The sequence below is a fragment of the Anoplophora glabripennis genome, unplaced genomic scaffold, assembly GCF_000390285.2.
Source record: "Anoplophora glabripennis isolate ALB-LARVAE unplaced genomic scaffold, Agla_2.0 scaffold53, whole genome shotgun sequence".
NCBI classification, from domain to species: Eukaryota; Metazoa; Arthropoda; class Insecta; order Coleoptera; family Cerambycidae; genus Anoplophora; species Anoplophora glabripennis.
Genome location: NW_019416376.1, coordinates 415553 through 483997, shown reverse-complemented (window position 1 = coordinate 483997; position 68445 = coordinate 415553). Strand labels below are relative to the sequence as shown.

The 68445-nt window shown below is 31.0% G+C and overlaps 11 protein-coding genes across 16 annotated transcripts in view; 8 read left to right on the top strand and 3 right to left on the bottom strand.

Annotated features, from left to right (window-relative positions):
- LOC108905520 overlaps positions 1-21212 on the bottom strand; it is a 26319-nt gene extending 5107 nt beyond the window's left edge. The window contains exons 1-22 of the mRNA XM_018708404.1: positions 21191-21212; positions 20905-20949; positions 18484-18678; positions 17719-17775; positions 17199-17399; positions 16431-16499; positions 16166-16246; positions 15812-16006; positions 12043-12090; positions 10805-11005; positions 10230-10286; positions 9876-10076; positions 9559-9816; positions 8996-9046; positions 4891-4986; positions 4672-4713; positions 4343-4537; positions 4192-4248; positions 3717-3917; positions 3532-3636; positions 3373-3405; positions 3086-3271 (exon numbers count right to left, since the gene is read on the bottom strand). Coding sequence (XP_018563920.1) covers positions 3086-3271; positions 3373-3405; positions 3532-3636; positions 3717-3917; positions 4192-4248; positions 4343-4537; positions 4672-4713; positions 4891-4986; positions 8996-9046; positions 9559-9816; positions 9876-10076; positions 10230-10286; positions 10805-11005; positions 12043-12090; positions 15812-16006; positions 16166-16246; positions 16431-16499; positions 17199-17399; positions 17719-17775; positions 18484-18678; positions 20905-20949; positions 21191-21197 — 2581 coding nt within the window. The 5' untranslated portion in view covers positions 21198-21212. The remainder of the gene's footprint in view (positions 1-3085; positions 3272-3372; positions 3406-3531; positions 3637-3716; positions 3918-4191; positions 4249-4342; positions 4538-4671; positions 4714-4890; positions 4987-8995; positions 9047-9558; positions 9817-9875; positions 10077-10229; positions 10287-10804; positions 11006-12042; positions 12091-15811; positions 16007-16165; positions 16247-16430; positions 16500-17198; positions 17400-17718; positions 17776-18483; positions 18679-20904; positions 20950-21190) is intronic.
- Positions 7797-12894, bottom strand: LOC108905593 (probable chitinase 10). The gene is made up of 9 exons (XM_023454327.1): positions 12873-12894; positions 12043-12090; positions 10805-11005; positions 10230-10286; positions 9876-10076; positions 9559-9816; positions 8996-9046; positions 8565-8677; positions 7797-7917 (listed from the first exon to the last, which is right to left on the bottom strand). The coding sequence occupies exons 1-9, from the start codon at positions 12877-12879 to the stop codon at positions 7852-7854; spliced, it is 1002 nt and encodes a 333-aa protein (XP_023310095.1). The 5' UTR covers positions 12880-12894; the 3' UTR covers positions 7797-7851.
- A 2008-nt stretch (positions 21213-23220) lies between the features above and the next one.
- Positions 23221-24463, bottom strand: LOC108905572. The gene is made up of 3 exons (XM_018708515.2): positions 24231-24463; positions 23646-23860; positions 23221-23580 (listed from the first exon to the last, which is right to left on the bottom strand). The coding sequence occupies exons 1-3, from the start codon at positions 24301-24303 to the stop codon at positions 23299-23301; spliced, it is 570 nt and encodes a 189-aa protein (XP_018564031.1). The 5' UTR covers positions 24304-24463; the 3' UTR covers positions 23221-23298.
- A 5058-nt stretch (positions 24464-29521) lies between these two features.
- On the top strand, positions 29522-33495 carry LOC108905547 (peritrophin-1). The gene is made up of 9 exons (XM_023454323.1): positions 29522-29629; positions 30088-30135; positions 30624-30821; positions 30993-31031; positions 31764-31781; positions 31971-32180; positions 32762-32809; positions 32951-33016; positions 33256-33495. The coding sequence occupies exons 1-9, from the start codon at positions 29623-29625 to the stop codon at positions 33429-33431; spliced, it is 810 nt and encodes a 269-aa protein (XP_023310091.1). The 5' UTR covers positions 29522-29622; the 3' UTR covers positions 33432-33495.
- Positions 33496-35551: 2056 nt separating this feature from the next.
- Positions 35552-40986, top strand: LOC108905564 (angiopoietin-related protein 7-like). Its single transcript, XM_018708506.1, has 7 exons — positions 35552-35744; positions 36118-36325; positions 37831-38035; positions 38331-38503; positions 38798-39019; positions 39340-39573; positions 40454-40986. The coding sequence occupies exons 1-7, from the start codon at positions 35640-35642 to the stop codon at positions 40666-40668; spliced, it is 1362 nt and encodes a 453-aa protein (XP_018564022.1). The 5' UTR covers positions 35552-35639; the 3' UTR covers positions 40669-40986.
- A 2780-nt stretch (positions 40987-43766) lies between these two features.
- Positions 43767-47250, top strand: LOC108905574 (microfibril-associated glycoprotein 4-like). The gene is made up of 7 exons (XM_018708517.1): positions 43767-43844; positions 43937-44063; positions 44673-44826; positions 45433-45560; positions 45611-45832; positions 46371-46592; positions 47005-47250. The coding sequence occupies exons 1-7, from the start codon at positions 43776-43778 to the stop codon at positions 47169-47171; spliced, it is 1089 nt and encodes a 362-aa protein (XP_018564033.1). The 5' UTR covers positions 43767-43775; the 3' UTR covers positions 47172-47250.
- A 583-nt stretch (positions 47251-47833) lies between these two features.
- Positions 47834-50753, top strand: LOC111691277 (microfibril-associated glycoprotein 4-like). The gene is made up of 7 exons (XM_023454325.1): positions 47834-47985; positions 48141-48288; positions 48527-48689; positions 48940-49067; positions 49441-49662; positions 49885-50109; positions 50525-50753. The coding sequence occupies exons 1-7, from the start codon at positions 47884-47886 to the stop codon at positions 50689-50691; spliced, it is 1155 nt and encodes a 384-aa protein (XP_023310093.1). The 5' UTR covers positions 47834-47883; the 3' UTR covers positions 50692-50753.
- A 102-nt stretch (positions 50754-50855) lies between these two features.
- Positions 50856-54761, top strand: LOC108905620 (angiopoietin-related protein 1-like). The gene is made up of 7 exons (XM_018708577.2): positions 50856-51454; positions 51596-51728; positions 51920-52094; positions 52576-52706; positions 53026-53247; positions 53649-53873; positions 54014-54761. The coding sequence occupies exons 1-7, from the start codon at positions 51356-51358 to the stop codon at positions 54178-54180; spliced, it is 1152 nt and encodes a 383-aa protein (XP_018564093.1). The 5' UTR covers positions 50856-51355; the 3' UTR covers positions 54181-54761.
- Positions 54762-55040: 279 nt separating this feature from the next.
- LOC108905619 (microfibril-associated glycoprotein 4) lies at positions 55041-59238 on the top strand. Its single transcript, XM_018708576.2, has 7 exons — positions 55041-55298; positions 55445-55592; positions 55796-55934; positions 56187-56314; positions 56494-56715; positions 56938-57162; positions 58949-59238. The coding sequence occupies exons 1-7, from the start codon at positions 55197-55199 to the stop codon at positions 59113-59115; spliced, it is 1131 nt and encodes a 376-aa protein (XP_018564092.1). The 5' UTR covers positions 55041-55196; the 3' UTR covers positions 59116-59238.
- A 387-nt stretch (positions 59239-59625) lies between these two features.
- LOC108905563 (microfibril-associated glycoprotein 4-like) lies at positions 59626-63373 on the top strand. The gene is made up of 7 exons (XM_018708505.2): positions 59626-59731; positions 59926-60070; positions 60213-60384; positions 61166-61299; positions 62135-62356; positions 62513-62734; positions 62895-63373. Exons 1-7 carry the CDS (start codon positions 59633-59635, stop codon positions 63059-63061), a joined length of 1161 nt encoding a protein of 386 aa, XP_018564021.1. The 5' UTR covers positions 59626-59632; the 3' UTR covers positions 63062-63373.
- A 103-nt stretch (positions 63374-63476) lies between these two features.
- On the top strand, positions 63477-68239 carry LOC108905557 (fibrinogen C domain-containing protein 1-like). Of its 6 annotated transcripts, XR_001964271.1 has the most exons (7): positions 63479-63791; positions 64033-64166; positions 64286-64306; positions 64415-64507; positions 64593-64817; positions 64913-66464; positions 66806-66896. XR_001964271.1 is itself a non-coding variant. In XM_018708499.1 (5 exons), the coding sequence occupies exons 1-5, from the start codon at positions 63688-63690 to the stop codon at positions 68018-68020; spliced, it is 768 nt and encodes a 255-aa protein (XP_018564015.1). In that variant the 5' UTR covers positions 63477-63687; the 3' UTR covers positions 68021-68239. The 6 variants fall into 6 exon arrangements, 4 of the variants coding, with proteins under 4 accessions (XP_018564015.1, XP_018564013.1, XP_018564012.1 ...); XR_001964270.1 differs by having other exon boundaries at positions 64286-64507; XM_018708499.1 differs by lacking the exons at positions 64286-64306; positions 64415-64507; positions 64593-64817; positions 64913-66464; positions 66806-66896 and adding exons at positions 67035-67256; positions 67472-67612; positions 67854-68239 and having other exon boundaries at positions 63477-63791.
- Positions 68240-68445: the final 206 nt, after the last annotated feature.

Here is a 68445-nt window from a genome sequence, read left to right as displayed (position 1 = left end):
GAAATCTAGGATAATACTTCATACTGATAAGCAGCACAATGTGCTTTCAGTGTGATGATGATCAAAACAAAATAGATTTCCTTTTTTTTCAAGAGGTTTGCCGTCACTTGATATAAGAGGGTTGTCGAATGTTAATTATAAAGGTAACAAATCTATAAGGGATATGAGGACATTAATAAAAAAATACACTAGCAAATTTCAACACCCTTTATCTTGAACACATTCTAAATTGCTCTGGTACATTCATTGGAAGAATATAACATGAGTAATATGTTTTGAATAACAACCTTTTTTTTGTTTTCACCTAACAAATCATTAGTTTTACATATTTGTTATTAACTAAGTTAAATCGTAATAAAAAATTTGTTGCGTCAGTTTCTAAAACTCATCTAGTTGTATCTGAACCATTATAAATTATTGTACTCGTATTTTGTTTTTCAGTCAGTTGTTTTCGGTACTTTAAATTCAGAGTTTGTTTAAAAACATTACTTCAGACCAAAATCAGAATATTTTTGAACGTAACAGTATTTCAAGCTTTAAACAGTAGCAGTCCCTGTTATTAAATTATACATTAACCAATTTTATGCATCTTTAAGCTTAATGAGAAATAATTGATTTATGAATTATTTTTCAAGGACCTTGAGATCATAAAAATGAACTTAATGTTAAGAGAATTTAGTAGATAGCAAAGTACAAAGTACTATATGTATTTGTAGTACAGTATGTTACGTACTTACGAACCGGAAAATAGTTTTTAAGAAAGTGACTGGATATGAAATGATAAACAATGCCACGTGATTTTTGCGTAGATTATGAACAAAAAAAAAATGTATTTCATTTTTTCAAGTGGTTTGCGTTCACTTGATATAAGAGGGTTGTCTAGCGTTAATTAAATAAGTTAATTATATTATTTGTGATTGAGTGTAAGAATCATTATCTTCTCTAATCTCTCCTTCATTAATTTAGTGGGCGCCAATCAAACGCTTAAAAAAATAATAAGATAAAATAAAATAATATTCAAAATTATTTCTATTTTATTTTTTTTAATAAATATATATACTATTTAAATTTCAATAAACATACTGGGGTTTTCAGGATTATTTACCCAAATTTAAAATTTCAATTGGGAAGGTCAAAAAACGATCTTTATATAAATGTCCTCAACGTTCGACGTAGATTTATGAAATTTGGGCAAGTTACAAACCTAAAGTTTGATAAATACGGCAAGCAGTAGCGAAAATATCGGCTGCTGTCATTGTCACTAAAAATCACAGAAATTCGACTTCGTTGGGTATTTTTAGATTTGATCACTACTTGTATATCTTAGTCGTATTTTCAAGAAAATAGTAATAATATATTTTTTTGAATTATGTTTCCATACTTTTTAACAAATCTAAAATAACTATAAAACTATTTGTTTTATAAAATAAATCATTTGATTCTTTCTAAAAAAAAAATAATCTTGTAAACCGTTTTTGAGAAATGAGAATTATTTTATTGAAAGGCTTGCTAATAGCCATATAAGTTAAAAAAGGTAAAATACTAGAAAATTATAAATTTTTTCGAATATAATCTTTTTTTCAGAAATATTAATAGAACCAAAATATAGTCCGTACGACATTTGTTGAAACTGACTTTCTTGGAATTAACCTCACTCATAAGAAATTTAATTGGATTTAAAAAAGTTGGAAAACAGTTTTTTTAATCCAAAAAAAATATTAACGCATTATATTTTCTCGAGTTTCTCAAGACAAGTCTAAGCCCAATGTTAAACAAATTTTATAAACCTGTACAAAGTAACTATTTTGCTACATAAGACACGTATTTACTAACCAATCGGAAGACAGTTCTTGAGAGAATAGATAAAAAATAAAACAATGAATTTCCAGGAAAAATTAAAACAGAGTTAGCTGCGCAATTATGAGTAAAGAACAATGAGACATGAAGTGAAATAAGTGTCGCATGATATCTATTTAAATGTGTGTGATGATTACAGTGCATTTGTTTTTATTAAAGGGAGAAACCACATTAGGATGCTGATTTTCAGAAGTTCCTCATGATTTTTTTTTTTGATAGGGACAAATTGAGTAGAATTTGATTAAATTTTTCAAGTTGTTTGTATCCAAAATTGCCCCAGCAACTCACCAGAATTTTCTAACATTAAAAAATGCTTAAAAAACGTACAAAATATACAAATCAGCATGTATGTATGATTTATCAGCTGATAAAACTAGTGGTCAGATCTTTATATTCCCATGTATCTGCTGAACAGAAATCCTAATTCAGATTTGACTCATAATGTCACAAATCCTTCCTAATCTTAAAAAAGCTTAAAAATCCACAAAATTAATTTAGCTTTTATGATCCAGTAATGATTTAGCAGCGAATCCGATATAAGAATTGCCCCAAAAAAATCACCAGAACTTTCTGACATAAGAAACACCTTAAAATCGTTAAAATTCTCGAATTTTAGAATGATAAAGCTACTAGTTAATGCAAAAATATATTATTCCCATGAATTCAGTGCTATCCATAGAAAATTTCTCGGCTCCCAGCTATAAACGAACGGAAAGGCTTTAAATCTAATATAGCCTAAGCATTCACTTATAAACGCAGAAAGGATTATTCAACAAGCATAAAATTTATCAAAGTCTAAGGTGTAGAATCTTAAACGAACAGAAAGCCCTGTATGAATTTTGGGTGCTCATTACCAATCTGATATCAGAATCACGTTAGCAGATCAGTTAATGCTTTACACATTTCAATAATAATCTTTGTAATATTTATTTAGAGATTATCTGGATATAATTAGACTTTAAAAATAATCTTCTGTAGCTAATACTGACAAAATCTTGTCTACCTTGTGTATTATCCCTATTTTGCTTTTGACAAATTAACACTGTTGTTTTACACCAACTTACTTGTATAAGATCGTTAACTAAGTTTGATTAAGGACCTGTTTATAATAACCAAGATACCAATGCCAATAAAAAATAGTAAAAACAACTGTATAAAGGAATAGATGAACAAATTTCTTTAAAAAACTATAAAGAACGTAACTTTATTAAATTATACAAGTTTAGTTAATGAAATTTTAGAGTATTACACTGTACATTACTGGGAAAGTCGCAAGTGAGTGCTGCTTCGTTCCAAACTAGATCGTTAGGACATGTTCCTTCTATTACTTTATGGCTAACGCATTCGAAGAATTTGTGACAGTCATCTGGATCGGGAATGTAAGTTCCATCTGCTTTATCCTTACATAAGACATCTGAAAATTAAAGAAACAATATAGTTTATTATATTTTGCATCGTAACACTTCCGAGATGGATTGAAGTCTTGAAGAGAACTCACACAATAACTGTACTCACCATATGGATTACTTGTGGTGGTAGGTATAGTAGCTGTAATGGAAAATAAATTATGAGAATTGATCTTTTCGAATGGAAAATCAAAAATTAAATAATTTGAATGAATGAAGTGACTTCCAGTATTAATTTTGGACACAACAAAAGCAGTTAAATGGTTACCTGTGTTTCCAGTTGTCTTCGTGATATCAGTTCCAGCTGTCGATGTCGTCGTGGTACCAGTTCCAGGAGACGTAGTAGGTTTTGCTGTTGTCGTTGAATTATTATCTGAAAGCAACAAGTGCAGGTTGAAGGAAATTCAAACTTCAAGACACTGGACTGAAGTTGGATTCGTATATTCCACTTACCGGCATCGCAGGGAACATTGTAGGAATAGTCGCAAGTTTGAGCAGTGTCGCTCCAATACTGACCGCTAGGACAATTCATCAGATACCTGTTACCTTGAAAGCATTCCCAGTACTGAGAACAGTTGTTCACCACAGGGTAAAAGGTGATTACGTCAGATGGGAAGGGGCATTCTGGTCTTGGGCCTGGATCTGAAGTTGGTCCTACAAAAAGCATTTGTGTCATTATAAAGTAAGTATTAAAGAGAAGCTTACTTTTAACGTAGTTTTTGCATTCATTATTCTAAATAAATTATTATTGGAAAAGAAGATGATGATTGAAACAAGTTGAATCAACATGTTACGTAATTAATTTTTTTGTGAATCTAGAAATGAAGGTCTTTAATATCCGTGTACTAGACTTTATACTTCAACTTTGTATAGAAGATATTATTAGACCTTGGCTTGAACTATACCCTGTAAATTATTTTTTACTTACCTTGAGATGGTGTGGTTTGCGTGGAATGGGAAAATGTCGGGTAAATTATTGTGACATCTGAAAAGTTTAAAATTCATGACATATTTCTGTATATGGTAAATAAAATGACATAAAAATATTATGTTTGTGCAATTTATAGAGATTTTCTTACCTGGATCGCAATTGGCAATATCTGGACTGTCACACCTTGATTCCGCAGCATTGTACTCTAAACCGGATGGACAGTCCATGGGGTATCTCGCGCCTTCATAGCATTCCCAATATTTTGAGCAGTCTCCTTCATACTGAAACCGCGTCAATTCCTCCGAGGGGAAAGGGCAAAGGGGACTAGGAGTCCATTGTGCATCTGGAAGTAAAAAATATGTAAAGGATTACCATATTACAGTAGACATGTTTTTTTTTGAATTTGCGTTTTAATAATTCACGGGTTTAAACATTAAACAGTCAATACGCAAAAATAATCATTATTTTGGTACTTACATGCAGAAGATACCAGTAATGTTGCAGCTATAAAAGCAGTACCTGAAATAAAAATTATCCAAAATTATATGTCAATTGATATAATTTATATTATTACCTTTCAGTAATAATAACTATAATTTAATTTTTGCAAAATCAAAAATTTAGAATAAAATCTGCCAAATGCTTGTATTTACTTAATTTAGAATTTTAATTCATGCTTTTTTATTTTGTACTTACAAGCCATGGTAAATAATTGAATACTACAACTGAACAATAGTTTGAGTAGCAAACCAACTGATCGGATGTCAATCATGATGTTTCCTTTTATACCTCCTCAAACAATAAATTTTTATTTTTGGTATCAATGGAAAAAATATGTGCGATAACATTTAGCTACAGTCAATTAAAGATCAAAATCTGGGATAAGACGTCAGTGATAAGACATGCACATAGCGGAAAACGCATATATTTAAATATTTTTTCAATGGAATATCACTTTTCATAATTTTTTTATTTGTTGCTCTAGGAAGTTGTAGTAAAATTGATATTAATAATAAATATCTTGCACACGCTTGCGTATTCAAAACAACTTTTAAAAGACCATCTTTCAGATTCCTTAATAATTTTTGATATGTTACATTTCATGAGCAGCATAGAATTTCAATATACATATGTCTTTACATTTTTCAATACCTAGGTTAATATTTATAATAGCATGCTAACTACACACCGAAAGCCGTAATCGGTAGAAGGGGAAGGGATGGGAATTTTGACACTTTATTTATGAATAAAATGTTTATGAATGATAAACCACTTTATTATCTCATTATGTAGGTACTTAAAATGTAATTTCAATATATATTTAATATCGTAAACTAAAATTATAACCACATAAATTTTTTTAATACGGAATGGAAGAGTATTTTGTTTGAACAGGTTATCTTTTCCATGGAAAACAGAACAATACACAGAGTTAGACATTTTGTAATAAATATACATCATAAATATACAATAACAAACAATGTTTTTTGAGTTGAAATCACGTTGAAATCCTAAAACCAAGATTGAAAAAAGGGAAATGTGGAAATTTCATTTGAAATTTTAGAAAAAGCTAATGCAGGCTTCATTCCGCAGAAATCAAAATCTATATACAACAAAGAATTGAAGGAATTTCAAGATTGGAAAATCAAAGAAGGGGTGAAAGGATGAAGATGTCTTGCTGGCTTATTTCTCAACTTAAGTGAGCAATTAGCTCCATCCACATTGTGAACTAAATATTCCATGTTAAGTCAACTTTGAGAGTTTACAAGAACATTGAAACTAAATTCGGAAGACTAGTGGCATTTCTAAAGTCTAAGTACAAACATTTTCAACCAAAAAAATCCAAGGTCTGAGAAAGAGGTTCTACTGAATAGTTTAACTGCGTTATATTTATTAAATTTTTTGATTTTAGGTGGCGTTCATATGAGGAGTTTTTGGCGCTTGCATCTAAGCATAAACAATATAGAGAACAAAGGACAGTATATCCACATCATGATTTTAAATACTAAAACGGACAAACCAAGAAACTTCGCTGTGTTAAATGAAGGTAGAAAATATTCTAAGCTATGGTCTCAAAATGTGCAGCATAGAAAGTTCTTTTGCAATTTTCAAAAGGGAAAATCCACACGTCAATGTGTTGGTATTAATAAGCTATCAAAAATCCCTACTGTTGTTATGCGCTTTTTGGGCTTGACAGATTCTAATTTATATACAGGGCATGGCAAAGAAATTATAGTATCATTATATACAAGTGTTGGATAAAATATAATTTTAACAGAGGACACAAATATATTTGAATAAAATTCATAGGCATATCTACAGATTATTCATTAATTCTAAGAAAATTACCAAAGTCGTAGTGGTAAAAGGGGAAGACCTGGCAACTTCTAATATTTTTTAATAATTGGCAAACTGTTCCGTTATCTTATGAAGGTACTTAAAACATATAAATAAATTTTTTAAAATTATCTAATGAGTTTTTTGATAAATGAATGAACAATGGAAGAGGACTATACTTGAGTACGTTATCTTTTTCGTGGAAAACAGTTTTGCAATATATGGCGTTATTCAAGTAATTGTGTAAAAAATTGTTTGTGTTCAGTTGTTTGTCGAATTATACAAAACAATGCATGAGATAGGCATAATTCTGTTATTTGATGTCAAAATCTAAATATCGTTAATATAGCGTCATTTTTTTGGTCTTTAGTTGTATGAGTTTTTTCAACTGAGTAATATTTGAATTAAAAAATTTGAATATTCAAATTACCTTTTTTTAGTTTCACGCAATTTTTGACTAATGAAATCCACATTAATGGGTTAAAACCAGAAGCTATTTTACAATCTCCAAAAATTTTACTTGTTCCAAAACAAGACCACCTTTTAAGTTGTGATATATGGGTAGTATCTATATTTAACATGTATTCATACGCAAAAATAGCAAAAAATCGCTTAGCAATTATTAAATTTAGATGACCATTTTATGAATTTTGTGAAATTGGAACAGCAAAATCAGCAAATATTTAACAGAAGAACTTAATAGCTCTGTTAACATTTACGAACTAATTATTACAGTTTCTCTATCATATTTTAAAGTATGACATTGGTCGAGGTTGCTTCTGAGGCGTTTTGAATCCATTGAAGATGATTCTAGAAGAGAAAGGCTTTCCAACCAAGCGTTTTGACAACTCCAAATAATAAACTAGACCTGATTAATGTTTTATCAGTGTAGGTTCCAAAATTGTTGGTTCCTCAACAAAAACTGTTCAAGTAGAAAATTTTTCAAAACCATTTGAAATGTTTAGATGCAGATCCTAACTTTCTTTTTTAGTATAGTGACAGATGATGGGTACATTAGACCCTGTGACATATATCTATAGCCTTTATCTTCATATAGGAAACTTAGCGTCATCGTCATTTAGAATCAAGCATTGATCCAAAATATGCTGGCCTGCATCATCAAAATGTCCTCATTCACAGAATCGCGCTAGTTGAGAAGCCAGCCAAAGCCCACCCTAGCCTAAATATGAAAAATTTCTCTTGTGGAAAGGATATATGAGGGTTGAAAGAATAGTTAAAGATATGTAGGAAAAAGAACACATCGATTAAAAAATAAAATGCTTTATTAGTACCAAAAACTTAAATAATTAATCACTAAATCTACTTTGTATTACAGGATACGATTTGAGGGTAATCACAAGAGAGTATAAGGTCGTTCCAGAGAAGATCTGCAGCACACTGTTCCTCTATCGCTTTTCCACCAACGCATTCATAGAATTTGCGGCAATCGTTTGGATTTGCAAGATAAGTTCCATCCGGCTTACCAACACAGATGGGATCTGAGGAGTAAATAATTATATTTAGCATACTGTTAGCAATACGTAATTCTATATTTGTTATAAAAAAATATGTATCTATTTATGCAGTTATTGCTTCTACAAATGTATGGCATTCGAGGTGTTGCCTCAGAATTGATAAAATCTTACCTGCTGAATAGGAAGCAGTGTGTTGTAGAAACGGACGATACTGGCGCTCTCATAAAATCAAACGTAGTATTAATAGAAAGGGGTGTACCTCAGGGATCGATATTGGGTCCTTTGTTGTATATTTTATACACAAATGACCTGCCCTCAACAGTTGATGTAAAAACTATTATGTATGCTGATGATACATCTATAATAATCGGTAATAAAAATAAGGAATACCCAAAACAAATGGTGACCGTCACATTAGATTCCCTGGGGGGACTATTTCTATAAAAATAATTTAAAATTAAATAAAGAAAAAACACAAATAATCAACTTTACATACAAAAAGGAGGATAATGAGATTATACATACTACTGGCAATGACATCATAACNTTCCAGAGAAGATCTGCAGCACACTGTTCCTCTATCGCTTTTCCACCAACGCATTCATAGAATTTTCGGCAATCGTTTGGATTTGCAAGATAAGTTCCATCCGGCTTACCAACACAGATGGGATCTGAGGAGTAAATAATTATATTTAGCATACTGTTAGCAATACATAATTCTATATTTATTATAAAAAAATATGCATTTACTTATCACAGTTATTGCTTCTACAATTTTTATGAAATGGTTTACGAGACTTGTATTATTATAATTCAAAAAATAGGCGCTTCCTTTTCCTAAAAAGTTTTGACTGTTTGTGTTGAATAATAATAATTAATTGTAGAAGACGTTCTTAATAATAGAATTTACAAATTTGTGATGATCACTACAGCTTTCTCTCAGATTAGTGTTAAAACTTAGATATAGTTAACAAACGAAATTTACTTACTTGCAGTCGTAGATGCAGTAGGTACTGGTGTTGGAGGCGATAGTGTGGAAACTGGAATAAAAAACCTGATTATTTATGAATGTTTTGTTGGTATTTGTTATATAACGAATTATTTTCAGTAGCTTGTTGTCCACGCCTCCGTTTCCTAGTAGATTCTTGTTACCAGATTTTTTCGAAGCCGCGGCTAGTGGGACTCTTAGAAAGGCGTAGAACTTAGTATTGCTGTTTTTTTTTGTAAAAAAAATAGAAACTTTCTAAATTGGTTTGATACTAAAATAATAGTCAGAGATTTGATTTACCGTGGCCCGAGAGTCAGTAGTGGATTCGTAATTATGCGTCTGTCACTATCTTAATTTAATTGGTGACTGATGACAGCGATGTCGCTGTGTTTTCGCTGTCTACGATGATTTTTTGCTTATTTTACATTAATTTTAATTGAAAATCTCTGGTTCGGTGACATTGTATTAGTAAATAAAAAAAATCTGACATGATACAGATAATCGACAAAAACAAAGAAACTATAACAAATACAACAAATTTTAACTCGACTATCATCAACTAACCTCTATCACAATTAACATTCTCCCTATAGTCGCAGGCGTTTTCCTTTTCATTCCAGTACAAACCACTGGGGCAAGACATCAAATACCTGTGTCCTTGATAACATTCATAGTATTTATTGCACTCGGTAGGATGAGGGTAGAACGTTATTTCGTCAGATGGGTAAGGACATTGAGGATCCGGAGTATTGCCCCCAGGTGTAGTCGTGGTGTTAGTTGAAGGTGTAGTAGGGACAGGGCTTGATGTGGTTGTGGCGTTGTCTGAAAGTAAAGAATCAAGATTACAGTTCTGTGACTAAATTTAGAGTCTACAATATTACTTATGCTGCAATTTGCATTTCCAGGATAGTCACAGTAATTGTATACTGTGTTCCAATGTAATCCAGGCGGACAGCTCATCAGGTATCTGATTCCTTGGAAACATTCCCAATATTTGGCACAATTAGTCGCTACAGGAAAAAATATGAGTTCGTTAGAAGGGAAGGGGCACTTTGGTTTTGGGCCCCAGTCTTGTGTTGGTGCTACAAAAATATATAAACTGTCAATAAATAGTTAATTAGTTAGTTAGTTAGTTAGTTAGTTAGTTAGTTAGTTAGTTAGTTAGTTAATTAATAGGGAATTAATCCAGGTTTTAGTTCTAGAAAGGGAAATAAATAAAGAATTTCTTTACTTACCAGTAGATTGAGTAGATACTGTAGAATGTGAAAACGTTGGATAAATTATAGTAGCATCTGGAAGAAATGAAAATTATGTATTTTGATACTAATGAATCATTTATATGTATAGTACGTATTATATTTATTGACTCTAATTTCAAAATTATCCAGTCTTGCCTAAAAAGTAATTGTAAGGAATGTTTCAACTGCAAAATTTAAATATATTGCAATATTGCTATATTCAAAAACAAATCATTAATTTTTTTATCAATAACTGCATCTACATGAAGATAGAGACTAAATAATAGATAATAATTCGAAAACATTGATTAAACGATCATATCAGCATATGAAATGATTCAAGATGTAAGATCAATGAAAATGGACAAAATTAACAAATATAGTGAATCTAGATAAAGGCTCCACTTTACTTCAGTCTGATGCTACAAATTTGGTTAATCCAAAATTTTCAAGGTTTTACATATAAATGCTCCACAAAACGGCGTTCGGTATTTCTAAAATTTTTTAGTTAAAATTCTTTTGAGAGGAAGTATATTCATATACACTTTTATAATTAACTTGCATAGTTTTACCTGGGTCGCAATTGGCAAGGCTTGGAGTATAACACCATGACTCAGCAGAATTGAACTCTAACCAAGTTGGACAGTCCATAGGGTATCTCGCTCCATTATAGCATTCCCAATATTTAGTGCAATCTCCCTCATATGGGAAACGGACCAGATCTGTGGAGGGAAACGGACAGAGAGGACTAGGCGTCCATGGATCCACCGCTCCTAAAAATTAAAAAAATTGACGGTGATTTATTTTCGATGTAAGGTTTCAGTTTCAGTGGGAGTCCACGGGTCTTCAGCGACTAAAAATATGTTGAAGAAATATTACAATTTACACAGAAAACTAAACAGGCACTATTTGTTGAATAATTTTTGTATATATAGATGGGAAAAAATCTGAAGATACAAGTGGCTATGTCAAGAGATTGACTCCAACATACTCAATGTGGTGCAGTTCTACACTTGACATATCCATGCTGACAGACATTATCTTGCACTATTATTAGGAGGTTCCAGAATCTCTTGAATTTCATGTCACATACTACTTTAGAATTGTCAAAATCCAATATTTCAACAAAATGTACTCAATTAGCAGGGGTAACACTGGACTGCTCTGAGAATGTTGCAAAGGGTGTCTTCAGTGTAAAAATTCGTTCCTAATATGACAAATTAAAATAATGCATATCATTAATTTGGCCACTTATTGAACGCCATCAATAATAATAAATCATTTTTAAGTGCAACCAGATAGTGTCAACACGGTGTTTATATTTTTTAATATATATTTTCTAGTTTTCATTGCACTTTAATTTCTCAATTCTTTATTGCTCATCATCATTTTTAAGTGCACCCAGATAATGTCAATATGGTCTTTATATTCTTTAACATATTTTTTTCCAGTTTAACTGTAACTGTACTTCCACAATTCTGTATTATTCTACCAAAATAAAGTAACACAATTTAATTATCAAACATGGTTAGTTGTATTCAAACTGCTAAAGTAAATGTTTTGAGTGAGGAAACGAAGAACAAAATGTAGATCACAACAACCTATAATTTCTCTCTGTATACGTTATGTGATAATGTGACATACAGTTATAGTATTAATATTATTAGTGGTCAAATTAACAGTAAGGAAAAAGTTGGATCAAAGTTTGATAAAATTAAAATTGAAAAGAAAAATTTAAGAAGAACGTCATAGTATGAAAAAAAGCTATTATTCTTGAATAATTACACAGAAATTAGTTGAATTGACTTACCTGTGCCAGCTACTAATAGCGTTGTAGCTACAAAGAATGTGACTGTATCTGAAATGAAGAAAGGTTTAAAGCTGGCGTTTCATGGATAAGAAATAGCACTTTTAGTAAGGCCTGAACACCGATGTAAATATTGGATATACTTTTTCTGTTCTATCGGAAATTTTATAAAAATACTGAGTGTGATTAGTACCGTAACCGATCTTCTTTATTCAACATGTGTGTAAATTTCAGGTATTGTAATGATAAACATAAGAAGTAAAAATATGCTTTTTTTCCTTATTTTGAGATGCCTTAGAGTTAAATATAAGTTACTAACGCTTGACTTCATTTAAACATTTAATATCTATTTCTAGTCCCTGATACTAGCTAAATATAAATGATATTGTGGGTTATATTAGAATTATAGGTAGTAAATAGAAAGGTAAATTTTATTTTTCTAATAATGTACACAAAAGTGAGGGCTTTTTCATGGTTGAATCTATACGAAAATGGTATATTCGTCTCTTATGACGAAAACAAAAATGAGTTTCAAGCTTCTTGAAATTGAACTTGAACGGAAAATGCTTTGTGCACACCTAATAATATAAAAATAAAAAAATAAACTTTTTACTTGGAAAACGTTAGCGGCACTAGAAAAATACATAATTCATAATTTGCTTAATTATAGTTAATTTTACATTAACTTGAACATACGAATAAATCTAAAAGAATATACAGCATTTTCAACTTGTGGAAATACTTTTTCATTAGCAGATTTTTCGCAATCGCATAGAAAAACGCCGTTTAATATAAAAAAATACTATTTTCGTTTTGAAATACATCATACTTACGTTTCATGATGAAAGTCTTCTTCTTACAGTAGTACTGACAGTTGTGCAGGATTAGGGTCGTTTTATACCTCCAAAGGGATTAACTTTTAAAGATAATTTTACTGATAAAGATACAATTTGTTTTTCTTAACTTTTTGTCAATAAAAATTCATTTCCTTTATTCAAGTAGGTACGTGGCAAAACAAAATCCTTGATTCGTTGTATTGGAAAAAGAGGAGGGGGTTTTGGATTAAAAATATGTATTTGCATATTAATAAAGGTATCAAATTTGCATTGAAAAATGATCTATATTTTGTTTTTACCAATATATGTCTTCTTTTCAATTCGAATTCATATTTGTATTAAAAGTATTCTTTAATGTTAAATTTAAAGAAAATGACGTAAAACAAATTTTCTTGGATCTTATCAGATAGGTTAGTAGACAAAAATATTAATATTAATATACCTATGCGTCTGCCCACCATCACTTTGATAATTTTCTTGCTTTTTAAAGATTTGGTAATGAACATGAAAAGATTTTTCAAATTTCAGAAATATGAAGGTGCTCAAAATCTAGATAAAAAAATATTCAGACAGACTGTTGATGCCACTTTTTCTCAAAGTTTTAAGCATAGGTTGGCACAAAATCTCAAAAAAAAAAATATATTAAATTTTGGAGGGTCAATTTAGTCTGAAAAAAATTGTACCTAAAATCCCATTAAAATTCATATATGAATCCATATATGAATGTCAATGATAAAACTGCACAGGTGTTTTAGATTTGTATCTTGACACTGACATGATACAACAGGAAGAAGGTACTCAAAAAAATCAATCGAANTCTTGGATCTCATCAGATAGGTTAGTAGACAAAAATATTAATATTAATATACCTATGCGTCTGCTCACCATCACTTTGATAATTTTCTTGCTTTTTAAAGATTTGGTAATGAACATGAAAAGATTTTTCAAATTTCAGAAATATGAAGGTGCTCAAAATCTAGATAAAAAAATATTCAGACAGACTGTTGATGCCACTTTTTCTCAAAGTTTTAAGCATAGGTTGGCACAAAATCTCAAAAAAAAAATATATTAAATTTTGGAGGGTCAATTTAGTCTGAAAAAAATTGTACCTAAAATCCCATTAAAATTCATATATGAATCCATATATGAATGTCAATGATAAAACTGCACAGGTGTTTTAGATTTGTATCATGACACTGACGTGATACAACAGGAAGAAGGTACTCAAAAAAATCAATCGAATCGAATGGCGTACCATTTATCAATAGTGAACTGTTGCTTATTGGAATGACATTAAAATATAGTTGTAATGGTTACATTAATTTATAAGTAAATATAGTACAGAAACTAAAAAAAAAATACGACGGAACGGAAATGACGGAATGACAATAATATTATATTGATTTTAATCAGTGACGGCTGATTTGGGGGGTTAAATTTGTTATGTGCACTCAATTTAACTCGACTTGCAAAATTCGTTGTGGTTTTTTATTATTAAACGTAATTTGTTCATGTATGGTTTAAAATTTTGTTACGTACGTATTGTTTCTTGTGTTTTTTTAAAAGATTGTAAAAGTTGAAATTGATTGTCAAGACAGACTAACAGTAATGCTATCTATTGAAAAATCAGCGGTGCGAGAAATACCTAACTTTAATGGAAAAGTAATAGAAAAGTATATATCGAACAAAAGCAGAAGAATGGACTTTCACTATAGAAAATAATGTTGAACGCATTTTCCCTATATTTTAATAATACTTAAAATAAAACTGCCCAATTATATTTAATTTTTTTTCAATACTTTGTACCGCTCTCCCTGGTATGGAAGACAATAACCGCCACTGATTTTAATATTATGCCTTATCTATTTTTGGCTAATTTCTAGGAATACTATATATTTCATCGCAACAATAATTGCTTAATAGAGGTAATCTATTTGAACTTTGTATTGCAAATTTGGTAATCTACACATACATATAAGTCATTGCCAGGAGCAGTACTATTTGTTAGAGTAACAATCTTCATGCTGTTGGTACTTTCTACTTTTTCCTCTAGAATTTTTTATTCGCGTGTGGTATGGAAAACTAATTTGATCTCTTATATGGTACAAATGAAGAATACCTAATAGCTTTGTCGAATTGTTCTCATTATGAAAATTTAACATGATTTTCTTTATCTTGGCACATTATAGATCATAACACTTGTTAAGGTNATATATATATATATGAAACGAATTCTGGATTTTTACTTCAAGTTTTCTCAGGTAACATGGAAGCAGGGCAGGTGTATGTCTATAGTAGGTGACTCTAATGGCGTTTTAACTCAGCTTATCTCTATACCACGTCGCCATGTTTACTCGCTAGATGGCAATAAACCAAAAAGTATAAAACGATTTGTCGGACTTAAATCAAATTTTGTATGTCGGTATTCGTGGTGTAGATGTCACTTTTTGAACTACTAACTAAAGTAATTGCATTTACAGAATACGCTAATATCCTCCGGTTCAATTACGAGTCACCCTGTATGTTTGATTTTAATATATCTCTATCTGTATCTTGTATTCCTTGTGACATGTCTATTTCATTATTGTTAGTGAGCTGGTACAGCATCTGGTGTATCAGCTTTTCTAATGATGTTGAATAATTTGAATTCCATTTAATGCAGTTTTAGTTAATTTTATCCTATTTATAAATTTGGAAATTTTTAAGTAAATTTGGGCACTTTTCTCCAATTGTTTTTACGTTTTGGAATCTCGCCAGTTTTTCCCAATCAAAACAGATTGTTAAATATGATGATTGAGGTAAGTCTGAAATTAAATATACTACAAAAAAGCGCATAACAGAATTCTTGAACTACAGAGAGGGGGAAAGAGCTAAAGTTTGGAACATTAATAAAACACATAGTTTAAAAAATCTTATTAAGAATACAAATTAAAAAAATAAATCAAATCTTCTTGCATCTGTGTCACAATCGACATTTTCGGCATAATCACAAGTGTGTGCCGCCTGGTTCCACAGCAAGTCACCAGGGCAGTCCCCTACTATTACTTTCTGGCTAACGCATTCGTAGTATTTGCTGCAATCATCTGGATCGGGTAGGTAAGTTCCATCTGCCAGACCGATACACATAGGATCTGAAAAATATAATTAATTTAATTGACGTAATGTTTTTAACCATTACCCAAAACTCTGAGAGATGTACTAGATATCGTTTTATAAAAGATTTCATTAAAACTCCGAGGAATCACACGGTATCAACAGCGAATATAGAAAAATTAAAGGGCTTTACTTACTTGGAGTCGTAGTAGAACCGGGTTCTGTTGTTACTATGGTTGTACTTAATTCAGTTATAGTGACTTCAGAACCTGTAGTTCCTGTAATAAAATGCAAATTAAAAAAATGTCGATATCGAACTAGTATTTGTCTCTTAAAATTGCTTTAGAGACACAATATTGTAAAGAGGTTCCTAAACTGGTTTTATATGGTCAACTTGATCAAGATACAATTTCTGTGTGAAAACGTTTCTGATATTAAACGACGTCAATATTAAAAGCTTACCTGTGAAGTCAGCTGTAGTCGCATTATCTTCTGGTGTTGTAGATGGACCAGCTGTGGTTGTGGCGTTATCTGAAAGCAACAGCTATAACTGAAGACACTGGTGCAAAAATCGCTGCATTTTAAATTAAAACTGACATTTTTACACTGATAGAATTCATAAGGTCCAACAATACACATAAAAGTTTTGGTAGTGATCCGTTTACCTTGTAAAGGTAACTAGAAGACAATAAAGTATTCTTGAATAATTCGAAATAGACTCGCTATGGCGTTCCTTGGGGACTTTTCTTAATTATTTGGTTTTGATCTTATACAACAGATCCTGTAGTAGATTCTCTACTTCAGATATGTACTCTGTTGTGATCAAGATATCAGTTATTTTTCCCTTGTTGTTTAGGAATACCTATGTCAATTTCTGCAGTTTCCTTCTGTTCTTTGACAACTTGGATTTCTTTTCTATACAAATTCGGTTTCAGGAGTTTGGCAGTTTGTAATTTACGTGCTGTATCAGCTCTTACTTCTTCTGAGACTTCTTGAGGCAAACGTCAGCATGTAGTCTCCAGACCGTTGATGATTTTCTCCTCAGGATCGTTGGGACTTGGTTTTATATTTGCTTAATTATTATCTAATAAAAAAATACACCAAGAGGAAGCATCTTGTTTGGTTTATTTTATTTACTAAATGGTTTTAAAAAAATTGATTTAATTGGCTCTTGCATCAATCACTTCACCTTAAGGAAAGCTGAAAATCTCTTACTGAAATTTTACTTACTTCTACTGCAGTCGACATTTTCAGCATAATCGCAATAATCAACCAATGTATTCCAGTACAGTCCGGAAGGGCAAGTCATAAGGTACCTATTCCCCTGGAAACATTCCCAGTACTGAGAACAGTTATTCGCTACAGGGAAGAATACTAATGCGTCAGATGGGAAAGGGCACTCTGGTTTTGGACCGGGATCTGGAGTTGGTGCTGAAAAAGAGTAATGCATAAACCTGAAGTAACGAGTTCAGTGGAAAACTATGAAAAATATAGCCACGAGGTACTCATTGTACTTTGTTCTTTAACAGAGTCCACTAAAGCAGTGACGGAGCAAAAGAAAAAAATCCACGTAGAACAGAGTTCATCGTAGTTCATCGAGTTCAGTATGTGCTGACCTTATTGGTGCGCATTTCGTGGTCAAGACTAAGATGAATTTATTCAAGCATGTAAATTTCTAGAGTGCTGGTAGCGTACATAAATATGGAAACTGCTAAAAAACAGTACCAATACTATTATTGCCTATACTTACAAGATGTAGACGTAGTAACCGTAGAATGTGAGAACGTTGGATAAATAATTGTAGCATCTGAAAAAAAAGGGAAAATTATATCTTTGTACTTATTCTTTAAATTAGCTACACATTTTTCATTGCTTACTCGACACGTTACTTTAAACTTTTAAACATTGGGTACTAAAATCAGATTAAAGCTTTTAAAATATACATACATATATTCGTATTTATAGCTGCGCTTTGATTAAGAACAGCGTTGAAGATATTTTAACGAAAAACAAAAATGTTTAGTATTGCCAGAAAATGTATTTAACTAGTTATAGATATTTAGTAGTTTATAACAATTTCTTTCTGAAGTGCCTATTTGATTATATATTTTTTGGATAACTTCAGCGTAATCCAAATTATCTACCGTAAAAATATCATCAATACAGATTATGAAGTTGAAAGATACAAGTAATTCTAAGAAATTAATGGAGGAATCAAATCTGAAGTGGACTGTCAAATTATCTGATATAAGGTATGAAATTTGAACAGACACTTCACTATAATCTTCATGGCCATAATAACTTTCGATTGAGTAATAATTTACAAAACGCTATAGATGAGATACACAGACCGTTTTATAACACAATCCACATTTACATGCCATAGAATTCATACAAGAGCTTCTAAAATTCGAAGTCAAATTGAAACCGAAAACGGCGTTTTTATCTGAGTACTTCTTTTTTATAAAAAAATCAGTTTCCTGTTTAAATAATGAAATCCCCTCTCTCGTCTTACCTGGATCACATTTGGCATTTTCTGGAGTGTCACATCTTGAATCATCAGGACTGAATTCTAAACCACTCGGACAGTCCATGGGGTATCTAGCTCCTTCGTAGCATTCCCAATATTTTGAGCAGTCTCCTTCGTAGGGAAAACGAGTAAGATTCTCCGAAGGGAAAGGACAGAGGGGACTGGGGGTCCATTGCGCATCTGGAAGGGTATTAAAAAGTTACATATCTATTTAAATTATTTAAGGTGATTTAAGATAAGTAGTTTTTTATCATCTAATAAAAGTTTTACACAGAAAAAATACATTTTTTCGACTTGAATTAATTGGTATGTCGTAATTGATGACAATAAATTTTACACTAACTGATATTATTGTAATGGACATTAACCTATTTAACAACAATGATACTATGTACGCTCCTTATAGTGATTTTTATGTCAGTAAGGAATCTCTACTTATTATATTTAATAAAAAAATATATTTTAGTAAGTTTAACAATAATTGCTTAAATTATTCAAATATGTGTATTTTCTCTTATAATCTTGAGGATGATTTACAACTATATCGAAACGTAGGAAAATAGGCTAACTGACACCTTTCGTAACGTAAATATTTTAGTACTTTAACATTTGAGTTACATCTGTTTTATGATAAATTAATCAAATAAATAACAATACGCTTTTAAATTCATTATCACTAATAATGACCAGGGTGGATCTGTTTTGAGGCGGATGTGAGAGGGGGCAAGCAAATTTTTTCTGGATTACCTTCAGTAAAACTCACATAATAAAAGTGTAGATCTCTAGATCTGGGAGAGGTCCGGAACATTTTCAAAATTGCAAAAATGTTTAAAAAATAAAAAAAAATACCTATTTTCTGAGTTTTTTATTTATATCTTGGTACCTATGCATTTTGGAAGAATATTGAAGAGGAAGTTTTAGAATTGAGTTTTGTACAATATACTGTAAATTAAAAATCATTTTTTGGATAATCTTTTCAAAATATTTTAATTTCTCCGAGGGCATTCTAATTTTGATAAAAAAAACTTTAGAGTATAATAAAATAACACACCAAATTTCGTTAAAATCGATTACAGAGTTTTTGCAAAATAATTTGAAAATAAATTTTGGAATTTTCAAAATGTTGCATACATTTTTACACAGCCTCAAATAAAGCATATAGATACTTGAACATTTTTTCACATAGAAAAGACCGCTCAACCTTTCAAATGGTTTAGAACGGCCACAGTAAATTTTTAAAGTTATAATTTTACCGATGCTTTATTTGAGGCTATGCAAAATTTTGAAAATTCAAAATTTTTTTTTCAAAATTTAAAAAAAAATTATTTTGCGAAAACGAACCGATTTTAATGAAATTTGGTATGTTGTTTTATTTAAGTAAAGTAAAAAGTTTTTTTACCAAAATTAGAATGCCCTAGGAGTTATTAAAATGTTTTAAAAAAGTTATCCAAAAATCTTGATTATTTTGCCTTTTTTTCATCAATTATTGCTGTTTTGCAATATCGGTAATAAATTTAAATTCTTAACTTGCAGTATATTGTGCAAATTTCGAATCTAAAACTTTTTTCCTCTTCAATATTCTTCCAAAATGCATAGGTTCCAAGATATAAGTAAAAAACTCAGATAAAATAGGTATTTTTTTATATTTTTTAAACATTTTTGCAATTTTGAAAATGTTCCGGACCTCGCCCGGATCTAGGGATCTACACTTTTATTATGTGAGTCGTAATGAAGGTATTCCAGCAAAAATTAGCTTGCCCCCTCTTACACCCAAGAAGTACATATATGTAAATTAAATATCCAAGAAAGTTACAGTTATAAATCAAAGTCAAAACTGAAAACTTAAAAAAAGTGGTATTATGACATTGGAAAGAGTATTTACAATACCACAAAGGATTTTTATTACTATAACACGTTTAAAAATTAACAAACCTAAAAATTGACCTGTCCCAACATTATTATCAACAAAAATTACATTATTTCTTACTGAATTTATGCTTAACATCAAAGGCGTATTCTATATTAAATAAAAAAACTAGTTATTTAACTGTTTATAAGTACTTTTTGGAAAGAGCAAAGAGAGAATAATCTGTTCATTGTGGCAATTGTCGAAAAACTTTCAAAATAATGAAACAAAAAATAAAGCGATGGAAAATATAGTTACATTTAGAATGTACCTTCATTTAATAAAGTCTTGTTTTCATTTTATCTACATCATCTATACATATCGCTATCTAAGTAGTACATCGCTGGCCTTTTATGTTATCTTTATTTTTTTACATACGTACATTTTGTTCCGAATCATGTATGTTATTGATAATTATTAAATAATTGTAATGCTGAAGTTTTTTTATAATATTTATCTTTTAAAATACAAAAAAGTTAGGTCCTTATTTTGTTACTTACCTATGGAAGCAACCATTAACGCTGCAGCTACAAGTTTGACTTTATCTGCAACCGAAAGTGTAAATATTAATTTTATATTAGCTGTTATTATAAAAAATCACTGGGAAAAATTGTTTTATTTTCTAAAAGAAGAAATTTTGAAATATACTCAATATTTAGTATCCTTTTATCATTTATTAAAGAACATCCAATTGTGATTTCGGAAATATATTGACACCAAAGCGAATTTTAACGACAGTGAATCTCAAATTTTTTACTTGGATATTTAGAATATGTTAATACTTACATTCCATGATGTAAGTTGGTTCTTCTCACAATAACTACTGACAGGTGAGCAAAAAACAGTGTACCTTTTATATCTCTTAAAAGAAGTATATATTTTTTCCATATCATAAAAGCTATACGTAAGATAACATATATATATGCAACAGAACTGAAGATGTTTATCAAACTCTGGAATAATAATTGACTGATATAGATAAGAAATACAATAAGTGTTATGAAATAAGTCGATTCGTACAGATTTTCTTCACGGGCAGCTTACCGTGACTCTCCATTAATTCTTAATTATCTATTTTAGGTGGAAGCTGCAAGAGAGTTGTCCTGTATATTGCAACACAAAATAAATATTAGACAAAAAAATTTGCACTGAACATCTTTTATTTGCAACGTAAAATTTCGCTTGAACCTGGCGAATTTTTTCACGGAAACGTTTCAGCTTTTGAAAGAAGCTGTTGCGAATGGATTTAAACGTGGTCGTTAGTCAACTGAAGATGATCCTCGACCAGGAAGGCCTTGGACTTCAAGTGATGACTCCCTTCGACTTTAATGGAATTGTGCATTTTGAATTTTTGCCTTAAGGTGAAACAGTGAACCTTGTGTACTATCGACGCGATTTACTGCGACTACGTGTAAAAGTCCGCAAAAAGAGACCAGAGGTCACTAGTTTTATGGCAAAAATTAGATTTTCTGTCTTCCCACACCCTCCTTACTCGCCGCACCTGGCAACTTTTGATATTCATGTATAACCTTTAGTACGTCGTGATGGTTATGGCAGGGGAAGATAGAATTTGATTTTTTAGGGTCTGAACTGGTTGAAAACTTATGAATGGTAAGTTACTCCTTTTATCTTATAATAAATCTCGATCAGAAATATTTTAATATTCCGTATTTATTAAGATTCACAACTGATAGATAATTGTTGAGTGTGATTAATGGAACAGCTAGAGTACCAGCCAGAAATATATATTTTTAAGTATAAATGCCATTCCGTACAGTTTGCGACAAATGAATGTGCTTTTTGCGAATCAAAATTAGACGAATAGTTGTACAGAATGAGCTGATGGCCAGGAGTTTAATCTGAATATTTGGCTATTACAGCTTTTCTTGTAAAATTTGTAAGACGAAACATTTTGTTAATTAATTATAATTAAAATCGGACGGAGGTTCCTTACACGTGATTCTGCGTTACAATCTACAGATAAAGCAGGATAAACCAAACGACTGAATGAAAAATCATGAATTATTTTGCTCCATATTATTTATTTACTTTAGTATACCTACACGTAAACCAAAATTTGATTTGGATTTAATAGCGCCTTTCATACATAATAACAGGTTATAAAATCATTTGTATTACCGAGCTGTCACTGATAATTGTTAATTGTGATGGATGAAACAAAATAAAAGGTCAGCATGATTAATATTTGCAAAAAGATATTATCAACACTTGAATATAACAATAAGTGTTATTATTTACCGTTTTATACTTCAGTTCAACAGGTCGTCGAGTCTATCTGTTCCTGTAAAACATTTTCTTACGTATTCTGCATATATAAAGCTATTGGAACTATTGTTGGTTTCGGCTATGTCTTATTTTTGGTCTTTTACCACACCTAACAAACATATTTGTCGATACTCTTTACAAAGAAAGTTCCTCTGAGCTTCTAACTTCATTCTATATAGATCTACATACTTCCGAAACATTGAAATCGATACTAGTGCTTGATATTGAAGCTCACTCAACAAGAACTATTCTTACAATATTAGATCTTATAAAGCTTTACCAACAGCATATACTTTGTTTATTGTGAAGTATTATTCGTATGGTACTATTAGACTCTAATGTGTTTGGTCCTTTCAGGGAACACAGGGTCAGAAATTTACAGATGATGAAGCAATTGAGATGATATAGAGGTGATTGGAAGATGGAGAACAAATATTTTTTGTTAAGACCATCGGCCAGCTTATGGATTGACAGATCATGTTGAGAAGCAAGAGGAGTATGACAAAATAATCTTTCCGTTTTGACAATATATTTGCACCTTTTATTACTATTAAACTTAAAGAAAAATATTCAGAAAACAGCAGTATCATCACAGTATCACCAGAAATTTAATCGGATGAACATTTACTGCCTATAACAAGAATCTCGTAATACCTCTGAGTGTAAGCTTCACCACTATAATGGTAATGCAGAACGTTGTCTTCAACTACGCTTCCAAGAATTACAATTCTTTTGTTGAAATCCACGATTCTGCCAATATATACCAAATTATCGTTAACATTAATCCCACCAAGAACTGGACTGACTACCGCCGTCACCAGCTCGTTATGAATAGTGTTGTAGTGTGTGGGGTACCACGCCAGTTTTTCTAGGTTTTGAGTACATAAGACCTGTTTAAAAAATATTTTAATTAATTGAAATGTGTGTCTATTATTATAATTCAAGAAGAACTGACCTTCAAATATCGGCTGTCTTGTATGACAAAATCCGAGGTCTTGGATGAGCTAGGAACTGAAACATTTACTCTGTGCTGATTTGCGAAAACTTGGCCGATGAACAGTCCGTAATATGGAACGTAGGCCTCGACTATGTAAGATACGCCTCTGTAGTCTCGTGTAGTGACAGCGTCTGAGGGTGGGGATCCAGCGGTCCATGGTCTCCAATAATATTCTGGAAGAAATAGGATTTACAAAGCACTAATAACAGCCAATTTCTAGATAAATTAACTTTTGTACTCTACTTAAGATATATGCTTAGAATTAGTTAATATTTTGGGTTTATATGACCACTTTATGTTTAATATTTAACGTATTTTTCTGAATTGAATAATGTGTCCATAAAATTGAAAATCAATCAAAATAAACAATTATGATGCTAACCTCATTTTTATTCCTCGAATTCACATACTAAGAGAAAAAGGTTTCTAGTTTTTGGTGGAGATAAATTTCAAAACCATCTTCTCTAAGTGACTTCAACATTATTAACAAGAATTGTTTTACTAAACTAGACTTAATTGGAGAAATTTTTTTCACGTACTTACCTCCGTCATTACAACTTATGGAGACCACAAATGTACACAACAAAAGCACCTTAGATATGGTGGTTAAATACATTTTTTAAATTGGAAGACTGTCTCTCAGAGTAGGATAAATTGTGCAGCTGCCATAACGTTACAAACCACTGTTATATATCTCCCTTATCGAAAGGGGAAGTTTTTGGTGTAGATGATTTAAAAATTTAATTTTTTTACGTTGTAGGAGATAGATTATAAAAAAATTAGTTTTTTGCAAAACAATAAATTTTAATCCTTCCAAAACTTAAGACTATTTACACAGGCTATTATCTAATCTTAATTGGGCAAATGTTTGCAGTTTTTAGTTTAAATAGGAACTACGCCTACAGGGTGGTCAACAAAACTGTTGCGTATTTCTTGTAAATATCTAATCATTAATCACTGGTTCCATCATAAAACAATTCAATTTCAGTTCCTGATAACAAACTGTTGAATGAATAAAAAAAATTGAGAAAAAATAATGACTAATTAAAATTTTATTTTTTTAAGCTACCATAAAATTGTTTTTATCTGGTAAGGAAATATACATACACTATTAGCATTAATTGATAACAACCTGTATGGAAGAGTGTATGTTATATTAACATTTCAGATTCCGGCCAGTCACTACGCCGAGAAATACCCTGTAAATTATTTTTCATAATTTTAGTTAGTTCCAGGTATAATGTGACTGGGAAAGGTGTGGTGTAACATTAATACGAGTATTTTACTGTAATTTCATTACTTTTATCTGCTACACATCACAGGGAACCGTTAAAAAACAGCTTGAGCTCATTTTAGTAAACATGATAACATGTAAATATTGAACACGCACATAAATGACGCCAGCAAAAAAGGTGCAACCTGTGTAATTTTCTTTAAAAATTAATTAGTTAATGTAATTAATAATAATAATAGTTTATTTTCTTTGGTGACGCTATATGTACAGGAATAATCAAATAAAATTTACAGCTCAGACCGAGTTTTATTATTATTATCGAACTGTCATCAGCATAGAATCATAGATAGTAAAACCTGTATTTAATGAAACGAAATCTAAGTCATTTATATAAATTTAATAATGCGCTGGGTCTAGAATTGAATCCTGTGGTATACCTATCCGTATAGGGTAGTGCACAGAACAGCTAGTTTTAATAGTAACATATCGAAGCCACTTTTCAAGGAAATGTACCTAAATCAGAGCCAAATCCCTTATATCATAAGAAAGCATGTTAAAAATTACTTTTTGATGGTTGATGTAATCGAAGGCTCTACTGAGATCCCAAAATATCCCAATGGTGAATGAAATGATATGTTTTTGTTACGAATATTTTGTTAAATGTTAAAATGTTAAACTTTAGTATTGCCAATATTCCTTCATAATAAACCTCAAAAATTGATCAACATTTTGACGTGATAACCTTAATTTTACAAACAGTTATAAAACAAATAAATTATGTTTATGGAATTTCCAAGATAAATCATTATCTGTCTGAATTTGATTCAACCTATTTTTTTTTTCATGTAACTACTCACGAGTTCATCATGTTTTATTAGGAAGAAGAAGCTACTAAAAAGTGTTACATACTTCTGAAATAAAATATATATAGTACTTATATACTTTTACACAAAAAACTTGTAATGTGGTTTACCTATATTATTAAAATAGCCATTATGTCCTGATGATGTTGCCAAATTTTTATTGGTTGATAAAGCGGCTATGTAGATGTTTTATTAGATTTAACAATAAATATTTACCAATGCTGTACAAATAAATTTCCCTTTGTGATGGATTAAACGTATTAATTATGAAATGGGAATTTTATTTACAATTTCCAAGACTACTAAGTATTACAGCCACATGTCTATATCGAAAAAGTTGACATATAAAATGAAAAATTATATTGCATTACTCATCCCGAAATAAAAATAATATTCCTATCATCTAACCAAATTTAAATAGCAAACAAATCAAACCAAATATCATTTGTTCGTTACGTAACAATAAAACTTTTAATATTTTTTATTTTCTAACCATATATAGGTCTGTTAGGTCTTTATAATGCTCGATGATTTTTTTTTACACTCAAGGACATTGGAATGCTAATTAATTCAGTGAATTCAATAAATTCCTGAAGTTGTTATTGGAATCGATTAACCTTCAGACAGAAGAACAAGTTATAGCTATGTGGTTTAACTGATAGCTATGGGAAATAAGAATTAAAATTTGAAACTTATAAAAATGAAAATTATATTTTTAGGGCAAGGTCAAGAAAGGGCATATACCGTTTTGTAATAAATCGAAGCATTTGTAGTAGCAATAATAGCAAAAGTTCATTCAGAATTATCTACAAACTCAACAGATAATATAATAATTAATTCTTTTAAGGGGAGAATTTGATGCTTTCCATTTCGCTTCATTCTTAATTTACATAAAAAAAGGTATTAATTATGTATCTGTGTGTGTTGCTGTTAAATATGATATAGTGTTCGTCACAAAAACATTTGAATTATGCAACATGCAATGTGCTTCAGCTGCATAACGCGTGATACGGGTATTACACAGGGTGTTTTTAAAAGAGATACATGGTTTTGAAGTTAAAAAAATATGTTTTCTCAAATATCTCTGAAGAATTTTCTGGTAGACTAATGAAACTCGAACTTTTTTCAAAAAATATTTTCATCAATTTTTTGTTCTGGATACAATTTTACATAAAATATAATCATCAAAATGCAGAAAAATCAATGATGTACTAGGTAAAAATTTAGATATGTAATATTCATACAATATTTTTAGGAAAAAAAAGAAATATTTATCCACTTTTCTCAAGTACTTATCTTACTTTATTAAATGAAACATTCACAATTGTTAGCTATATTTTTTACACGTTTAATATAAAACAATTAATATTAATGTCTTCTTAATTTGTAATTAATTGACTTAGTTCAATGATACAATTTTATAAGTCTTGTATAATGGAAGATAATTTAAGAGCGTTTTTTCCAAAAAGTTTTCAAATTAATCCTTCTAGAAAAATAACTTTCAAGTGGATACGTTTATCGTTAAAATCAGACCTCGATCAATATACTTGAAATAAGAGAAATAAAAAAAAATCACTGCTAATCTTTTTTAAGCGTCATACTTATATCACGAATTATCACTAAAAGCATCTTGTATTGGCACCAAATACATTAAGATTGATTCCCGTTATTTTGTTTTTGTGAAAACTCAGATCTAACAGATTATTACTACGATTATGAAAATGAGGTCTATCTTAAAAATGTTTCAGAAAATTCAGATTAAACACCCTCTCTCTTTCTCTCTCGAAAACTATATCATGTCTAATTTTAGATTTGATTTATCTCGTTAATAGTTATAATTTGATTTGGATTTATGCTGCGATCGTTATCAATTTGTGTAAATGTGTGGCATCAAGATTATCAGTTATCTCAATCCTGGAGTAAATGTGGGAAGCAAATACCGTATTCCGAGAACCAATCATAGGGGACCAAGATAATCTGTTTTTTATTATCTGCCAATTTTGCATTTTTACTAGATTAGATATCCTTAGAAAAAAACAAGTCTTACTAAATAGCATTACGTAAGTTATTGGACAGTTATTTTCTAAATGTCACTAATCAATCATCCTTTGCAGAACTGTGGATAATCTACAACATTTTAAGCAACCAATTGTACACGCCTGCTGTCAGTTTATCCAAAGAAATTAATATGAAGAGAATTTCTTCAACTGAAATTTACAGAAACGACAGGTTTCTGTAAATTTCCAGTAAAAACGATGGCAAAAGACCTTAAAGAAATGTGTCCTTATTGACATATAATTTGTTATTCGACTTTCTTTATATCCCATCTATTTGAATTTCTTAGCAAATGTTTTTCTGTATTTTATCGCTTTCCTCAAATCCCTAAGCAAACTGATTTTGCCTTCAGAATTTTACATAAAAGGGGTTTTCCCTTCTGAATTTCTTTGCAAGTGCTTATCTCTTTAAAATGTGTCCTTCAAATGAGTTTTTGTTTCTGAAGAGAATAGAATACACAAAAAATCTGAATCTATTTAGATTATTAACCTCCTTGGTATTTATTAATAGATATCTATTATCTTTGTTAATATACTGAAGGTAAAGCTCAATTTGATGCTATATTTAAAACAATGTTTATTACTTTGAGTCACTGTTTTGAAATAGACGAAATATTTAAAAATAAATACATATTCTCTGGTCGAATTATCAGTCCGTAACAACAAAATTATCTTCTAAAACACTTTATATTAATTGCTGCAATAGGTACTTCAAAAATGTTTATAGCACATCTAGAAACAATTATATAATTACTTCACACCCGAAAAGTATGACGTTAAAAGTTTCAAATTATCTTGATATTAGTTTAAAACAGGCTTTAGATGACGCGGTCACACGCCAAACGTTCGTCAAATATAATCGTGTCAAGGTTACTTGGTCAAAATCTGTAGCGCATATGACAGATAAGTCCTCAAACATTCCTAAACGTTTTACACATGATGCATGTTTATCAATTGTTCGCATAAGAACGCACCTGTGTACACTTGTCTTTTTTTAGGAATCCGGAGAACAACACGCTGTGGAAGTTGTTTGAAGTGTTGATAGTGGTGTTTGTACATTAATGAAGATAATTGTCTTTTATTTGTCTGTTATCTGAGCAAACCATCTCATACTAACATTCGCTTTCGGCTTTATCGATATGCACCATCCACACAATACGGCATTTGTTTACGTCCGGCAAGTCTACACACTTGCTCTCATTCTCCGTCATTCAGTTGTCTATACTTGTTTACATTTGGCGATTATTTGGCAAGTGACCCCATCATCTGAAACCACTTAACTATTTGTGCTGACTCTGATCAAAGTTCGATGTGTTAACCGCATAACACAAAGCGGCAAATAAGAATGACTGAATTAATGTTTACTCTAATTTTTTCTCTGTCTTTCTCTTACAGTACAGCAGGTTTTAAAACTGATTTATAATAATATCCTTAATTAAATTATCCTCATACAATTTCGATAAATGACGGAACAATCTTGTCTTATTGTGTTAAATTACTAAGAATATGTTTCATCGCTTATCAATTAACACGATCGATAGCGATTTAGTAAATGTATAGTTACGATAATTTTTTATCAGCAAAGCAGATACAATATAGAAATATGCATGAAAAGTATTTAATAATTAGCTTTTAAACGTTCTTATCTCAAACAAGCACTTAAGTTTTCTAGTAACTGCCGTCAGTATAAAAAAGATACAAAATCACAAATCCATTTTCTGTTTGATCGGAATTGTCAAAGGTGTAGCTGAATTTGTGCTGTTGTAAGATCCTAAAGTGTTACCATGAAACGTAAGTCCATGTACTGTATGGTAAAAATCATATATTCTTAAGAAACACGTCGATTTTTGAACTTTGGCTGTTGGGACTATTTGCAAAGTTAACGACTTCACCTTCTTCCAAGTCATAGAAACTATTTGACTTGACAAAAAGAGTGATTTTGTCAATCATGTCTGCTTTCATGACATCTTCATTAAATTCAAGCTAGGTAATTTTAACAGACTGTCAATAAATTAATAATTTTCTGGCAAAAGTTGCTAAAATATCTACTTTGATAATAATCGTATAAAATATAATTTTACAAGTAAGTCTGATTATATAAACAGACATATTATTAACTGGAGCTATTGACTTATGTTTATAAAACTATACGAGCACAAAAAAATAGTTCTAGTTATTTAGAAATTTCTATAAATATGTTATCTTAAAAAGTTTGTCTGGAAAATACTAAATTCAAGTATTTTTTGCAGGTACGGTTTATCTTAGTGCAGTATTAATATTGCTAGCAAAAATTGCAGGTAAGTAGAATAATTTAAAAGCACCTATTCGTTTAGATATCGTAATTATTAAATGAAACTCAAAACAAGTTCTTGATGTCAAAAAAATCTTCTATTAAAGTGAATAATTTTCAACGAAAACCTTTTTGTCTGCTTTTGTCTGTTCATAAGCAAAGGTTCAAAATCTAGAATATAGAATACATACAATAACTTGACTTCCATAATTTTGCAAATTCATTAATCTTTCATTTTAATCATCAGTAGCAACTGAAGAAGTCTACATAGTATATACTAGTTTGCTAATCCATTGCTCTTGAACTTTTATTGTGGAACTTTTTTTATGCAGATAGATAAATGTAAGTCTTTATGTGAAGATAAGTTATATTTTCATCCTCTATACGATATTTTGCATATGTTTAGTTCTTCTCCTACGGTTTGAATATCTTCAGTAACAAAGAAACTTAATTTGAGTATTTTGAAGATATTTTAATCATTCCTTAACTTCCTAGGAGCTGACGACGTGACTCCAAATCCCCTGTGTCCGTATCCTTCAGAAGATTTCACACGATTTCCGTATCAAGGCGACTGCACGAAATACTGGGAATGCTACCAAGGTCAGAGATATCCTATGTCTTGTCCTGATGGCTTCGAATACAACTCTGAGACAGGCGTGTGTGATTTTCCAGATCAAGCTAATTGTGACAGCGGTAAGATTTTATTTATCTTTAAAATATAGGACATAAGTATCAGTAAACGAATTGGTAAAAGAAGAATGGAAAAATGGCCATTTTCTGATCCTTTAATATAATCAAATTGTTATAACCGTACAAGGATGTGCATGTATTTTAATTTTTGATAAACTTTTATTTATTTTTCAGACGTTACTGTCACTTATCCCACATTCCCTCATACCACAAGTAAGTATGTAGCTAGTAATTAATAGACTTCGTCTATTTTTAAATGTTCTAATGACTGAGATTGTTCTGAACTCTGCCTATCAAATAGTCTTTTAAAAAACATGAAACCATCGTAAATATACGAAAGTGTTGATATCAATAAAAAGTCGATAATAACAAGAAAGTATTATAGAACAAAATGCAACTATAAATACACTTTTAATAATCTTAATTTGTAGAACTGAGCTAATATCATTGTAATTTTGATACTAAAAAATAATTTTTAGTTATTTTATTTTACAATACGAGTCCTGTTCAGAAAATGACGAAACATTATTTTTTTAAACTTACGGGGTTCTTCCAGCATCGATTTTAATTCGGAAATAAGAAAAAATCGTAAGGAGCGAAGTCTGTCGAGTAAAGTTAAAGAAGGACAGTAGTTTGATTTTTCTCAAAAAACTGATGGATTGTCAGAATCCAGGAACCATGAGTTGTCGAATGACAACTATGATGGTCTCTTTTTGTAGATTTTTTTCACGTAAAACGCGTTGATAGTACACACTGTCCACTGTTTCACTTTGAGGCAAGAATTCAAAATACGCAGGTCCATTAAAGTCGAAAAAATAATGGGCTACATATTGACATTGGATCGATTGACATACTTGCAAAAAAGGTCGGTTATTTTCTTAACAGACCTCGTATGATAATGGTTTAGTTTTGTCAAATAATATATCTTTTCTTTCCTTCCAATAGGTACACCCGGAACTGGACGTAAGTATCAATTTTACTATTTTCAATTGATTTTTGTAATTTCTATTATTTTTTTGTGCTAAGATTTGAAGCCTTTGACTGAACAAAATAAAATTTAATAAAAATTTTGAATTAGAAAATCTACTAATTTAAATATGAGAAAAATTACAATTTATCTCAGATAATTACTGTCTATTATTTCATTAAAAGCGACAACACCAACAACCACTGTATGGACTCCAGATCCTATATGCCCATATCCGTCTAGCGAACTGACATACGTTGTGCACCCATACAACTGCTCTCTTTATTACGAATGCTACCAGGGAATAAAGTATTTGATGGCTTGTCCAACACCGCTTGTGTTCAACATAGATAAAAAATATTGCGATTATCAGGAAAACGTAGATTGCAGCCGAAGTAAGTATTAAGAAAAAATCGTTAAATAAAAGGAATTGTTCAATAACATTGTTGTAACATATACAAAAATAGAAATTTATATATGATATAGTTGAAAGCTATACCATGTGAAGCAGGAGGACTATGTCAAAGGAGGCATAAGTATATTTGTAACAATGTTATTAAACAATACCTGTTATTTGGTAACTCCTCTGTATATATCTTATCTTCTAATAAATGAACGGATGCGAACAAAAGTGGATATCAGGTTTGGTTTATTCACAGACTTTAGTTAGAGAAAGAATTATTAAAGGGGCTTCATATTTAGTCGTTTAAGGGATGTTTCTAAGGCATTGTGTCTCTCTTTATTAACATTTAAAAGAGCCGTTGCCTTGAAATTATCACTCTGCTCAAATATTCACAGTTCTTAATGGACTCCCTGAAGTCTTGAGAGTAACCGCTAATGTAAGATAAATAATTGAAAAGGGGATTTATAAAAAATAGAAATAAACTGATCTACTTCCACTTGGGTCATCAGCATTTTCAAACTGTACAATAAAACAGGGAAACTTAATGTAAAACAATGATAATATCTGTTTCAGCTTCAACCACTACAACTCCAGTAACGATAGAAACCACAACAGGACCTTGTAAGTAATACTAGAATTAACTGAATAAAGAAGTTTATAGGAATTTAATAACTCAAAAATAACTAGGAAGACAGTAAAACCCCCAGAACACATAAAAGTAAACATTAAATTGAATTAATGATTAAATTTTGCCTAATTTAGATGTTACTACCAATGAGCCGCCTTCTCCCGGAACAACTACATCACCAGGTTCCACTACAACTCCGGGTAAGAAAAGTGCTTTGTAAAATTTTGTCAAACATGAGCTATATTTTGTATTTTAACTGTTAGATGGCAAGTTAGATTCATAGGATGACCATAAAAGTCTGGAATTGATTTCGTGAGACTTTTTCACAATTACAAAGTATGTTCGGTTCTTCCCTTCGAATGCTATGAACAGAAAGCTCGCTTCATCATGCTTTCCTACCAATTTTCCTTTGTTTATGATCAACTTAAATATTTTTCAGCAAACTTATGTGCAAACATGCCAGACGGAACCTTCCTCTCTGACCCAAGCGACTGCAGTAAATTCTACGAGTGTCTTTACGGAAAAGAGATTTCTGGAACCTGTCCTCTAGACCTTCTTTGGAACGAACAGAAACTTACTTGCGATTATCCTGAAAACGTAGTTTGTAATAAGTAAAATACCTTTACTGTGTACTTTTGATCTGCAGTTTATATGCAACAAATAAATAAATAACTCTGGAGGTACTTAATTTATTGACTAAGCTAAAAGTAATGGGCGTAATATAATTAACGGGAGAGAGTGAGAAATTAGGTTTAACGAAACGGATTAATAAATTTTGAAAAATCTTAATAACGTGGGAAAAATAATCTGGCAGGATTTTGATGAGATATTAATTGTTAATTAAGTACAATCCTCTCTTTTAATTCGGGAGATGATTAATTACATACCACTCATTTTGTCTGCAACATTTGGCCCAAAAATTACAGCGCCAGATGTTTTAATGGTAATAAACTATTAATTGAAGGAAAGACAAAGTATTCTGGCGCCCCAGACACTTTATATTACATGGAACTTGACACCCATTTATGCTCAGTTGAGGTCACTTTTTATGAGGCAATAAACTAATCCCTGTTATGCATAATTAAAGAAATTCAGAAGAAATAATGCTTTTTATTCATTGTTGGTTAAAACGTATTTATTACTTTCAGGATATTTCAAAATATGTTTAGCAACATTTTGAAGTTGAAGTGCAGAAACATAAATAGGAACAGAAGCGTCCGATATATTTTTTGTTTTAATTATCATTTTCACCGTTGAGGGCCCGTAACTTATTAACGAAGACCTGTATGAAAATAAATTATATGAAGAACGTATATTATTTGGACCTCATCTATTTGTAGCCGACTTTTTGTATCAAGTACCGGGACACCCTGTATATATACAGACTTCTAATTAATTACGTATAATGGGACACATATATGTCACAAATTCCGATTTAGATACCATAGATGAAGACCAGAATACCCAATTTAATATTAACATGAAGAAAAATAAGTAGTAATATATTCCTACTGTTTATTAATATAAACTATTAATAAATAGTTCTATTTCGTTAGACTCTGTACCTTTATCTATAGTACTTACGGTTGACATAAATTTTTATCATGGGAGTGTAATGATTTTGGTTTGAGATGTTCATACAAAATTGTTGTATATAGGTAAATTTATATAAAATTTTAATGTGGTACACAACATAATCTTTCATTGAATTTAACAGTATCCTGTAGATGATTATGAAAAAGTCACTTATTTAGATATTTTTAGTTTGAGAATTACCAGCTAATAGTAGTATTGCTCTCTGTTATATGTACATAATCTGCGAGTGAGATATAACCTACAAACTATATCTGTTTTTATTTGTCAATGCTGCTGCTGACATAATGTGATAGTTGTACATAGCACCTGTACACTGGCAGAGAGCGATCTACAGACCTGTAGAGAATAGCTAGTACCATACTAGGCAAAATAAACTTTTTAGTCATTGATATTCTGTTACGCAACTACTCTGCGAACTACGGCCCCGATCAGCATTGAATTACACTAGCATTTAGTGAATTGTTAAGATCATACGTCAGCAGAATCACCACACAGAAGTCTTGCTTTCATAGTACCTACAGATTAGTAGGTTGCTCTCTGCTAGTATGTAGGTGCTATGCAGAGCTATAATCTATGTCATTAAGCATTGACAATTCAGAAGTAGGTAGTTTGAAATCAATCTATGTCTGGTGATTCAGCTGATCTTAGATGTTTGCTAGATATTGTAGGTGTAATTCAATATTGGACGGGGCTGTAGTCCGCAGGGTAGTTGTTTTCCACAATGTTGTTAGTTGAAAAATATCCAGCAGGTCTCAAGTTTTAGGTATATTTGAGTTAAAACTGAAATTTGTTAGGTAGGTATTAGCAAATTTTACGTTCTTTCAGAGAACGAAAAACATTTATTTATTTTTTTTAAGTAAATTACATTGTGGTTTATTCGGCCAAAATGAGAAATTCGACGCGTGATTATCGAACTAAATATAATACATTGCTTGCTACTGCTGTAAATATAATTTGTAATTCCTATCTGTTTTCGTGTATTTGGTGATTTTTTTTTGAATGACGTAATTTACGATTAAACCACACTATTTACATCCCTCGTAAATTTGCGGGGACTATGTAACCATTATTTATAACACCGCTAACGGTATAAGGTTAAGACAACAACCCAAATCCAACGCCATGCGAGTTATTATTAATCATACCAAAGTAGTGTTTATATGTTGTGAATATAACTCTATTAAACTTTATTACATTCTTCAGTAGTGGGTGATCTTCAGCTGAATCATGTTTATACAGAGGCTCCTGATTTGTGCAGCCGTCGTGCTTTGTGTCTTGACTTGTTTAACAACAATTTCTGCTAACACCACAACCACCACCATAAGACCACACGTAAGATTAAATGCTATTAATTTGGATACATGTTCTTTTACTTGGTAAAAAAATGAGAAAGTTTTCTTGATATATTTTTTATTCTCACTTTTATTATTTTCACAATTAAACTCGTATTATGTAACATAGTATCTAATTAAAATTTTATATTTTACTTTTACATCAATTTAAGTATCTAAAAATTGTCAGATATTTTTTGATAATTTGATACACCGTTGGCTGATATTAAAAAAATGCAATTAGTAAATAATAAAAATTCGAATATTTTAACAATTTCTGACCGTTTCCAAAACAGCAATTTCATCGCATCTAATTTGTAACACCCTGTATAACAATAACCGTATCAATTTTGGAAGAAATATTTCTGTTTTAGATTGACACTGACGACAATGAATATTATCACCGCAGATATAATTCTGGAAGAAGAAACTGTGACACAGAACAAATAGAATACAGACTAACAAAATTGGAAGTACAGTTAGGTGAAAAATCGGCCCATTTGACCTCTGAACTGAGAGAAGGTAACCGGAGACTTCAGGCACTAGAAATTCAAAGCGCTGAAGTCCAGACATCTGTAGAAGGTAGTTATAAAAAGTATTTCACTTACTTATTAATTTAATTAGTTTCATATTATGCAGAAAAAATGTAAAATGTTAACCTTCATTAATATTTACTTCACCAAAAATCAAAATTTATTTTTTAAAGTAATATAATGAATAAAATTAAAATGTGTTTATGTAAGTAAATTTCATGTTGACAAAATTCTGTTAGTAAACTTCAAACAATTGTAGTAATTATAGTTACTTAAAAGTGCTAATGTCGAAATTTATTCTACATAGAAAAGCTTTTAGGTTTTATTAGATTATCAATTTATTAAATGTACAAGTCCTTGGATTTGTCCCATTAGTAAATTAATTAATAATTACATAAAATTTATTATCAATCGAACAAAATTTCTGTTGAAAATTCCATAATGAATACCCTAGGTGCAAATAATTCTATACATAGATTATCATCACTTTTATAAGCTTTAGTCAAGGAAAATATTTACACCATGCCTCACCAGTTTATTATTCTATCCTAGTTATTTTTATGAGTATTTTATTTGTTTTAAGCGGTGTAAAAGGGATGTTTACGTTTTGAAATAATATTTTTCTATCAATATATGTGAAAATGAACATTTTCTCACGGCTCATTGTATATAAAAGCGAGTTTTTAAATAGGAATGTCATATTTATGTTTTCTTAACTAAATTGCTTAAACCTTTGTATAAGTTATTTAATTTCGGTAGAACGTATTTTGTGTAAAGCATAATATTTTACTTATGTCATCTTCTATGTGAATCCAATAATAAAGACTACAAATCAATAATTTGTCACTCACGAAAAAATGGCATTTTTCAAAATGTAGTAGGTACTAAGATAAAACAAAAAAACGAAAATAAGACATTATTCTTAATTATTAATTAGAAAAAGTCTTAAATCAAATTTCTTGGGTTTCAAGCAAAAACCAATCAAAAAATATGTTTTCAATAATGTCCTGAGGACACTTTTTTTAAATTGTTATGTTACAAACCATTAACAAAACTTCCTATATAAGATTCATGTATATCCATATATAGCAAACAATAGCCAAGTGCTTGCTTTATTGTATTCTTACTTCGAGAAAGGTACAATACTAACGTTTTTAAACAAAGGTCATACCTATTCTATAGGATTGTCGGGATTGATTATCATGGTACATAAATACCACCTAACATAACAGCAATTACTGATAAATATGTATGAAGCCTCCAATCACTGACTGCTTAGCGATTGTGATTAAAAAAAATATTGGCTTAGTCATTATTATTTGAAAAAGTCTAATGAATTGTGTACGACACGAAAAAAACACGTGTACACTATATTATTCCTGTGAAATTTAAATACAAATTTTGTTAAGTTCATTAAAATGCATAAGAAACATTCTTCAAAATCTCATCACTGTTGTTTTTGATTTGTATTACAGTTCATAATTAGTATGTATATTTGTTTACAATATTCTATATTATATATTTGTATTAAAGATACCGACGATTTTTTTTAAGGTTTTAGAAATGAAATGAGCAGAATAGCAAATTTTGGCCAAACAGTCCCTGCTAATTATTATCAGCAAGCAGGTGTCGACAAAATGGAATCCAAGATTAGTAATTTAGTCAAGGGAATGCAGCTAGTGGTAGCAACCCTAAGAAGTCTTAATTCAGACGTTACTTGGATCAAGAAGAACATTTCTTCTATCACTAATGCCACTGAGTAAGCATCCTCTATTCTAATTTTTGTTCTCAGATTGACCCAACTCATCTTGTCAGCTAAATGTTCAGATCAAGGAGAGAGATGACATATGAGTGACGCAGGGACATATTTTAATAGCAAGGCAGGTAATATAGGTATTTCATGGAGTTTTATATATGAGCAAATTACCTGTGCGCAATCGAATATGGCGGACAAGATGAATAGGTCAAGCTGCTATATTTTTAATTAATGTATTTTCAAATATTTTTTCCAATATAGAAGTTACTGTTAAATAGCAATAATTGTTTCTTCGCAGCACCCTGCTACACAAGTACAACGATTTGACAACAAAGCAATTTCTGTCTAATTCTCTGATCGACGTAAAACACAATCAGCTTTATCCCCCAATACCTCCAAACATATTCCGGGAACCAGACACATCTAATTTATCTCATCTCCCACGAAATTGCAAGAATGTTCAAGAAAATGGTAAGTACGTAGTGAGTTTTCAGTTGATCTTCTTACAATTTGGCTTTATGTACTCTCTCTATTGTTGTTGATTATCAAGATTATTTGGTATTATGACTTTGCTGCGCATTATATGCAACCCTAAATGGTGGAAGATATACGTTAATGATGCTCTTTGTTCCAACATATATTGATTTATTCATTCCAAAAGACATCTTTCGGAAATATGCATATATTATTGTACTGATTTGAACTTTCGTTAACGTCTTTCTTCCAGGGGGAGTTAATTTAAAACTAAATGACTATAATTTGTAGGTAACAACGTCTCAGGAATCTATTTGATACAACCACATCAGTCACACAGCCCTTTTATGGTGCTATGCGACATGGACACCAAGGACGGTGGCTGGACATACATACACAACAGGTATGATGGGTCTCAGGATTTCTTTAACAACTGGCATGACTACAAAATCGGATTTGGAAACATTGGAGGCGAATTCTGGCTGGGCTTGGAGCATATTTACCAACTAACTGGTTTGTACAAATACAATTAGTATCGAATGCAGAACCATTTTGAAATTATCAAAATAATTAAGGCTGTTCCAACATAAGCATCTTTCGAAACGTTAGTCCGTTGAAAATTTACAAAATTCGTATAAAGCAGAAAGAAGTCTAAATATGGAACCCTGGGGAGTACCTGAAAATTTTGAAAATCCATTAAATGCTTCTATAAAAATGCTGAAAAATTTGTACTCATTGGATCTATATGAATAAAATAGTTCTGGATATTTAAAGAAAAAGAAAAAATAACTTGTGTGTTACATTCAACACTTATATTGCACTTACTTTTTTAGGTCATGAAGTCAATGAATTGCTAGTGGAATTAGTGGATGCCGATGGTGATAAGGCATACGCCCATTACGCTGCTTTCAGTATAGGTTCGGAACAGGAAGGTTACGCATTGAAAGTACTAGGTGGTTACAATGGCGACGCTGGAGATTCCTTGATCTACCACGCGGGAAGTCGGTTCAGTACCAAGGACTTCGACCAGGACAGCTGGGTGGAAGGCAACTGCGCACAAGCTCACAGTAAGATGGATTGAATTTACGTTAATAATAATTTATAAGTTAAGGTTCAATCAGAAAAGAGCTTGCCTCTATTTGTTTTCCTTACAGCCAGTTGACAATACATCCAAGGGAACCTCAACCTTGTGATTTATTGTAGTGATACTTTCATTTTTAATATAGCACCCGTTCCATTCCAGCACCCTGGTTCCTTATGTTAGTTTATGCAGCCTTACCAGATCCAGTGCTGTACTTGATTCTAACTTTGGTAATCTCTAAAGAGCCTGTTTTCTGTGGCTTAATGCTTAATGTCGATTAATTGTAAAGTTCCGCTTCCAGATATTCGACACAAAACCCTATATTGTTCAGATGTCATTTCAGACTGCAAGAAGACTTGTTAGTACGCATAACTGTGGTTTTTTGATACTCCAAACACCTTTCGCATCAATATTGACGAAAGCTTCCTAGCTAATTCTTCAGCTTTCTCATTGCTCCCAACACTTGAACTTCTTGTATGTCATAGTTAACTTATTATGATCAATTTAGACTAGATTTGTTCTCATTACCAATGAATGCTATCAGGAAACCTGACTACCTGCAAGAATATTTATCTGCCTATTGCTACAGGTTCTCATTTTCTCTTGTACATTGGCCAGTCTTTTTCTTTCTATTTGTAAGATTACAAATTTTTTGGATTTTAGTTTATATATGGCTATAGGCTAAATATCCACCAAAATGCTGTTATTCAGTGTTTCTAAGATATTCATTTCATAGAAATACTTTAGAATCATCAGTATCTTTTGCCTGCAATGGGATAATAGTAACTGTAGTCTAATTATAAGTGCATGGAAATGTATTGAACCTATTATTTTTAAAACTAATTAGAACTTTCCCTATACCTAAGGTGGTGCGTGGTGGTACCGAGGGTGTGATACCAGCAACTTGAACGGAAAATACTTAAGCGGACCGCTGCCCGATGATTTCCTCTACCAAGGCATGTATTGGGCCGAATTTAGAGGTGCTCAGTACAGCCTGTCTCAGGCAAGGATGATGATCAGGCCCAGGGGCCCAAACAGCCCACCAATATTCCCAGAAGGACTCTTCAGCAAAGGGAATTAATGTGTTCAATATTACATGAGATTACTTGTTCTGGTTTTCTTTCAGTGATAGTTTTAATAATTTTTAGTAATTACTAATTAAATTCTAACTGCAGTTCATTTCGTTGCATCAATGAAAAATAATTGTACAGACTTTCATCAGTATCTACCGGGGAACAATAAATTAATGATTATGAGATTACAATTTAAGTCCAGTCTCAAACAAAACTGCTGATGTTTCCAACAAAGTAACAGAATGAAGTAACTTTATTAGTCAATGACTGAAAGCTTACATACTTACATTTAATGTTTCTTCGTTTTATAATGATTATTTAATAAATTGCAACAAAATCTTTGTTTTTATTATTTATTTTAAGTCCTGCATTTTCAAACATCCAGAAAGTCTTTCTTGGTTAAAGTTTAAAAGAAAACCTGTTGACTGTACCATGAACGCATGACTTGTGTCACCAGTAATGTCAATTATAAACGTATGTATCTATAATAAATGAGAAATTATCGAAAAAACAACGAATATTATGTGATTATAAAAAAATATTTATAGCGATGTAGTAACAATTAAAACAAAGTCAACATTTAAGGTACCTATATAACATATACATGTAATGATGTTATACAAGTAAAACTATCTAATTCTATGGAAAGCTCTACGCCTCCCGGGTTATAACGAGGCTATACGATTCCTTTAGGACGATTCTGGGACGTCTTTACAAGTTAATTAATAGGCTTTATAACCTCTTCAAACACGCTCTGGCGGATTCTCAGGTGTGGAGGCTGAAGGATGAATACAAACGGGTGAATATTGCAGAGTAACCGTTAGAGCTCTTTACGCAGGGCTCAGCTATCTATTTGATTACTCCATTATCACGTCTTCAATTTTCTCTTCAGAGGAAACAGGGCCTTTTAGTCTGGGATGGATGTCTCGATTTAAATTTCCATTAAATAGTTGTAATGTTCTCGGCCTATTCTCTTTGGTAAAGTACATTCATAGATTTAGGAAAATGCCCACTACCTCTTGCTTAAATATTAAATCCTTATCCAAGAAGGTGCAACAGTGGCAATGAAAATAAACCGACTTGTTGTCCAGATCTTGTACCGAGTTATCTGAAACAAATTATACCTATATTTTGTCCCATGCATCATCTATCTCTGATAATGTCCTAATTTCCATTATGGAAGGGGCCTAGTGCATGCACAATTTTGATGTAAGGAGACCTTTTCCAATGTTGCCCTTTTTTACAATTTTTGCGATAAATTACGTACATTTAATGTTTTAATTACAAAACCTTTCAATAAGCAGTGTTCCTTAAGGTTCGAATCTTAGTCCGGTACTCTTTTTAATATTGATTAATGACGTTGACAGTATACTTAAATTAAGAGAGGCATTTTTATGCTGATGAAGTAAAAATTTATGTTTACACCTCTTCAGTCAGGCGGGCTCAATCTTCAAGAAGAAATTCAGTTCGGTCTATTAACAACATACTTCATCTGAATGTGTATAAATGTAATGTTGTACTCGAAAATTTAATTAAACTTTAATTTGAGATTTTTACACCTATTCTTATTTTAGTGGTACCTATTGTATTTTAAATTATTTGTTCAATATAAAATCAGATAAATGTAATTAATATGAAGCACCTAAAACTTTTATTATTAAATTATTTGAACCTCTAAGCATATAGAAAATCAATAAAAAGGAAAGTTTTCGGATTTCGTATTATTTTAGAGATTGGGCGTATATCTGTTAATACTTCAGGTAAAAAATATTGCAGTTTTTACATAATTGTGCCTTTTTAAAGCTTTTAAATAGCCAGAAAAATTCATTTAATAGTAAATTATATACATTATCGTCATTAAATGCAAAAAATATACATTAACAGTAACACCGAGGACAAATTGATATACTTTTTTACGGATTTCCCATTTTGACTTGATAATAGGTTGTGGTTTACTATCATTTTCTATCAGTATACAAACACAAATAGGAGACAGGAAACAGGATTATCACTTATCACTTTGTTTGTCAGAGAATTCTTGACAAAAAATAATTTATACCTAATATTTAGAAGCGAATATTTTCACAATTGCAAAAAACAAAGTGTCTACTTTTTTAGAGGCAAGCAATATATAAAAACATATATTTTCAATTTATTTTAAATGTTTAAATTAAAATATATGAGAAAAATTATATATCAAACTTCAGTCCAAGTATGTAATAGGTACAAAATCTGTTACAAATAATTTTAGTGGGGAGTCAAAAGGATAAATGCAATTATTATTACAGGTTTTTTTTTTCAAAGTGCTGTTATGTGACATAATAATAATATAAAACACTCATATTGCGCCGAATTTTACTAAGCACCTGTTAAATATACACCTCTCTTCTAATTATTGGCAAAACAATCGAATATAGTTCAAATAGGATTAGCTGATTTCTAGCAGTGCAAGCGCATGATTGAATTTGATTTGGTTACATGAGCTGTGATTGTTAATCAGATTTCCAATCCTTAATCAAATTTTAACTATTTTGTACCAGTGAGTTGCACGTATAAAACTACTGGAATTATCGCTCTGTGCAGTGGTTACTAAAAATTAAGCTACTTTGCGATGATATTCCATTAAAATACATTAATCGATATTATTCAACACAATGTCCAACTTTTTTTAAAATATATAGCTCGGGCTATATACGTAACTTTGTTCATTTTTTTATTACAATGTTTGCGAAACTATGAACTTCTAATTTTCAGTTGACAAAAGATGGCTGCTCTGTAATCGAATTGTTGTTTTTTAACCTTTTAAATTTAATATCTACAACAGCAGTGATATTGAAATAATTCATCGAAGCAAAATCACCAGATATGGGCATTGTCGTTATAATATTCATCGTCACAAAGTAGACCTGTTTTATGTTATCGTTATATTGTAAATGAGTTAAAAATTTCTGTATGAATTTAGTGAAAACAGATCAAGGAACAAACAGAAATAAGATTAATGGAGGTTCTTCTTCCTGTAAAAACATCCTGCAAAACAAAATCACCCCGTTTCCCCTGTATAAAAGGACGGAATTAGAGAATAAATCGTTAATGTCCAAAAGTCAGTTCTAAAACAATGATTCAATTATTGTCCACCGTACTTTTCGTGATTGTGTATATTTTTTCTCCTGTAGTATCACATTCTGTAAGTATATCCAAAAAGATTTATGTTATTTGACATTCAATTATAAAAAAATATAATGAACAATTCACCGTTTTCTTTTTTTTTATGTGGAGTGCAATGAAGAAAATAGTCCTGAAAGACAGTCAAACGTACTGGATATTCGTGTAGCAATGGATTCTGATACAACTTCTATAAACTTACAAAGTACAGTAAATGGTGGTACAAAATCAATTTTAACTAGTGAGTATATTTATCTCACTACGTGACTGATTTGTTCAAGCTCTGTAACGAAACCCTATTTTATGTTTTTGGTAGAAAATATTGATTAAGCATTTTTTTTATAGAAACAAGAATCTATGTGACTTTTGACCATTTAGACCATTTTATCTGTTCACAAAAGACGATTATCTTTATAACATAATTTTGCATGAAAAACGTAAATTAGACAAAGTTTTGGGATGGCCCAAAAAAATAACACCCCTTAAATAAATGAAGATTTATATCAAATAAGAAGCCTGATAACCGTTTTAAAGTTATATGAAGAAATATTGATATCACATAGAGAGGATGTATCTCTATAAACTTTATGTTTTTTTACACAGGTATTTTTGTCCAAATTGTTTTATTTTGAGCCTAGAAATCTATTTTATTGGTACACGCATTTCAGCCTAGATATGTAATTGTTTAATGATCTATTTCCTTCATATGATAACAGAAAATTTAAAGAAAAAGTTGTCGTATTTGTTAAATTACTATAATATGATGTGAATTCATTATTATTGGCATGGTAGGTAGCAAACAATAATTCTTATTTAATTTACCTTGAACACAGTGAAAACATTTTTGCAGATATTACAGACGAAGAACATCCTGCAGGGGCACCTCTTACAGACGCTAGTTATGACAAAAGTAATTTAGCCGTAAAGTTGGGTTATTTAAAGGCTGAGTTACAGACAATTGATAGGACACTGAAGGATATGCAAAATGGATACAAAACATTTAGGTTAGGGAAGCTTCAACTCAATACACTAAAGCAGTTTCAATAGAGTCAATTTAGTATGTTTAAAGTATCAATGATTATTTGCAAAAAGTGGAATAATAATTTCTCGTAATCTCTTGTATATTTAGTGTCCAATAAAAAAAGACAATTTTGCAAAAAATATAAATGCCTATTATTATTAAAAGTTTCTACTAGTATTGGAAGTGTCTAAAGTACCATGGCTTTCCGGGTTGTTATGGCGTGGTTTATGTATCTGGGCGTCGTCAGTTACAGACTGAGATCTGCCCTTGTTGTTCTCGGGGTAGGCTCTGTGGAGCCGAACTCGCTATTAGAACCCCTAGGCGTACCCCGATATTTATTTTGGTTCTCTCTGAGAGATCAGAACGGAACGTGTCAGAGGACCACCATTGTCTGAGAAGTGTATTCGTCAGTAGTTACCATAGAACCAACGATGAGAACCGGACCAAAAATCACGCCGGGTCTAGGTATCCTGAGAACACCAACGGCAGGTCAAAAGTTCCAAGCTAAGCGAAAAACCATAGTAGGTACTTAAGATTCCTAAAATACCGTGGTACTTCCTATCGATATTCCTATAATTTTTGTTTAAAGCATTAACACCGATCAGCAATTCTGCCAGAGAACCAAAACATCCTTAGGAGTAAATTACAATCCTTGTACAAAAACAGTGAAGAATCAAACATCCTATGCTAAAAACTGCAGAGAAGTTCAAAAAAATGGCAAGTAGTTCCCTTGTATAGCTTCTGATAAATAATAAATTACGTTTTAGGGAATAATGTAACAGGAGTCTATGAAATCTTCCCCACCTACTCAAAAGCGCCCTTTTTCGTGCATTGTGATATGGAAACAAAGGGGGGAGGTTGGACTCACATACAAAAAAGATTTGACGGATCGCAAGACTTCACACTCGAATGGCGGGAGTACAAATTTGGCTTCGGAGATCTGGAAGGCGAATTCTGGTTAGGATTGGAAAACATATATTTACTAACAGGCACTAGGTAGTAACGGATTCTGTTTTATGCTTAACTTTTTTCAAGTTAAAGAGTAAAAAAGTTATGGGGCGATTATGCATAAAACATGTATCTTTCATATTCATGTCAATCTTTCTTAGCAGAAGAACGTTCCCCCATTCAACTGATATTTTCGGTAAAATGATACACTATATCGATTTTCATCATGTATACCTTTTTTGTGTAGAATTGTCCACGGAATCTAAAAATAAATCCCGAATAATTATTAAATCATTGGCGTAGAAGTTAACGTAAAAAAAATCCCACTTTACTACCCATTCCGACGCCACTGACCTACAAAAATTTGTAAATTTTACAGTAAATTATGCACATGCGTAAATGTTAACACCACACCAAATTTGAATCAATTTGTTACCAAAGATTTCGTAAATAATATGATTTTAACAACCGACCACTATGACCCTTGCTTTATAAGGCAATTCTGAATTATTTATTGAGTTCTATTTGTGGTTAAAGTTTGATTCACTCGAACTGAATCACCCTGTATGCAAATTTCAGGTTATGGATTATCAGAACTCCTAGTAGAAATAGTGGATAGGGACAACGTGTTTGCCTATGCCCATTATACTTCTTTCGCAGTAGGTCCTGAACCTGAAGGATATAATCTGAAACACCTGTCAGGATTCAGTGGGGACGCAGGGGATTCATTAACTTACAATCTAGGACAAAAATTCTCCACAAAAGATTTGGATTTTACAGAGAATTGTGTTTCAAAATACCGTAAGTGTAATTTAATTTATTGCCAGTGCCAGATTATAAACAATACAAACAGGAACAGTGAAATATCTTTAAAACGTTACGAACATTGGAAAATTAAACAGGGGTAGATAATATATTATTAAACTGAACAATAATTTATTTGATTTCATGGAGTTGAAATATTGTTTTAATATAAGTAATTTTAGTTTAAACTCCACTCGGTTATAAAAAAACGCAGTTGCAAATTAGTATAACTCATATCAAGACAAACTTGATTTGCTAACTAATTAAAAAAAAATCAATTTGTTATGAGAGGCTGACTTAAAATTGTTTGTCAACCTTTTCTAAAAAATATTTTAAAAAGCAAAAAGATCGATCGATGCGAAGAAGTACAAAAGATGTGTAGTTCCTGATAAAGTAATTATTTTTTCAGCTGGTGGTTGGTGGTATAAGGCCTGTCATATCAGCAATCTCAATGGGAAGTATATAAACATTGATATTCCTTCAAAATTCGTCTTTCAAGGATTGCACTGGAAAACGTTCAGGAGTCACGAGTATTGCCATTCAAAATCTAGAATGTTAGTTAGGCCTGCCAAATAAAAGACGTATATTTAATTCCAAAATTTGCTAAATACAAAAAGTATTGACTTGTCGAATAGTTCTTTTTAAAATAAATGTTTGGAAAAGACTGACCCCCAATTTATATTCCAGATCCAGTTATTTGTTATATACAGTAGCAGGTATGTACATTTTTTTATGGTACATAAGCGTTCTATAACCCTTTTTATTCAGAATTTAAAACATCAAAAAGTGACTGAAGAAAATAGTAAAATATTTGTTCACCTTAGCCGGACACAATGTAGACTCTTTAAAACATAATTTAAAAAGCTCTACAGCCGAAAAAATTATCTGTTTTGGAAATAATGCAATAAGGAAAAGGTAATCCAGGTACTGCACAGATGGTTCAGGGTAAACTATCTCTAAAATTTAATTTGAATGGCTCTTAAGTCTTTCAAGACAAAGACTGGGCGTTCCATTAAAAAAAAACAAAAGTATGGATTATCCCTTAGAAAAGATTTATTTATGTATTTCCTTAACATCACAACAAAATTTCCTACAACTTTGGTCTTTACTGTTTTTTCCTGGATAGAGAGGTTAAAGAGATAAATGAGATAAAGTGTTATGTGAATTACCTTGTACATTCAGACTTGAGATAACTGCGGTTATTCTTCCCGCTATATAAAACTTCCCCGATATAAAAAGACGACTCTCAGAACATACCTTATTCACATTAAACACTAGTTCTGTAAGAATGACTCCGTTTCGTTTGTCAATTATTGTGATCATTATAGTGTTCAGTGCGATCAACGTACAAGAATCTACCACTGATACTTCAGTGTCTTTGCCAAAATCTGTAAGTTCTTTCAACATAACTAACTTAACGTTTTTAAATAAATAAAGAATAGCTTGTAGTAGTAGCTGGCACTAGATTAGGCAGCTTGTGTTAAAGTAATAAATCGCTAAGTGTTTTCTTAATTAGGAAGAGATACTATTATCTTTTTTATCTAGTCGCTTGTGGAAATAAAAAGCAACCAAGAAGATGGTGGTGGCGTCCATTCAAACACGCTCGATATTCATCTGGCAATGGAATCCGGAGGCACCTCGTTGTCAAATACGAGAAGTATAATACGTGACGAATTAAAATCCATTCTAAGAGGTAAGTTTAAAATAAATACTTCTGTCGCGAAAATTATCAATTTGCCGAGCCATTTTAGGCTTAATAACATTCAAACAATAGCCACTTAAAACTAGTAAACGACCTTAATTAAACTCTGTATCCATATGAGTAACAATTTGTTTATATTAAACAAGTATAGGTCAATTGAAATTTTGTTTAACTTTGCCTGTAAGTGATTGGAAATTTTTATATATTGACATTATATTGTTCTTTACAGATTACAACAATTCTATATTAGAAAACGTAGAAGAGAAAAGCCCTATAACAGCACGTTCTGTGGTATATGATTTTGAGAAGACAAAATTTGATTACATAAACACAAAATTTCAGACTATTGAAAATATGCTAAAAAATATTCAAGCTGAGAACAAGAAATCTAGGTCAGTATTTTTATAATCTTTTTTACGATAGTAAAATACAAAATAGACATCAAAGATATCAACTTTCAATGCCTTTAACAGAGCAGGTAATAAATAAAATTAAAAAGGAAGTTGCTTCGCAACATTTTCTATACGCTTTGTTTAAAATAAAGATGTTTATTATGTTCACTACTAACAAACTGGTAATATTTACCTATTTAATAATATAAACACCTGTATCAAGTCATTAATCTTGTAATACTTTTTTTAGTTTAAAAGTTGACGGAGAAGTGACATGTTTAAAAGAAGAAACATTAGGAGTGAGACACAGCACTTGTCCCAAGCCACCGAAGAGTGAGAAGAGTTATCCTAAGAATTGTAAAGAAATTCTTCGAAATGGTATAAAAAATATTGAGGACTGTGTTATCTTTTAATATTCATGACTTAAGGCTGTGAGAACAGATCCCCGGGACATAGGCGTACGCATTATTTATTATAAAAGCAACAAATTAAATTGTCTACACTACACTACCATGGATAGAAATTAATTGCGCAACATCCACGCGATGACAAACGCAACAGTATACTGACGTGAAGTGAACGTGAAAAGCTAAGCCAGAGGCTCACGTATGTCTCGGTTGGCTCGCTTGGCACGCCATTGAATTGCCGCTTCCTCTGACAGCCTTGTCTATAAGTTAAACACTTGCTCAAAAAATAATTTTGCATAAAATCCATAAAAAATCTTTCGTGTAGCAACACATGTATGTTTTAGGTAACAACGTATCAGGAATCTATGATATTCTTCCAAAATACGCGGAAGAGCCGTTTCCAGTGTTGTGTGACATGGAAATCAAGGGAGGAGGCTGGACCCATTTTCAGAAGAGATTTGACGGATCGCAGGATTTCTATCTCGGATGGCGAGACTACAAATTTGGTTTTGGAAGTTTAGAAGGCGAGTTCTGGTTAGGATTGCAGAAAATATACTTATTGTCAGGTAATGTTTCTAATGTTTTTTGCACCTTCCTTCTTAATTATATAATTTTTATATTTGTCCACCTGGACAATCTTCCAATCAAAGCGTATTTCTTCGTATGTAGAATTGGAATTCTATCTCAACAAATATCGTACGGATTGTATTTTAATTTCTATTATTTGTTGTACGGGAAATAACATACGAACTAAAAAAAAGTAGTTACAATATTCTGCAAATTTTTAGGTTTCGAACCAACGGAACTTCTGGTGGAAATAGTAGACAGGGACAACGTATCTGCTTTCGCCCACTATACATCCTTCGCAATAGGAGCCGAACCTGGAGGATACAAGTTGGATCGACTATCGGGATTTAGTGGAGATGCAGGGGACTCCCTAACTGCTCATCTTGGCTCAAAGTTCAGCACAAAAGATTTAGATTTTACCAACGATGCTTGTGCTACAAAGTACCGTAAGTATCAGAGTTTTAAAACGGAAGTGACATTGCAATACACTGGAAAATAATGTACATTGAGTCCCAAAATGATGGAATAAAATTAATAGTTTTTTTCAGTTGAAATTTTAAAAGATCGCTGAAACAGGTCAATTAGTAAATAGAAATTGTCACTTTTCTGCTATATGTTTGACAGACTTATAACATTACTTAACTGTTAGCTATTGTATTCTTACTTTCTTTTAAAGATATTAAGCTGATTAAATAAATCCAAAAAAATGTTTAAAAAGAACATAGGGGAAAACGGTGTTTAACTTTTTTATAGGGTTCGTAGGTTTAAATTTATTTGAATTAGCTTAATACCTATAAAATAATGCAAAAATCCAATTGATTACTTGCCACTTTAATTTACTATGATTGTTTACAATTTTAGTTGGCGGTTACTGGTATAAAGCCTGTCATATCAGTAATCTTAATGGAAAATATATAAATATTGACCTTCCCGCAAAGTTCAACTATCAAGGATTACACTGGAAAACATTCAGAAGTCACGAGTATTGCCATTCAAAGTCTAGAATGTTAGTTAGGCCCCTTAACTAAAAATATTTAGTTGTATAAGTATATTAACGTTTATAAAATATTAAAATAATTCTTCAATACTATCGCTAGTATTAAATTTTTTTTATTAACCTTTATGTTTATCCTTACAGAAAGATATAAACAGGATAGGGTAGAGTAAGGCTAAATTAAGGCATTTTTGACAGCATTTGTTTGTTTTCTCACGTTTCCATAGTTATATAAAACACATTATTATTAACATAATTTGTATCTTCTAAGTTCTACATAATTGGAATATTTTGTAATTTTTTTAAAATTATGAATAGTACAGCAATAAACAAAGTAAAATGTTTATTTATTTAAAAAGAATTTAATAAATATTAGAGTTATTAATCTGACTAATTACAGAGAACAAAAATATAGGTAAATACATATTTTCCAATTTATACATTTTTATGAATATAAATATCTATATACAGTTATCATCATTGCACTACATACCTGTAATTATATTTATAATTTACAAACTAGATTTGCTCAATTTACAAACCAAATATATGTTTACTATCTGCTTGTTTTATTTTAAATGTTTTTTTTATGTATTATATAATAAGATAATTAAAGATCTTCTTCCTGTGACCACAGTATAAAAAGGCGGCTCTGATAAACTGATTACCACTTTTTAAAACTAACCTCTTCTGCAACAATGGATACAATTCGGTTAACTAACATTGTGATCCTTATTGGAGTATTTCTTACGAGACATATAAAAGCCAGTAATGCAACTTTTTCAGCACCAAAGTCTGTAAGTACTTATCTCAAATAAAGCTACTCTTTCAATTTAAAACGTCTTAATATGATAATTTGAATGTGTTTAAATAAACTTAAATTAAACAATTGCCGTTTTGATATTTTAGCATATAATTCAATTTCTTATTATTACTAGTTATTGCCAAAAGTGAAGAGTAACCAGGAAAACTCGTGTGACGTAAATTCCAATGGTTTCGATATTCATTTGACTGTGGAATCCAGTAAAATTTCATCGAACTTTCGTGATGAAATTATCGCAGTACTAAAGGGTATGTATAAATGTACAAAAATATTTAAATTTTTTCTGAATATCTAGCTTTCGTAGGTGTATATCTCTTTAAAATTATGCTTATTGTCATAAAATGATTAATGTATTTATATTTTCACAAACTGTTACGTAGTTGCAATGATTTTCAATGAAGATTTAGTACGTAATATTAGTATTTTGTTTCGTTTTTAGATTTCAATAAGGGTACAAACTGTGTAACGGAAGAGAAGTCAGAAGAGGAAAGTCCTATATTATCACGTTCTATAGAATTAGGAAATTTAGAGGCAAAGTTGGATTATATATCTACAAAATTTCAAACCATTGAGAAAGCACTTGAAGACATTCAAACCGATTATAAAAAATTGAGGTTAGTAATATCTTTACAAAGTATTAAGATTTTGTAAAAAAATATTAAAAAATTTGCTATCACGTTTTGCAAAACGGTTATATAATTCAATGAACGGTGAAGGATTTGCTTCAACCAGTAAATAATAATAGATTAATCATCATAGCTCTAACAACGGAAAAAAAAATTCGAAACGTTAACAACTTTTTACTGGAGCGATATATATTGACGTATTTTTTGTATTTTGTATTTGTTTGCTTTCTTTCATTGAGGTTTTGATTAGGCATAATTATTATCACAAAAATAACACTTAATTGATCATTTTGTTTCATTCACTTCACATATGGCAAAATATCCAATAAAAAAGGAAAAAAAAACTTAATGGTTATTGAATATTTCTAATAATAAGTGGAAATATTAGTTCATCCGAATCAACTGCATATTCTCCAGTTTTTTGCATTTATAGGTGCTTCTTTATTTATTAATTAATATTTCTTTTTAGTCTCAGTATTGAAGAGAAAACTACAGATCTAGGAAAAGTGACGTCAGTAGGTGTACGTTGTAGTTCTTGTAACAAAGCACCGAAAAACCGAACAAGTTATCCTAAGAGCTGCAAAGAAATTCAACGAAATGGTAAGCATTTTTTTTATTTACTTAAATCTTACTTAAATTATAAATGCTCTGTACTATTTGTAGAAATAAAATAATAATAAAAATAAATAATTTCTAATTAACAGTTTTTTTTTGAGGAGTGATGTTCCGAAGTCACAAAAATTCAAATACACACACAACAAAAAGAACATATTTTGTTACATTTGTTACTTGTTAAATATAAAATATAACTCGTATACCAAAAGGGTGCGACTACGAGCTTTGTTTACATTGAAATTAAGAATTTATAAAATTTGTAAAACTATCAATGTAAAATGTCATAGAAATTGTATCGTTTTAGGTAATAACGTAACAGGAATTTACGAAATACAGCCCAGACACTCGAAAAAACCCTTTCCGGTATTGTGTGACATGAACATAAGGGACGGGGGTTGGACTCACATACAGAAAAGATTTGACGGATCGCAGGACTTTAATCTCGAATGGCGGGATTATAAATTCGGTTTTGGGAATTTGGAAGGAGAATTCTGGTTGGGACTGGAGAAAATATATTCATTGACAGGTATTCTATTCCGCTAAATATAATGAAATCAAAGGTGATGCCACACAGACCATGTTAATAGTCACAATTGTTTTAACAGATTGTATAAGATACTTACACTACATGCAGGATAACGTAAATATTTTTAAAACGTCAAATTCCACCCTACGTATTACCAAATTCACTTAATAAAACAGTATATGCATTGTCTGTATTCGTTTGTTCAGTTAAAATAATAATTTTCCTTTTCTCAATTTCCAACTTTCGAGTCATTTAAACGTACAATGACTTTACTGCTGGACAATCGTTTTGTTGTTATTTGTTTATCTAAACATTGGCAGAATTAAATACCACATGGCCTTACAATATCGTCTGTTCTAACGTATATAGCGAATATAGTGGACAATATTTTTTCGATTCAGGTTTCGAACCAGCAGAACTCTTGGTGGAAGTAGTAGACAGAGGGGGTGTGTCCGCTTATGCTCATTATAATTCCTTCGGAATAGGGCCTGAGACAGGGGCTTACAAACTGGAACGTCTTTCAGGATTTAGTGGAGACGCTGGAGACTCCTTGACTCATCATTTTGGAGAAAAGTTCAGTACAAAAGACATCGACTTTACAAAGAGACGTTGCGCCACACTGCATCGTAAGTATAAGAGATCTACAAGGAGATGCAGAGGTGAAACGTTTTAAGACCATTGGCAACAAATAATGTAAATTATAAATTAGATTTAGCTAATTCCAAATCTCTCTTTACGTGACTGATGGATGTTATTGTAATTTCAGTTGGAGGTTGGTGGTTTCGTAACTGTCTCTGGAGCAATCTCAATGGAAAATGTTTGAACATTGACCTACCCCTTACAACATTTTATTATGTGGGATCGTACTGGTATACGTACAAAGACGAGAATTGCCTTTCTGCGTCTAGGATGCTAGTTAGACCCGTCAATTAAAGGACTACCCGTAAAAGAAATCCTCATGGAGAGAATAATAATTTTCTGATATTAATAAAAATTACATATTATATAATATATTCTTATAATCTATGTATAAAGAAAGGGTTATTCCACTTTAAATACATTACATTTACGTTACATTTTTATTACAAAGAAAACTATATTTCCATCAATGTAAGTAATGTCAATTTAGCTTTCATCACTTTAAATTTCTTTTCACATCACGGTTTTTATATAGTTGTAACGTCTTTCTCCCTTTAAGAGCCAAATTGACAATAATGATTCACTAGTACTTTATTTTATCTTTAAGCACCTTAATAATAATTGTCAGTAAATATTCTCAAATTTCCTAGTAGAAAAGTTCTTATGCAAAATTAATTTGTTTTATACTGTGAAATATTCCTTCAATAACGAATTAAAATCCAAAAATGGCACAAGAAGAAAAAATAAATTTGATAGGGGTATATCTACAGGACATATTTCCGTTACCATTTATCAAATGGTAACGGAAACATGTCTCTAAACTATCTGTTTTTACGGGTATAAAAAGCGGTTCTGATAAAACATCAAATTTGGTCGTTTGATATTTTGGAATGGTTAAAATTCAGTTAACGACTATTCTTATTTTCATTGGTGTATATGCTACAATAAATATAAAAGAAATCAATGCTACTCCTTCAGAAACAAATTTTCTTAATACTTGAAAAATATATTAAAGTAAGTATTCAATTAAATGGGCCTTTAAATCGCAATTTGGTCAACTTGCCTGAATATTTGATATAAGTTAGTTTGGATTATCTCTTAGAAACATTTTGTTCATATATTTCCTTAACATCACAAGAACTTTGGTCTACTGTTTTTTCCTAGATAGAGAGGCTAAAGAGATAATTGTACCTTGTACATTCAGACTTGAGATAACTGCGGTTATTCTTCCCGCTATATAAAACTTCCCCGATATAAAAAGACGACTCTCAAAACATATCTTATTCACATTAAACACTAGTTCTGTAACAATGACTCCGTTTCGTTTACCAATTATTGTGATCACTGTAGTGTTCAGTGCGATCAACATAAAAGAAGCTACCACTGACACTTCAGGGCCTTTGTCAAAATCTGTAAGTTCCCCAACATTAACTTAATGTTTTCAAAGAAATAAAGAATAGCTTGTTTGTTAGCATTAGATTAGGCAGCTTGTGTTAAAGTAATGAATCGTTAAGTTTTTTCTTAATTAGGAAGATACACTATTATCTTTTTTATCTAGTCGCATGTGGAAATAAAAAGCAACCAAGAAGATGTTGGTGGGGTCCATTCAAACACGCTGGATATTCATCTGTCAATGGAATCCGGAAGCACTTCGTCGTCAAATATGAGAAGTATAATACGTGACGAGCTAAAATCGATTCTAAGAGGTATGTTTAAAATAAATACTTTTGTCGCGAAAATTATCAATTTGCCGACCCATTTTAGGCTTAATAACATTCAAACAGTAGCCACTTAAAACTAGTAGACGACCTTAATTAAACTCTGTATCCATATGAGTAACAATTTGTGTAACTTTGTCTATAAGTGATTAGAAATTTTTATATATTAGCATTATTATTGTTCTTTACAGATTACAACAATTCTATTTTAGAAAACGTAGAAGAGAATAGCCTTATAACGGAGAAGTCAAAATTTGATTACATAAACACAAAATTTCAGACTATTGAAAATATGCTAAAAAATATTCAAGCTGAGAACAAAAAATCTAGGTCAGTAATTTTTATAATCTTTAGGATAGTAAAATATAAAATAAACATTCTAAAAAATATCGATTTCCAGTGCCTTTAACACAGCAGGTACTTAATAAATGTAAAATTAAAAAGGAAGTTGCTTTGCCACATTTTTTATACGCTCTTTGTTTAAAATAAAGATGTTTATCATGTTCACTACTAAGAAACTAGTAATACATATATTTACCTACTACCTGTATCAAGTAATTAACTTTGTAATACTTTTTTTAGTTTAAAAGTTGACGGAGAAGTGACATGTTTAAAAGAAGAAACATTAGGAGTGAGACACAGCACTTGTCCTAAGCCACCAAAAAGTGAGAAGAGTTATCCTAAGAATTGCAAAGAAGTTCTTCGAAATGGTATACAAAATATTGCGGACTGTGTTATCTATTAATATTTTAATGCGTAAGGGCTTGGCACGTCATTGAATTGCCGCTCTCTCTGACAGCCTTATTCATAAGTTAAACACTTGATCAAAAAATAATTTTGCATAAAATCCATAAAAAATCTTTCGTGTAGCAACACATGTATGTTTTAGGTAACAACGTATCAGGAATCTATGAAATTCTTCCAAAATACGCGGAAGAGCCGTTTCCAGTGTTGTGTGACATGGAAATCAAAGGAGGGGGCTGGACTCATTTTCAGAAAAGATTTGACGGATCGCAAGATTTCTATCTGGGATGGCGAGACTACAAATTTGGTTTTGGAAGTTTAGAAGGCGAGTTCTGGTTAGGATTGCAGAAAATATACTTATTGTCAGGTAATGTTTCTAATATTTTTTGTACCTTCTTTCTTAATTATATAATATTTATATTTGTCCACCTGGACAATCTTCCAATCAAATCGTATTTCTTGGTAGGTAGAATTGGAATTCAATCTCAACAAATATCGTACGGACTATATTTTAATTTCTATTATTTGTTGTACGAGAAATAACATACGAACTAAAAAAAAATAGTTACAATATTCTGCAAATTTTTAGGTTTCGAACCAACGGAACTTCTAGTGGAAATAGTAGACAGGGACAACGTATCTGCTTTCGCCCACTATACATCCTTCGCAATAGGAGCCGAACCAGGAGGATACAAGCTCGATCGACTATCGGGATTTAGTGGAGATGCAGGGGACTCCCTAACTGTTCATCTTGGCTCAAAGTTCAGCACAAAAGATTTAGATTTTACCAACGACGCTTGTCCTACCAAGTACCGTAAGTATCAGAGTTTTAAAACGGAAGTGATATTGCAATACACTGGAAAATAATATGTTTTTATAAACAAAGCTATCAAAATAAGTTTTAAATTCACGTTAAATGTGCCTATTTATTGAAATCAAGTATACCTTATGTTCAAAATAGTTAAAATCCAATAGATTACTTTTAGTCCAGGCAGTAGAGTATTCGAGGTGTTTGTATTTGAAGTTATCTATTTTGTTGTACAAAATCACAAATATTATGTAGAATAAGAATCCGAGTTTGCCTATTCCAAAAAACCATTGCTAAAGAGCGAAAAATGACCCGTTTTTCGACATATTTTTCCCTGTAACATTGAAAGTAAGCCCTAAATAAAAAAAGTAATTCTTTATTTTTTGTTTATTTGACCATTTTCTATAAAGTTACAACAACTGCGAACAAAAAAGTTGAATTTTGCATTAGCAATGTGCGAAAAATAGTAGTAGTAGTATACTAGGTGCAATTTTTAAAATAGGTAAACATTTATAAATGTTGATGAAACTTATGAACAAATAGTAAAACATGTCAATTCTACCCTAAAAATTTTGCAACGATCAATCGTGTGGTTTTCGATTGACAGGATTGGTTAATTAAGAAAATTTCAAAATGTTTATCACATACCGTGGGTTTAAATTAAGGTTTAGAAAGGGTATACAATTTTTTAGAGTTATTTGTTGTCATAATAAACAATGATCAATACCAAACATACTTATTTTTACACTTTTATAACCATTTAGAATTTTTTTTAATTTTTCAACATTTTACTCTATAAACAATTATTTATTGCCCAGGGAATTTTCTATGCATTAGACTATAGCTATAAATTTTGCACTCATAAAAACTACGTCGTAATCCCGTGATTTTAGCCAAATACGACAGCATTCTATTGTGTAGATTCTGAGAGTAAAATATTGAAAAATTAAAAAAAATCTTATAAAAGTACAAAAATAGATATTTTTAGTATTGATTTATTGTTTATTATGACAACAAGTATCTCTAAAAAAATGTGTGCCCTTTCTAAACCTTTATATAAACCCACGGTACGCGATAAACTTTTTGAAATTTTCTTAATTAATAATCCTGTCAATTGAAAACCACGCTATCGATCGTTGCAAAATTTTTAAGGTAGAATTGACATATGTTTTAGAATTCGATCACAAAGTTTCATCAATATTTATAATTATTTACTTATTTTAAATATTGCTCCAAATATACATATTTTTCGTCTATTGTTAATGCAAAATTCAATTTTTTGATTCGCAGTTGTTGTAACTTTATAGAAAATTGTCAAATAAACAAAAAATAAAGAAGCTTACTTTCAATGTTATAATGAAAAATATGTGGAAAACGGGTTCCTTTTGTATGTTTTTTGTTCCCCTGAATTTATAGCAGTGGTTTTTTGGAATAGGCAAATTCGAATTCTTATTCTACATAATATTTGGGATTTTTCTTACAACAAAATAGTTGACTTCAAACACAAACGCCAAAGCCTACTTTTACTCTCAACTGCCTGGACTATTTAAAAAAGGTATAAACTTAACTGTTAGTTAGCTATTGCATTTTTAATTTCTTTTAAAGATATTAAGCGGATTCAAAGAAATTCAAAAAATGTTTTAAAAAACAAAAAAACCTTCTTTGACTTTTTTATAGGGTTTTTAGGAAGATTCTTTAAATTTATTTGAATTAGCTTAATACCTATAAAATAATACAAAAATCCAATTGATTAGTTGCCACTTTAGTTTACTATAATTGTTTACAATTTTAGTTGGCGGTTACTGGTATAAAGCCTGTCATATCAGTAATCTTAATGGAAAATATATAAATATTGACCTTCCCGGAAAGTACAACTTTCAAGGATTACATTGGAACACATTCAGAAGTCCCGAGTATTGCCATTCAAAGTCTAGAATGTTAGTTAGGCCCCTTAACTAAAAATATTTAGTTGAATAAGTATATTAACGTTTATAAAATATTAAAATAATTCTTCAATACTATCGCTAGTATTAAATTTTTTTTATTAACCTTTATGTTTATCCTTACAGAAAGATATAAACAGGGTAGACCCTGTTTATATTTTTAAAAAGGAAGAAAATAGTACCGATAAAAGAACATTAAAAGAGACTGCGATTATTTTATGGAACTGTAAAGAAGTATTTCAAATTATTCTGTTAACTTGGATCCTTCTTGGCTAACTATCAAAACAGACAAAGAAATTTAAACTCTCAAAAATTATTAAAACAAAAAGCCTTGATTACCAGACATCTAACTGTCTAAAATCATCTATGAAAAGAATTTATTTTTAGATGCAAGAAAATAAGAGATAAATAAACGGAAATATGATTATTGGATGTTCCTGTGCATCTGTTCATCTAAACTGACTCATATTTGGGTATAAAAAGGCGTCTCTGATAAAAATTATTATTGTATCTAGCTGACCTCTTCTGTAACAATGGTTACAATTCGGTTAACAAACATTGTGATTTTCCTTATGTTGTATAGTGCCATGAATATAAAAGAATGTTGCTCAAGTCCCTCACTGTTAAACTCGGTAAGTACGTAAGTACCTCTAACATAATCACTGTTGTTCATATGCCAATCATTTTTCCCTTTTGTTAATATTATCGACATAATTAAAAAAAATTTATAATATCTCAGGAAATTTTCTATAAATGTATAAAAAATTATCCATTTATCTTTTTCTTTATCACATACGTAGGTAATTATGTATTTTTTCCTATATAGCCACTTGCACAATTGAATTTTAATCAAGAAGATGCTAATGGTGTACGTTCCACTAATATGAACATTAATTTGGCAATGGACTCTGTAAGCTCCCCATTAAACTTGAAAAGTATGATACGTGATGAGATAATATCAGTACTAAGGGGTGAGTATTAGAACGGCATAAGTCATATTTTTTATTGACCCATAACAACAGATAACTAAAATGAAGTAACCATATTTATTACCTTTTATTTTTTGAATACTGGCATAAATATTTGCATTTATTAATTAGTTTTTACTTCTAGATTTCAATAAGGCTGCGAATAGTTCAACAGTAGAAAATTTAGAGGAAAGCCCTATAGCAACACGTTCTTTAAAAGATGATTATTTTGCTACTCAGTTGAATGATATTTCTACAAAATTTCACGACATCCAAAACACGTTGAAAGATATTCAGGCCGAGAATAAAAAATCTAGGTTGGTAGTTCGTGTACATACATAATGTTCTGACAATAAGTGCGAATAATTGGGGGTATTCTTAAATTGAATCAAGAATTGCAGAGATGTAAAAAATTAGGCTACTTTCTTTTTGAAATTGGATAATAAGTATTGCTATCAATATCTTATATTTTATAGATAGGATATCAACGTGCACAATCTTATTCAAATCCCACGAAAGGGATAGTGATCGTCACTATTTCATACCCAGTTTTATAAAAAAAATATTTTAAACACAACTGAAGTACTTCTTTTATGAAAATTGTTCAAAAAGTGTGAGATTTAAAATCATAGGAGATTGATCTTATTAAATTTTACAAATGCACCCTCTTATGTAAACCTGAAATAATATCTCAGTGGTCAATAATTTTTAGAATGGCGCAAAAGGCAAAAATGGGGTGAAATAGCGATAGTCATCCTTTAAATATATGGCATTTTAATTTAATTAAATTTATTTAATTAGTTTAATAATATTGTATACATAAAAGTCCTGCGATTGATTTTAAATGATGAATTCTATCATTTCCCTTTAAAAGTGTATATGTCCCTTGTTATCAACATTTGGAAAAATTTATATAGGAAGGGAGTCTTGTAAAAATTTTTTATTTGTTTTCTGCCACGTGTGGGGATTTCGCTTATTTACAATTTTATTTTTTGCAATTTGTTTCTAAAAAACGCAATTAATTTTAACGCATTTGCAGCGATTCATCAAATAATTGTCTAACATATGAAGGTTCATTCAAGTTAGTTCTGTTTTAAGTGCATGTGTTGAACAAGAAAATATACATTTAAGAGAAAAGAATTACACTTTAGGTGTACACCATGGCCAGTCAACCAAGACATTACACAATCATACATCTTATCCCAAGAACTGCAAAGATATTCAAAGAAATGGTATGTATCTATTATTGACACCGATATATTTATTCAAGTCTTTGGTGTACTAATATATAGTTTTAACACCACCACCCAATTGTGAGTTAAAAATAAAGCGATTTAATTAAACTAATTGTAACGACACCCTGTGTTGTACATTTTACTATTACTTTTCTTTTTCATAATGATTTTATACTATTACTATAATTATTCTTTTTGACGTGTGTAAACACTTTTTGTGTAAGTAACAGTAATAAATATCTATATATCTATCTAACGTTAAATTTCGTCGAAAAGTGACATCTTTAAAGAAATTTTGGATATGGGTGAGTTAAGTTCAATCGTCTTATTTTTAATTCTAATAATAATAATAATAGAGAGAGAGAGTTATTGACCACCAGTATATACAAACAGTACATTTGAAGAAGAAGAAGAAGAAGCAGAAGAAGAAGAAGGAGGAGGAGAAGGAGGATAAGGAGGAGAATGAGAAGAAGAAGAAGAAGAAGAAGAAGAAGAAGAAGAAGAAGAATAAGAAGAAGAAGAAGAAGAAGAATAATTTTGGATATTTTCAAATATCACCTTCTTTTACCATCAGCATAGACTTGAGCATCGAATATTTTGCCCGCATTGTCGCAGGATTCATCTTTTTGGAGATATCCAAGAAGTACGCCAATAGGATATTCTCTCTCTGTTTAAATATNAAATTTCAACCAAGGAACATTAACAAAGCAAGAGTTTGCATCGAGAGACGTAAAGCTTTAGGACCAATTTGAATAAATAATTTAAAATAATAATAATAAATAATAATAATAATAAAGTTCATAAAAAGTAAGCGGGAATTTTACAATTTTAGGCAATAATGCAACGGGAATATATGAAATATTCCCAAAACGCGCAGAAGCGCCCTTTCCAGTACTGTGCGATATGGAAACTAGAGAAGGAGGATGGACTGTCATCCAAAAAAGATTTGACGGCTCACAGGACTTCTATCTCGAATGGCGGGATTATAAATTCGGATTTGGGAATTTGGAAGGAGAATTCTGGCTAGGACTGCAGAATATGCATGTACTAACAGGTAGTTCACATGAATTAATCCAGAATCCAGAATATTTTCGTCTTAACCTATCTTGCGCGGTGACCTGATTTTCAGGTTTAAGTCATATAGGTTTCCTATACCTATTGTAAAGGATGACCTTCAACGAATATGCCTTTAAAATGTTTTGATTTGTAGATTTTGAACAAACGCAACTGCTCGTGGAAGTTGTAGATAGATCTGGGGTATCTGCTTATGCCCATTACAATTCTTTTGCAATAGGACCTGAGCCTGAAGGATACAAGTTGGAGCGTTTATCAGGATATAGTGGAGACGCAGGGGACTCCTTGATATATCATCTTGGACAAAAATTTAGTACGAAAGACTTAGATTTTTCCAACGGTGCGGTTCCAAAGTTCTGTAAGTACACGTATACATGGTAAGCTTTTCTTTATTAAATTATATTGTTTATAACTAAGCATCTAAAGCTCATGATATTCGTGGCAGAGGTTGTATTTTTGTAAAATAAGTGACTATTTCCAAATTATGGCACTAATTGAAATACCTTTATCATTTTTAGTTGGTGCATGGTGGTACGCCTCCAGTTGTCAAAGCAATCTCAATGGAAAATATATAAATATCGACCTACCTGAGAACTACAAGTACAAAGGTTTACATTGGGATTCATACAAAGGTGCTCCTTACAGCCATTCGAAGTCTAGAATGTTAATAAAACCCAGTAATTAAACAACATGTATTTGCTTAACGACACCAGTAATTACAATCAACATAAACCTTTTTTCAGATAATAAAATTTTAAACTTTCCGACAAAGCTAGTAGTGTACAGTAAATTTAAATTTTATGCTAGTTTAGAAATTATAATGGTTACTACACTTTTGAAAATTAAATAAAGATCAGTTTTATATATTTCAAACAGATAATTTTTTAAGAGGGAATATGTTGTGGGAAGTAAATTAATTGCCTAGGGAAATAAAAAATTTTAAGGAAAGGAACATGTGTAGGTACTTTTAAAAATTAACTATATTTGACTATTTTGTTATAACATTAAAATAATTTGTATAGATTTTTGAATAAAAATTTAAGTAATACTTATATATTTATTCATTTAATGCACAAAAGTTATTTTCTTTCATTTATAGATATGTAAGTTTAAATGTGCATTAAAGTTCTTATTAAAATCGAGGAACAGAATTTTAGAGATATAATTGTAAGAAAGATAAGTAGGTATACGGAAATACGATTAGTATTTTCTTCCTGTGGATATATCCCTCCCTCTACTGATCTAAACTCTGGTATAAAAGGCAGTTCTGATAAAGTTAATTAATTGTTTTGACTAACGTCTTATGTAACAATGTTTACAATTCGGTTAATAAATCCTGTGATTTTTATTATAACATATAATACGATCAACGTAAAAGAATGTAATTTGGAAAACATTCCGTCTCGACTACATCTGTAAGTACTTAAAATTAATATTTTGCTATTTTGTTCAAAAGATAGTACATAGTTGCTAGGAAAACTGTGTGATTTTTTTACCGTACGACGTAATAGGAATCTTACATTGATCGCAGACGGTGTGTTTTTAAGTATTTACAGTAGTGGTCGTAGGTAATATACTTTTGACGAAATTAATTTCAGTTTCTGTGACTAGTGTTCACAAACACTAAGATATTAATTATGTAATTTTCTTGTTCAGTGACAAAGTCGTACAAGAAACTATATGTGTAAGAGAGAAGAAAGATACTTTAGGAGTACAGTATGATTCTTACTTCAAATCCTTGAAAAAGCAGACATGTTATCCTAAAGACTGTAAAGAAGTTCAACTAAGTGGTAAGCAGTTGTAATACTCGTAAATACTGCAGAGTGTTTCATTAGAATGCAGTTTTACCCTTCAACTTTCGTGTCCTCTACTGCTAAATTGCATATTTTTTTACATTTTATCGATTTAGGTAACCATGTAACAGGAATCTACGAAATCTATCCAGAACACGCAGAAGCACACTTTCCAGTACTGTGTGATATGGAAACTAGGGGAGGGGGTTGGACTCTTATCCAGAAAAGGTTTGATGGATCACAGGACTTCTTTCTTGGATGGCGGGACTACAAATTTGGTTTTGGCAGTTTGGAAGGCGAATTCTGGTTGGGATTGCAGAAAATATATTTATTGACAGGTACTACAGAAGAAATCGTAAGCAAATACATGCAAAATTGATCAAATTCAATTTTCTGGAAAATTCAAGGCGATTTCCTTTTCAGGTTTCGAAACAACCGAACTTCTTGTAGAAATAGTAGCCAGAGACAAGACGTCTGGTTACGCCCATTACAGTTCTTTTGCAATAGGACCCGAACCCGGAGGATACAAGCTAGAACGTCTGTCAGGATATAGCGGAGATATAGGAGACTGCTTGGCTTATCATCGTGGATCAAAATTCAGTACAAAAGATTTAGACTTTACCAACAAAAGCTGCGCTACAACATATCGTAAGTTTAAAGTCTTATTGTTTATGTCACGTTCAAACGAATAAAAAACACACTATAAACATAAACCGGAGTAAATATATATAAAATAATTTTAGATGGTGGTTGGTGGTATTATGAATGTCTTTGGAGCAATCTCAATGGAAGGTATATAAATATTGACCTACCTTTAAAATATAAGCATCAAGGGCTTCAGTGGGATACATTCAAGGAAAATGGGAATAGTCATTCGAAATCTAGGATGTTAATTAGGTCCATAAATTAAAGCATATTTAATCATATCTTAAACATAACTAAACTCGATACATTTTTATATAAAAGATAATATTTTCAAAATGTTCCCTGCTTTTATATTATATCGTTTTATAAACCTTATTGTAAAGGGTTCTCTGCTTGTCAAAATTTACTTAATTATTACTAAAATAAGGCAAAGTCAGTTAAGACATATTTAACTATCTTTATATGTTGTTGTAAATGATATTTTCAATGTAAAAGATGGTTGTTCTATAGCACGTTTTCTTAAATTAAGAATACATTATACGAATAATGTCTACATGAGTTGATAAATTAATTATATATTACGAAAAACAGAAAATTTATTATTAAAATATATTCCTGATGATCTTTTGGTTTGAAATTTGGACAAAAAAACTGTACAGTTTCCTTAAATAGAAAAAGCGGCTGTTGAATCGAATGTAAATGCAATTGAAGTGCAGCGGAGGACGAGTGAGCTAAAATTGATGGAGCATATTGCCACGAAGACACCCCGCCATGAATTTTTCAGGGACCTTCGATCACATGGGAAATTCCGGATTGCGGCTTGATAAAAGGCTCTGCTAGCTATTATTTGTCTGTGCACAGATGTAAACTGAATAAAAAAGTTATAAATGAATTATCCCGTAGGCAATTGACTACGGAAAACTGATGAAAACAATTATTTAGTACCTTTACCACCTTGTAGAGAGGGGAAACAATAAAAACAACATAAAATAGACCATAATTAATTCAGTATCACTCATACTGTTACCCAACAATAGACGAAGTTATGTTGAAGTGTAATTAGATTTGGGTTGCATATAATTAAAAATATCATAAACGCCATCTTATTACTATTTGTGCACATATGTATAATTAAAAACATCATAACTGTATCTTATTTATTACTCTTTGTTTGCGTAAAATGAGAAGATGTTTGGAGAACCTTATTATTATTACGTTTCAACGCAAATACTTTTATATATTACTGCACTTTGTTTTACTTTAAGCTTTATTTCTAAAATTTACAGTATGAACTATATGAAAAATACAGGAAAGTAGTTGACTATACCAAGGAAAGTGACACATATATTTATTCATTTAAAGAAACATGTGAAAACTCCAGTAACAAAATTTTAGAAATATAAATGTAACAAAGATAAGTTTACGGAAATACGATTAGTATTTTTTTCCTGTGGATATATCCCTCTCCCTAAAGGCTCGTACTTCTCTGGTATAAAAAGGCAGTTCTGATAAAGTTAATCTTGTGTTTTCACTAACGACTTATGTGACAATGTTTACAATTCGACTAATGAACACTGTGGTTTTCATTATAACATATAATACGATCAACATAAGAGAATGTAATTTGGAGAATATTTCTTCAGTGCACCGGTAAGTACTTTTAATTTATTTTAATTTTTGCTATGTTATTCAAAAGCTGTAAGTGTATAGATGATTATAAAAAATAATGAGGAAGGTTATTATTATTAGCATTAGAATATTTACAGAATAAAATATATTTTTTATACATTTTTCCGTGGAGTTCCGTAGTTTTCATTTTTGGATAAAATGGTTATTGTAATACCATTTTACATCCGCGAATACTTGACAGACTCAAGTAGCTGAGTCAGCAAGAAAAATAAGTGACATTTTTATCCTCGATAGGTACATAAAGTAACAATTAAATAGCAGTAGCGCAAATAAGATATTAACTATGTAATTTTCTTGTTCAGTGACAAAGTCGTACAAGAAACTATATGTCTAAGAGAGAAGAAAGTTACTTTAGGAGTACAGTATGATTCTTACTTCAAATCCTTGAAAAAGCAGACATGTTTTCCCAAAGACTGTAAAGAAGTTCAACTAAGTGGTAAGCAGTGTTTCATTGGAATGCAGCTTAATACCCTTCAACTTTCGTGTCCTCTGCTGCTAAATTGCATATTTTTTTACATTTTATCGATTTAGGTAACCATGTAACAGCAATCTACGAAATATATCCAGAACACGCAGAAGCACCCTTTCCAGTACTGTGTGATATGGAAACTAGGGGAGGGGGTTGGACTGTTATCCAGAAAAGGTTTGACGGATCGCAGGACTTCTTTCTTGGATGGCGGGACTACAAATTTGGTTTTGGCAGTTTGGAAGGGGAATTCTGGTTGGGATTGCAGAAAATATATTTATTGACAGGTACTACAGAAGAAATCGTAAGCAAATACGTGCAAAATTGATCAAATTTTCTGTAAAATATGTAATTTACTTGCGGTGTATGGATTTGCGTTAAAATTGACGAGGTAAATTCAAGGCCATATCCTTTTCAGCTTTCGAATCAACCGAACTTCTTGTAGAAATAGTAGCCAGAGACAAGACGTCTGGTTACGCTCATTACAGTTCTTTTGCAATAGGACCCGAACCCGGAGGATACAAGCTGGAACGTTTGTCAGGATATAGCGGAGATGTAGGAGACGCTTTGGCCGGTCATCTTGGATCAAAGTTCAGTACAAAAGATTTAGACTTTACCGACAAAAACTGCGCTACAATATATCGTAAGTTTAAAGTCGTATAGTTTTCTCACGTTAAAAATAATAAAAAAGTCACATTATAAACATTGAAACTTATTTTTCCCTAACTCAAAATATTTCATTTTGAAGTAGATATTTGATTCGACTAAAAAAAACTGTAGTACTTTACTTGCTATCACGTTCCGAAAACTTCTCAAACCATTCAGTTCGAATAAACACAATTTTTACACAAAAATTCTTGGTTAATATGTCATTATAATTTTAGCTGGTGGTTGGTGGTATTATGCTTGTCTTTCGAGCAATCTCAATGGAAAATATATAAACATTGACCTACCTGCAAAATATAAGCATCAAGGACTACAGTGGGATACATTCAAGGAAAATGGGAACAGTCATTCGAAGTCTAGGATGTTAATTAGGTCAATTAATTAAAAGATATTTAATCATATGTTAAACAGAACTAACCTCAATACATTTTTATATAATAGATAAAAGTATTTTCCAAAGTATTCAGTTGTTTTAAACCTATAATGTCAATATTCTCTACCTTTCGAAATTTACTCAATTGTTAAGAAAATCCAAAGTCAGCCAAGCTATATTTAACTGTCCTTATATATTTTACTTCTTTTCATGTAAAAAATGTCTATTCTATGCTGCGTTTCATTAAATTAAGAATACATTATACGACTTTCGAGTTTCCTTAAATAACTAATACTAATAACTAATACTAACTATAACTAATAACTAATAAATAAATAACTTCGGCTGTTAAATCAGATGTAAATGCAATTGATGTGCAGCGAAGGACGAGTGTGAAATTTGTGGAGCAGATTGCCACGAAGACTCCCCGCCATGTT

What these genes read in the sequence shown, in the direction of transcription:
- LOC108905593 (XM_023454327.1), bottom strand. An exon ending in CCTTGCCAATTGCGACCCAG is followed by an intron (nt 10,287 to 10,804) that starts GTAAAACTATGC and finishes CATTTCTTCCAG; the next exon opens with ATGCTACTATAATTTATCCA. An exon ending in TACTGCATCTACGACTGCAA is followed by an intron (nt 8,678 to 8,995) that starts GTAAGTAAATTT and finishes TTTACTCCTCAG; the next exon opens with ATCCCATCTGTGTTGGTAAG.
- LOC108905572 (XM_018708515.2), bottom strand. Translation starts at nt 24,303, where the DNA reads ATGTATTTAACCACCATATCTAAGGTGCTTTTGTTGTGTACATTTGTG. An exon ending in CATAAGTTGTAATGACGGAG is followed by an intron (nt 23,861 to 24,230) that starts GTAAGTACGTGA and finishes TATTTCTTCCAG; the next exon opens with AATATTATTGGAGACCATGG. An exon ending in AAGACAGCCGATATTTGAAG is followed by an intron (nt 23,581 to 23,645) that starts GTCAGTTCTTCT and finishes TTTTTTAAACAG; the next exon opens with GTCTTATGTACTCAAAACCT.
- LOC108905547 (XM_023454323.1), top strand. An exon ending in ATTGCTAGCAAAAATTGCAG is followed by an intron (nt 30,136 to 30,623) that starts GTAAGTAGAATA and finishes TTAACTTCCTAG; the next exon opens with GAGCTGACGACGTGACTCCA. An exon ending in AAACGTAGATTGCAGCCGAA is followed by an intron (nt 32,181 to 32,761) that starts GTAAGTATTAAG and finishes TATCTGTTTCAG; the next exon opens with CTTCAACCACTACAACTCCA.
- LOC108905564 (XM_018708506.1), top strand. Translation starts at nt 35,640, where the DNA reads ATGTTTATACAGAGGCTCCTGATTTGTGCAGCCGTCGTGCTTTGTGTC. An exon ending in GCATATTTACCAACTAACTG is followed by an intron (nt 39,020 to 39,339) that starts GTTTGTACAAAT and finishes TTACTTTTTTAG; the next exon opens with GTCATGAAGTCAATGAATTG. An exon ending in CAACTGCGCACAAGCTCACA is followed by an intron (nt 39,574 to 40,453) that starts GTAAGATGGATT and finishes CCTATACCTAAG; the next exon opens with GTGGTGCGTGGTGGTACCGA.
- LOC108905574 (XM_018708517.1), top strand. Translation starts at nt 43,776, where the DNA reads ATGATTCAATTATTGTCCACCGTACTTTTCGTGATTGTGTATATTTTT. An exon ending in AATGGATACAAAACATTTAG is followed by an intron (nt 44,827 to 45,432) that starts GTTAGGGAAGCT and finishes TTTTGTTTAAAG; the next exon opens with CATTAACACCGATCAGCAAT. An exon ending in AAACATATATTTACTAACAG is followed by an intron (nt 45,833 to 46,370) that starts GCACTAGGTAGT and finishes TGCAAATTTCAG; the next exon opens with GTTATGGATTATCAGAACTC.
- LOC111691277 (XM_023454325.1), top strand. Translation starts at nt 47,884, where the DNA reads ATGACTCCGTTTCGTTTGTCAATTATTGTGATCATTATAGTGTTCAGT. An exon ending in GCTGAGAACAAGAAATCTAG is followed by an intron (nt 48,690 to 48,939) that starts GTCAGTATTTTT and finishes TACTTTTTTTAG; the next exon opens with TTTAAAAGTTGACGGAGAAG. An exon ending in GAAAATATACTTATTGTCAG is followed by an intron (nt 49,663 to 49,884) that starts GTAATGTTTCTA and finishes GCAAATTTTTAG; the next exon opens with GTTTCGAACCAACGGAACTT.
- LOC108905620 (XM_018708577.2), top strand. Translation starts at nt 51,356, where the DNA reads ATGGATACAATTCGGTTAACTAACATTGTGATCCTTATTGGAGTATTT. An exon ending in CTTTTTCAGCACCAAAGTCT is followed by an intron (nt 51,455 to 51,595) that starts GTAAGTACTTAT and finishes TATTATTACTAG; the next exon opens with TTATTGCCAAAAGTGAAGAG. An exon ending in GAAAATATATTCATTGACAG is followed by an intron (nt 53,248 to 53,648) that starts GTATTCTATTCC and finishes TTTTCGATTCAG; the next exon opens with GTTTCGAACCAGCAGAACTC.
- LOC108905619 (XM_018708576.2), top strand. Translation starts at nt 55,197, where the DNA reads ATGACTCCGTTTCGTTTACCAATTATTGTGATCACTGTAGTGTTCAGT. An exon ending in CAGGGCCTTTGTCAAAATCT is followed by an intron (nt 55,299 to 55,444) that starts GTAAGTTCCCCA and finishes TTTTTTATCTAG; the next exon opens with TCGCATGTGGAAATAAAAAG. An exon ending in CAAAGAAGTTCTTCGAAATG is followed by an intron (nt 56,315 to 56,493) that starts GTATACAAAATA and finishes TGTATGTTTTAG; the next exon opens with GTAACAACGTATCAGGAATC.
- LOC108905563 (XM_018708505.2), top strand. Translation starts at nt 59,633, where the DNA reads ATGGTTACAATTCGGTTAACAAACATTGTGATTTTCCTTATGTTGTAT. An exon ending in GCCGAGAATAAAAAATCTAG is followed by an intron (nt 60,385 to 61,165) that starts GTTGGTAGTTCG and finishes TTCTGTTTTAAG; the next exon opens with TGCATGTGTTGAACAAGAAA. An exon ending in GAATATGCATGTACTAACAG is followed by an intron (nt 62,357 to 62,512) that starts GTAGTTCACATG and finishes TTTGATTTGTAG; the next exon opens with ATTTTGAACAAACGCAACTG.
- LOC108905557 (XM_018708497.1), top strand. Translation starts at nt 63,688, where the DNA reads ATGTTTACAATTCGGTTAATAAATCCTGTGATTTTTATTATAACATAT. An exon ending in GAAAATATATTTATTGACAG is followed by an intron (nt 67,257 to 67,387) that starts GTACTACAGAAG and finishes TATCCTTTTCAG; the next exon opens with CTTTCGAATCAACCGAACTT. An exon ending in AAACTGCGCTACAATATATC is followed by an intron (nt 67,613 to 67,853) that starts GTAAGTTTAAAG and finishes TTATAATTTTAG; the next exon opens with CTGGTGGTTGGTGGTATTAT.